Below are 71,691 nucleotides of genomic sequence, written 5' to 3'. Positions count from 1 at the left end.
ACTAAAATCGGTGTCTAATTGATATATAAATAGCATAAAAGGAAAACTTCGACAAAATTAGACGATGGTTTAGAAAAACGGAGATGTCTAAAGAATGTTATATGTCAAGAAATACATAAAACCCGACGTAAAAAACCTTATCCACGTCTACATTTGAAGGAATACCGCCTTGTATAAAGTAGAAACCTTCATGGTTAATATATACTATGCTCCCCAAATAAAAAATCTGTCATCTAAAATATATAAAAAACCAACCAAAAAGAAAACTTCGACAAACTTAGACGACGTTTACAGAAAAGAAGAGACGTCTAAAGTGTATTACATGTCAAAAATGACACAGTAATTAACGTAAAATGTATTAACCACGACACGTGTGTGGAATGACTGTCACTTATAATAGTTTCCACGTCGTAATGGAAGAAAAAACCGCCGTTTTAAAGATGTTCCACATCCGTCTCTTGCAAGAACCGACGTGTAAATGGTAAAAAAACACCTTGGACAATGTTCGACGACAGTTTTTTTAATTAAAATACTGACGTCTGAATGTTTTAACATGGCACACCTTTATTGAAAACCGACGTAAAAATTCCTAACCCAATGACTAGGAGGACGAAATCTTGCCAGCACAGCCACTGCAGCAGCAGCAGCTGGCTTTCACCTTCTCCAAATAGGCCTCAACAACACTGGCCTCGTCTGGTGGATGACCCTAGGCAAAGTAGGCCTTTTCCAAGGAGGGCAAAACCTCATCCTTGAGCCGCTTGACCATGACCCTGTAGGCATATTTGGCCTTGGCCCGTTTTCCTTTACCATGACCTCCATCCAGGGGCGGATCTTAAGCCAGGGCAGGGTAGGCTACCGTCTACCCAAAAATATTTCACTAAAAAAAAAAACCTATATATAAGCTATGTAATTGATATCCATTCCATGTGTTGGTATACACTCTTGCCTACCCAATCCATATAAAACCCACAGCACAAGCCCACTCAAACTTTAAAAACTGGAAAAAAATTATAACCAGCTAGCCCATGTTATGAATGGCCCGGTCAAACTTTAATAAAAGAAAGAATATAACTTAAGCAGCCAAATAGTGGCTGTGCAGTGCAATTCAGACAGAGTCGGGAGAGCTTCTTCTCAACGCAAGTCTTGGTGTCTTTGTGCAATCGTAGACACTGGACACCTCTTCTCTTCTCTTCTCATATACAAGGAAACAAGTATTCTTCTTAATCTCTTCTCTTTAATTATCTTCTTCTATTGGGTTATTCCTAAAATAAATGTATGCATCTTAGTTTTAATTTTAATTTGAAATTGAGTTTTCTAGGGTTTAATTAGGAATGAAATATAATTTGGGGATTTTGTTGAAATTAATTAGGTCTTTGATTTTAAGAATTTTGTTGAGATGTTTAATTTGATGTTGGCATTGTTGAGATGTTTGATTTGTTGTTGGTATGTTAATGTTCAATTGTATTGCAAAATTCTATGTTTTCAGTTGTGAATCCCTCTGCTATCAATTCAATTGGATCACTGACTGGTAGCAATTTTAAGAAGTGGAAGAGAGACTTAGAGATAGTTCTAGGTCTTCTAGATCACGACTTAGCGCTAAGAGAAGAGAAACATGAGGTCACTGCCAATAGCAATGCTGAACAGAAGTAGAAACTCGAGAGGTGAGAGAAGTTAAATAGGATATGCCTACTTGTCATGAGGAAATCCATGACAGAAACTATTTGTGGTGGCATCACTGAATCTGAGAATGCTAAGGATTTTTTGGAGGCCATAGGACTGAAGTTTAAAGAAACTGAGAAGGCAGAAACTGGAACCTTGATGACCAAACTTGCAACCATGAAGTATGATGGTGTTGAGGACATGAGGGTTTACCTTTTAAGCATGATAGAAGTTGTAAGCAAGCTGAAAGCTCTGGAGATCCCTATAGCTGACCCTTTTCTAGTTCACCTTGCATTAAATTTTCTTCCTTCTCAGTTTGCTCAACTAAAGGTGATCTACAATGCTTAAAAGGACAAATGGAGCCTCAATGAACTGATTTCAGTTTGTGTTCAAAAAGAGGCAAGAATGAAGAAGGAGAAAGAAGTGAACACAGTCCATCTCACAACCAAAACGCAGCCGTGTAGAAGACAAAGAGATTGAACTTTCCATTGGGATGGCCAAGTAGGTTGCAGACGAGCTTAAGGGATATTAGGGGATTGTGGGACCAGGCCCAATGTGTATGTGAGTTACTATGGTTGAGGAGATTGTTTGGAGATCTTGGTTTTGGGCCACAGAAACCCATGGATTTATATTATGACAATAAGGCTGCAATTGCAATTGCCCAAAACCAGTGCAACATGATCCTACAAACATGTGGATGTTGATTGAAATTTCATTAAAGAGAAGTTGGATGCGAAGATTGTTTCCTTCCCATTCATAAGTTCTAAATATCAGTTACCCGATGATCTTAGGCCATCTCTAGCCATAAGGCTTAATGTAGTCCAGGGCTATAAATTTCGCCCCCCAAAATATTAATTTTTTAAAGAATAGTGCAAGGCTAAATTTTTCCATCTCTAGCCATGCAGAGCTATATTTTAGGGTCCTTCATATTTTATTATTTTGAGAAAGTGAAGTGGGGAGTGCTTTAATGTTTCATGGTTAAAAAGCACATGGTGGGACCCACTATGAATTTGGCCTAGGCCAAAGTTGGGCTACATTTGGCCCGGTTGGAGGCTAAAGGGCCAAATGTAGCTCTCAAATTTGGCCAAAATTTTATTTAGCCCACGGTGGGGATGGGTTTTGCATTATTTTAGGGCTATATTTGGGATATAGCCCATGGCTGGAGATGGCCTTACAAAAGCTATTTCGACCAGTATCTTCCTCAACTCGACAAGTTGAGCATACGTGACATCTTTGCTCCAACTTGAGAGTGATTGTTAGCGAGATCCTAGTGTAATTAGGAGATTTACTTCCTAGTATATTAGGATTCTATTTGTTTCCTTTTGTATAGATATTATGTCATTAGGACTTTATCTTATTTCCTAGTATAACTCTACTAGGGTTTGTAATCCTTTATTATAAATATCTCCTTTCGGAGACTGGAATACTACTTGAAAAATATTCTACCCATATTGTTTGACTATTTTGATATAGGGAGTTTGGTTATCCTCTACTTGGCCTCTATTTTGCTACCTCTTGCTTGATACTCATCTATTGCTCTGTTTTTACTCATCCTTTTCTCTCTTTATTTAAATTTTAAATTTGTGCTTTTACACATGTATATTATATTAATATGCCTCATTCTTTTTTGCTTATGAAGATTCATTCTCGGAGATGAAAACCCGGAATTTGAAGGTATGCTTGATTCTATTATGCTTCTGTTTTGGTCATGAAGATTATTCACTCTCTGAGATCAAACCAAGGGATTTAAAGGTATGCTTGATTATACTATACTTCTATCGTTTGATTTAATATACCTCTAAAATCTGTTTTGGTTCCTTTTTTTGGGATGCTGTGGTAGAATTGCTTCATGTCTGTACCAACCAAATGTAGATTACTTTATTACCAATTGTAGGTATGCCACCATCTTTCTGTAACTTATTAGTAAGATCGATTTGCTCAGCATCTTTTTACTTTAGCTGCCGACTTCTATTGCAGCTCTACAAAAAACAAAGCTGCATGCGCGCCTTTTTTTAATCACGAGCGCTATGCGTGACTTCAAAATCTTTTTAGTTTTTTGTAATTGTATTTTTTTTAGATAGCCATCTTCAAAAAATTTCTTTATTGCCCGCATTTTCTAGATGTTCGTCTCAACAGTTTACGCTTGATAAAAGAAAAAAAAACTGTTAAGTTGCGTGTGATTAAGAAAATGCCTCTAGCACGCCCATGCAGAATGGCTAGTAAAAGTAAAAAAAAACATTGACATTAGTATAACACCAGAAATTAAAAATTGAGAACCTCAATGCGCCTACAATATTTGCAGGAAGTAGGAATTCCTCCTTCCAGGTAAGGAGGGAAGCAGTGTCCAACTTTTAAATACTATTTAAAAGTCACAATTGAATACCTCCAGATTTCTTAACTCTATAAAAAAAAAATTAAAAGTTAGAATTGGATACACCCAATATTAATAAAATAACTCGAAAATAAAAAATCTAAATGTGGCCAAAAAATTTAACCATCAAATGAATTCCGAGCCTTTGCATTTAGCATCGGTGCATTTACACACATTCAAAAAAAATGTAAACCATTAAATTAATTTAATGATTTTAATATATCCACGTCAACAAACTTGTAATAAAAACTAATTAGTTGCACCTTATTATTTCCCCAGTAAGTCGCAACCACACCCTACCCCACACACCGCCAGCCATGGCTGCAACCTCTGTCTCCCTCCCTTCTTTTCTCCTTCTCTCCTTCTCTCTCTCCCTTCCCCCCTCTCATCCTCCCTCCCTACCTATTTGGGATAAGTGGCTCTAAACAAAGCCTAGGGACTGAAAATATCAAATTCTTATCTTGAATACTATTGTATTGGATTCCTTAGGAAATCTAAAAATAAATAAGGGCATTTTTGTCCATTTTTGCTTCTTTTAAAATTTTTATCTTTGCTTTTGCTTTTTCCAAAATGTCCCAAAATAGAATCTATTATTTGATTTTTTTTTCTTTTAATTTTAATTTTCTTTAATATGAAAAAGTTTGTGGTACACATGGATGTTGAGGCAATTCATAAATTTCATATAACAAGGGCACAAGTGCTCTACATGACAATCTTTTGCGATATTCCAAAATGCCTAAACTTTACAGACTACAACTACAAGCCATGTGTTTTAATCCTTCACTGCCAATCATTGGTAACAATAATTGTTTTGTCAGGTACATATGTATATTCATGTAAGAATGCGACATAACGTCGTTCTATTAAATTTAGTTTCGTTTAGAAAACTGTAAAATTATAAACTTGAATTCTGTTGGTACCGTTAGTTTTTACTACAATTGACATCAGGTACAATTTGTCTTACTATCTTGGAAAATTTTGGTGTAGAGGATGGAAAAAGGCTTGAAGATGAGCTGCCCCTTGAAGCAAATGGTGACTAAGTCAGGGAGGAGGAGCTTAATTAATGGTATTTTATGGTTGTTGATAAGCACATTTTATATCTTAATTTATATTCCTAAAATATATTTATTAGTCCTTTTTATCTGATAAATTTAGTGACATTTGTCAGTAGAGGACCCTTTTAAAAAATACTAATATATATAAATCCCTAATACTACAATATGCACTTTTTCAGTCCCTAAAGAAGTCAAAAGGGATTGATAGCACTCAGTCTCTTTTCAGCTTTTTTTGGTTGTAACTCTATAGGACATTAAAGTAATTTAATAATCAAAATTAAATTCAACAGGGTCAGCTATCATTTTTTGGGTTTTGTTGTTGTTTGTTTATAGAAATTAAATTGTGTATGGTTTATCTATATTATTTGTGCTAAAAATGAGTATATTTTTCTTGGGAGTTTCACTAAAACACCCAAGAAAGAGGCTGAAATTATAAAAAACCCCAACACCTAAAACACTTTATAAACACACCCAAAACCCATCATTACACACACTCAAAACCCATTTATAAACACACCCAAAAAATATACAATTGTTGATTTTGAGATTGATTTTGGGTATGTTTCTATGTTTAAATAGTGTTTAGGTTTTTTTATAAATACATGTCTAGGATTGGGTTTATTTATAAATTTGTAATTTTTCTTTGGGGCTGGTTTTCGCTCTTTAACTCGTTATATTTTTCTTAATAGATTAGGAAACCAATTCCAAACACAAAAGGAGATTAAATCTTTCCAAATCATACAAGAAGATGGATCACAATCCTATAAATACAGAAAAACTCTTTGATAAGCATCATTATGTGCTTATTTCCACCTAAGGTGGTGGAAAACGGAAAAACAACACTCGTAAAACTAAGCCTATATGCGGAAAACGGAAAAACAACACTGGGCTGGAGCCTAGTTGAGCTTACACGTAGTTCCGCCCTTGCCCAAAGCTTAGCAAGGTTTTTTTTGTTTTTTTTTTCTCTCTTTTTCGTTGTTAGTATTACAATAAATCCCACCTAAAATATGTTTTAGAGTTTGTATAGGTAGGGAATGGTTTCCATTCCATGGTTTATAAACACCAACACTTTTTAAACACTATATAGGATACGGGCTTAGTGAAAGCAAAGTTGGGCATCATCTTGATTTGGTCGGCCAATTTTTCAGATTTTTCTAACCAATAACATGTGAATTTATCATTGTGTATGCTTGTAGGTATGCGGTAGATTTAAACATGGAAATGCATCAATTGTTTCTGAATTGTCTATGCAAATCAATATAACAAGTAGACCCCTATTTTTCCCTACAACACGTTTGGCTCTTGAATTAGAGATTTGGGAACGGATAGTCCATGCTAATTTAATCCGGACTAATAAATCAGTAAAGAAACATCAACACAACAAAGTCATGAGATCTATGTATTTGCGACGTATTGAAACACATATAAGCTTTTGTCTAGTTCATCACCAGATTATTACATTTAAGAAAAGGAAACGAACCATTATATCATATAATTATGTATCCCCAGCCAAAATCATATTATAGGAGGGCATTTGAAAACACCATCCAAGCAACTAGCCATACAAGTATCATTACACTCTGTTGACGCCACATCCAGTCATTCCACATTTCTCACACTGAAGAAAACAGATTTTATGGCAGCATGCTTCTTTCACAGGAATCAAACTGTCATGATCATAAGATAATATGAAGGGAACGATCCACGGATTCGCAGAGATTTTATCATCACCTTGTCATTTTGATGCAGCAGCAGCAGCTAAAACAGCAACAATAATTACCACACTCCATAATCTGATCATCGCCACAATAATGAGCGTAATCTCAATATATTGCTTTAATTTAGTACACAAGATGGGGAATTAAGAAAAGTCAAAATAATTATAGTCTAGCTTAATTACTGTGTGGTGTATTTACTAATCAGAAATTGGAATTCTCATCAAAAATTGAATTTCATCTATGGAGGATTCCTGCATTTACTTCATATCAAAGAATTGAAAAGTAAGTGGGGCCCACACAAAATTAGGAATTGAATTCTTGATTTTGGAGGAATTTTCTTGGGTAGGAGATTGTATTCTAATTCCTAGAGAACTAACCAATTAAGAATTCATCTTTTTTACCCATTATATCCTCACACAATTTTGAAAATTCCAAATTTGTTATCTACTTTAACTTAGCAATGAGGACATTTTAGTAATTAATACCACTCCTACCCCAATTCGATACGATTTAATAAACAACTTCAATAGGAATCTAGAATCTAACTCCTCTCAATCCATTTGGTTTAGTAAACAACTTCAATAGGAATATGGAATCTAATTCTCCTCAATCCAACTCCTTCTCAATCCAACTTCTCCTCAATTCAATTCCTCATGATTCAATTATAGATTAGTAAACATGCTAGTAATGTAAGAGACTGAGCGTGTCTTCTGTATATAAGTATGAGGGCAAGGTTGTTTAAATATTTTAATATTAATATTTGAGTAGGGTTTGCCCTTTCACCGTTCTAGACTCTTTTAGAGTAAGCAATTGAAAAAACAAAGAGGCTATCAATGTTTCTTGACATGCATTGACGAAGGTGTCACGTGGACGGCCTACTCAGCAATGTCTCGTCACTCGAGATGTGTCACGTAGACGGCCTACTCAGCAAGGACGTGGATTTATCACCCTTGTATTTAAGAATACAATTGGGTTTAATCAAATATTCAATCTGAGCACTATTTGTGCTGAACTATCAACACAATATGATTATAAAATTACTAATGCTTTTGGAAGCTTTTGGAAGCTCTGCATCCTCACATGCTATCATTTTGTAATATTTTGGCGGTGTGTGTTTTTTTTCTCAGGATGTCGGTGAATTCAGTACTTTGGGGGGCCAAAAGAAAACAATAATTCAAAGGTCTATATGATGATTTTGGCCACCAAAGCCCCACGCTCACGGGTTCAAATGCCAACCCGTGAACATTATAGATAACACTTTTCAAATAGAAGAGAGCCAGTCCAAGGCAAATCATATCATACAAATAAGGCCACAAACTATGTTTATATATTGCTTGGTTTTTAATACTAAATTAGCCTCCCATAATATGATTAGTTTATCAAGAAATAACATTTACTTATAAAAGTAATCATCCCTAATTCTTCTTAGGCGGTGAGGTATTCTTGGTTTTACATCTTCCTGAGCAAGAATCCACGCAGCCGCTCACTTTCTCTACCTCTACACTCAGAAAAAGAACCCAAATTAAAACAAATAAACATGAAGAACAAATAAATTAAATTCATAGACAAGGGAAGTGGAATTTTCATTTTAACCTGCAATCAGTTGTATATAATTATGTGTCTGTCTCTTTCGTTAATAAACATACGATTACATATACAACCGGTGATAAGGAAGAATGATTTCGTACCTGGGTTTTGTTTAGTGCTGAAATTGGAACACAAGGTAGAAGCACATCCAAGCTTGCAGAAGTTATAGTGATTGTGGTTTTGGATATTACTCTGACCTAAAGGAGGGGTTGGTATGATGCAATCCTTCAAGCATTCAAGGGTGCATGAGCCAACCGTGTTGTTAGGAATGATGACACAGAGGATGAAGCAGCTCCCATAGCAGCTTTCGAAAGAAGCAGTGGACTGACCCACAAGCATCATCCCCAGCACCAAATAAGCGACCGCTAGTGACCTCAATTCCTTCTTATCCATCGATCTAATTCTCTCTGCCGACCGAACCAAGAAATGACAAATGAAACTTATAGCTAAATGGCAGAGCACATGTCTTTACCCCTATTTATAATGGCTTGGTTTATATGTGGACAGTCTGGATAGAACCGGTAGAGACAGCAGCCAGGTAACTATGTTGGCATAATTGTTTGACACGAGCCATCCCGAATTTTTTAGAATCTGTGACGAATTCTGTGGTTTTTTCAACATTAAATTGATGCCGGGCCCATTTACTAACAATATCCTCCTTTCCGAATAAAAGAAAAGAGGCTCGAGACTTTTTACCAAAATTTCGACAATCTCCCCTAAAAAACGAACTTTTTCCAAAAAAATTAACCTGTCAAAACACAATAAATATTCCCAACCAGTAGCATGCACAATGCATACAGTTTACAGAATAGGCCTCCGACCTTACATTCAACCTTAACATGGGCGATAACAGAGCAATTCTAAAGAAATTCATTTTACAAACCCAACAAGGGAAGGTAGAAGGCCAGTAAGGGAGTGATTTTTTTAGTGACACTAATTATGAACAAATCACTCATATTATTAACACCTATATTTTTTTTTTTTATTCATACTATACAATAAATATAAATCCGTGAGTGTTCTAATTAATACCACACATTAGGACTTCAATAAGTTACGGATTGGAGTCCTCTATAGTCGCTCAAGACATAAATTAAAATCAGGCCTTTCTCCTTTATACTACAAAATAAATCTTGTAATATTTAAATTTAATTAAGAATTTTGACCTATAAATAAATAAATGCTGCAAAGAAACCCAATTCAAAGATTTGGAACAATAATAAAAAGAAAACAAATAATATTCTGATTTTTTTAATGAAGAATAAAATTCTGAATTTTTATTTATTTTTGGCTTCTCAAGATTAATCTTGTAGTTGCTTCCTAGCCTTGCCCCAAGACTACTACAATTTTTGTTTTCAATGGAATTAAGGAGCTAAGCTCCACTCTATATAATTTCAGGTTTTTCATGGACTAAGTAAAACAATAATTAAAAAATATATATATGTATAATTTTTGTATATTTGACTTTTGACTTCAAATTGAAAAATATAATTTAACAAGGTAAAAATTGCTTGTGATAAAGAAAGCAGCACACCATGAATTATTAAACTTGTTTCAATATCAAAAGAATATCAGACATTTGTAAATTATTATAGTTTGATTTTCCAAATGCAATATCAATGGATTTTGACCTAAAAAATAAATAAATGCTGCAAAAAAAAAAAAACCCCCAATTCAAAGATTTAAAGCAATAATAAAAAGACAACAAATAAAATTCTGATATTTTTCAAAGAGAGGCGTTGGACTCGCGTGTTCTATTTAGCGAATGTGCTATTTAGTGAACTACTTTTTAGGCTCACTATATTACACGAGCAAGTGAGATGTTTTCTTCACTATTGGACTACATAGTCTCATTTAAGTTAATCTCGTCTATTACTAAATATGGATTTTGAGTGCTATCTAACCCAGTCCAGTTCAGTAAGGCATACTAAACATGGTCATGTAGAGCATATATGAATTTTGTGGCCCCCAAATTTGGGGCCCATGACTATTCCCCTGGGGGCGGGCCTAACTCACATGACTTCCTTTTAATCCATCTTACCTTCAGGCCCTGTGCAAACTTTCCATTCCTTCCATGTGACCACTTACAAATAATACAGGAGCGTTTTAGATAATTTCTTCTTCTTCTTTTTTCTTTCTATTTAAATTAAAGACTTAAACTATGAAGCGTGCCAACCCGTGAACATATAGATAAGAGCTAGTTTTGGAAGCCGAGCCAGTCCAAATAATATATCATTCATAATTCATTATTTTAGTTTCAAATTTAGCCTTACATAATATGATTAGCTAAACCCTAATTCTTATTTGGTGGCAAGAAGGTATTCGTGGCGCATCTGTCTGAGCAAGAATCTACACAGCCGCCCACTTTCTCAACATCTGCACGCGAAAGATAACTCATGTTATTTGGCCCAAAAAAAAAAAAAAAAACTCATGTTAAAAGAAGCAAAACAAAGTAGGTCAAATTACAATTTTGACCCATGCATTTATTAAGGTATTTATTTTTTATGGTTTGATGACGTATGTTAGGTGCCTGTTTTTTTTTTTTTTTGCCACGTCATCAAACTGTCCAAAGAATAGGTAGACATATGAATTTGGCCTTACTGCTGACTAATTAATGTAAAACATTAGAGGTGTGGTTGTAATTGTTTGAACCAAAGTGGAAACTCTTCCAACTTCTATGAAAGAAAGGGGGCATTAGAATTCTCATTCTTTAATACGATAGGTTTTTTTTTTTTTTTTTTCACTAAGCTCATATATTAGATTAGATTTTGATTTTCGTTAATAGGTATACGATTATAATTATACACGTAGATACATGCAACATGCAAACGAATTCATGTACATGAATGTATAATCTACTTAATTAACGAAAGACCAAAATCAAAATCTAATCTAACTTCAGGGGTTGATAACGAAATCATTTTACTCGATTATGACCTAAATGGAGGATGATTTGGGCTTGAAAATGATTTGTACCTGGGTTTTCTTGATCCAATAAACTGGCACACAAGGAAGAAGCACATCCAAGCTTGCAGAAGTAGTAATTGTTTTTGGGGACGCTATGTAAAGAAGGACTATCGAACGCACATTCAGCTACGCATATAACGCCACATGCGGCAAGCCCAAAAAGGCCTTTGCTTTTCTTACATTTATCCACGCAATTGCCGTAGCATCCTGGATTTTCAATAGCACTGCTCTGCGCCACCAGAAACCCTAAAACCAAGTAACCCATCACTAAACACATAACTCTATTATCCATTTTCTAACAAAGTTTTCTTAAGCCTCTCTCTCTCTCTCTCTCTAGCTTTGCACAATAAAATCTATCAGAAAAATTATTCAAAACCTAGATAGCATGAGGATGCACTTCTTTACCCCTATTTATACAATTTGAGTTATATATATATATATATATATTTGCAAGGTCTTGCTAATATAGAGTACAATTCCACATGCGTTGTTAGAGTTCGACTCTCGTCTTGCCTCTCTCTAGACTTTAAGCCTTCTTTCCCGAAAAGGAAGAAGTAGAGGGGTTCAGTTAAACACAAACATAAGAGGATGGTGTTAGTGTACATGTATGGGATCATAAATGCATAAGTGAATGGTGTACATGTGGTTTGTTATGTTGGCTTATAAGTCAATGCGTGCGCTTGATTTGATAAGGCAATAATACGTGTGATTTTAGTGAGAAAAAAGAAAATATCAAATAAATTAGGACTAAGAAAAGATACTTCTCAGGATTGTCATACCATGTAAATATGATAACACGGTGAGTGTAGCAAATTTTGTTTATTTTACTAATAAGAGAATAGTTATTTAAAATTGATTTTTTTCATTGAAAAGAAAAAATCACTTTATCAAAAATAATTAGTGTAAGTCGCCAATGATTTAATGAACAATATATTTGTACATATTCGAAAATTTTGCCTCCATTGTTACACATACCGGTGTATGGAAAATATGGTTTGTGTTTGTATAAAATTTTAATGTCTCATCGGGTTATCATCGTAAGAATAGAAAGAAAAGAGAGAAAAAAAGATTGAGAAAAGTTTTGTCTTTATTTTTTCTATTAGTTTGAATGAGTAGCACAAGTGTTGTTACAAATGTACTTATTTATATATATACTTGATGATAAAACAAAATGTACTTATATATTTAACTTCTGCCCTAAGATAGCAGACTGAGTCTTAACAAGACTGCAATTAACAGCAATCTACCACCAAGTTTTTTTAATAATTAATTTGGGAGGAAGCTTGCTTTTCCATCGATTAACATGTGCTCTAGTCGCAAGTTTTTTTTTTTTTTTTAAAATGCGGAAACTGAAATTACAAAATGAAACCCCTAGCACAAGAAAATTCAATACCTTATTGGATTTAAGACAAACTATCCCATACATTTTTTTTTTGATTAAGTATCCCATACATTTTCATCTGTGCATTGCATATTACGATCATGACTCATGCCTAATTTTATCACTTTCACGGGAATTAATGTTATTAATGCAAATAATTTTCCCAACTACAACGTGTTCGAATGGAGAATTTTTTGGTTTGACCGTCAAACCGCTATGTGATATTATTAATCCATTTATATTATTGTACATGTATTTATTGATTAATACTAGACCTTTGATCTGTGAAATATCAATCATTTCTACCTATAGTTTTTTCTACAATTCACTCCATCAAGATGTTAGTTTAGTCGCTCAACCACAAATTGCACGAGTTACACATAAGATTGTTCTTTTTTATTTCCAACTTAGCCTTACATCATATGGGCAGACTTCATACATTTGTGAAAGTATATATATAATTAAGAAACCAAATCCTTCTTAGTTATGTGGTAAGGTACTACTTATGCTGCATTTCTCTGAGCAAGAATCCACACAGTCGCCCACTTCCCCCATCTCTGCGTGCAAAAGAGAACTCAAGTTAAAAGAAGTTAAATCCATAAAAGTAATAAAAATACTAAAAAAGAGTAGCTAGCTACCTGGGTTTTCTGTATTGATCAAACTGGCACACATGGAAGAAGCACATCCAAGCTTACAAAAGTAGTGATCGTCTTTGGGTACACTGAGTAAAGAAGGGCTGCTGGCCAAGCATTGTGCTATGCAAGTGCCGGCGCACGTGATGGTGCCAAACACGCTACCTTTGACACACTTAGGGAGGCAGCTGGCGTAGCAGTCAGGATTGTCGACAGCAGTGGACCGCCCTATCAACGTGACCAACAACACCAAGGAAGCCATGGCTGCTCCCATATTCACTCCCTTCTTCTCCATTTTTTTTAGTTTAACCCTAGATCTCTATGCTCAACTCAAGTAATAATAAGAAGAAGAAGATGTCACAAATAATATAATTCAAACCTAAATAGCAGCTCTCTAGGCTCTGGCTAGCTATAGAACTCCTATTTATAGAGATTTGGTTTTTTTATTTTTTTAAAAATCTAGTTTTAGTTGAATAATGCGTAAGCCTTCGTATACGTATGTAAGCCCACATGCATTGTTATGCATCTAGTGGCAATAGTACACAAGTGATCTGTACATGTAACATGTGGATTGTCGAAGATTAACCGTGACTCAGACATAAGTGAATGATGTGCATGGGATGGTAAGTCAATGGGTGTGCCCCTCCCCAAATTAGATAGGCAATACTGAGCAAGCTTTAATTTAGTATACATAAATACGGGACAGAAAAAGTACGTGTGTTTTAGTCAAATAGTGATCATGATAAACTACAAAGATGTACGAGGAGAAGAGAAAGACTTTGAGAGCCCATTTAATTTGCATGTTAAAAGCTTGAGAATGAAGGATTTGAGTATCCAACTCAAAATTAATTGACAATAAGTACAGAGCCTAAAAGTTTGAAACTAACTCGTGAAGGAGAAACCTCAAACCCTTGGGCGCCCCCTGGGTATGCAATTTTCCTGTCTTTGGAATGCACTAGTTGCACTATTTAATGACTGCATCATCCTAATTACAACTTCAAAATACCTATTTTTATCTTAAAAATCTTGCCATTTCTTTATGATGGGTGGTGGGTCTAGCCATCCAAAGAAAAACATTTGGGCCCGTTTGGTTCAGAATGGATTTGAGGGAAATCACTTCCCATGTCATTTATCAAGAAATGAGAATGAAAGATTCTTTTCCTCACGTTTGGTAATGATGGGAAAGTAACCGGGAGATTTCACTTTGTTTCATTTCTCATGTTTGTTTTGAGTAGGAATGGAAAATAAAGTTTGTATAATTTTCCAATTATACCCATATTAAATCAAATAAAAAAAGAATGCATTTAATGATACGTTGTAATTATAAATTGTTCATAGGGACAAAATAGTCATGAAAATTGTGCATTGAATGTTGGCTCATTTTCCCAAATTTTCCCATGAAGAGGGAAAACAAAACTCAAGTTAAGAGGAAGGCTTCACTTTCCCCCTTACTTTCCCATGTGCAAGACAACCATTTCATGCCTGACTTACCAAACATGGGAAAGCAATTAATTCTCATTCCCAGACCTCCTTTCCCATGAACCAAACGGGGCCTTGGACAAATTCAAAATTCTGTTTCTCAACGATTTGTCATACCTAGATGATGACGTGGTATGCCATAGAGCTACACAGTTTTTTTGGCACGATGAGGTGGTATGACAAGGGCCTAAACATTTTTTCCCCCACAATATTGGGCTTAATTGGTTCAAGGATTGTATTATGAATCCGTTGTTCTTTCACCCACACAAAATTCAAGACAATAAAATTGCAAACACACTATAACAATCCATATGAGAGTAATATTTATCTTCCATATATTTTTATTTTAAAATTAGCTTACTATATCTTGGCAGAAACTGCACTCATTTGTGAAAGTATATATAACATCATAATTAATTAACCAAATCCCCCCTAATCCTTGTTCTAATTAGGTGGTAAGGTATTCATCATGGTGCATTTCTCTGAGCAAGACTCGGCACAGCCACCCACTTTCGCAATCTCTGCACGCAAAAGAGAACTCAGATGAATTGAAAGAAAGTTAAATAAATCTGTGCAAAAGAGACTAGTGGAGGGCTTGAAACCCTAGAAGTACCATATACCTGGGTTTTCTCTAGTGATGAAACTGGCACACAAGGAAGAAGCACAACCAAGCTTGCAGAAGTAGTGATTGTCTTTTGGGACACTGCGTAATGAAGGACTTGCCGACATGCAGTTTGCGGCGCAAAAACCGCTGCATATAACGGTCGCCAATGGGCCACCGTAGAGACAAGTGAGGCATTGGGCATAACACAGTGGATTCTCAATAGCTCTAGTACTGTTGGACTGCCCCAACACCAAGAAAGCGATGATCGCTAAAGACATCACTCCCTTCTTATCCATTTTTTGTCTCTGGCTCACAACACAAGATATATCACAACCAATCAAACCTAAAATTTCTGTCCCTATTTATAAAGACTCGGTATGTTGAAGTATTTCAGGACTATTAAGGTAGTTTTATTGATTTCTTTTGGGACCCTTTCATTTTGAGGGACACTCTTGTAGGGTCATTCGTATTGTATTTCGATCATTCGAACCGTCTTTTTTTTAAGTATCCTTTCAAAGTTCATCCCTACAAAAAATCACTGGAATTCCATTTGACCACTCAATCATGAGCAAAACTACATACAAGACTACACTGGGCTACAACCCAGGTAGCTTTTTGAAGAAATTTTTTAGCTCATGTAAGGTTTTTGAAGAAAAATAAAATTAAACCTATATAGCCCATTAACTTGCAGTTTCCTACTTGTGGTTGAGGACCTCGTTTTGTGGTCTTCTTGGCAGTTTCCCCATTATTTATATGAAGATATCTTTTTAGACAAAAAAAAAAAAAGGTAAATAAACTCAATAATAGGGAAATATTATTTTTCTTAAGTCTATTTTTGTGGTTATTTGGCGGTTTTCTCCTTTGTTTTTGTGTTAGTCTTTTGTTGCATTTAATTTGTATTAGTTATATGCTAAATTTATTGGAAATTAGTTCATAGGGCTATGAACTAGCGTGGGTTACATAATTTAATGTGTACTTTTATTTTTAGAAAATATATAGAAATTGTAAGTTAAAAATTATCATTAGATTTTAAGCTAAAAAGTTTAGCTAGCCCACCTGTCGAAAAATTCCTGGTTATGCTCTTACACTCAATATTAAATGGTTGTTATTTTATATTGTTTTCTTGAAGCATTGTGTTTGTATATTTTGTTGGTCACAACTAGATGTCTTAACAACTTTCAATTTGTCTTATTTTTTGCAGAGATGATCTATGAATGAATACTCGAAAAATAGATGGAATCATCTAAATAAACGTCTGAAGAGTTATGACCTTTAAGATGTTTGAATCTTCAAGGATTGGGATAACTCAGTTTGGAGCCCTGGTTTCAGTCTCTCTTCCTGCAGGTTTGTATTCAGTTTTCGCCTTCTTCTTCTTTAGGTCATGCAAAGAGTATCGTGGGTTGCCCAAGATTGATCGACATACGAAAAAAAATCCAATGCTTTGTCTTAGATGTGCTCCTGATTTGATAGGCAAAAGTACTCAGTAAAGGTTTTGGTGCACATGTTGGTTGCGGAAGATTTATTCCTACTCCCACACCACAAGTGCATGGTCTTTTTTCTCTTTTCTTTTCTTTTCTTTTGGGTATGGCTGTGTTAGTCAAGAAGGCTAATTGTATCATAAGTAATTGGAGGGACTGTCTGTACCTCAAGAATTAATAGGCCACTCTAAAACAGTCATATGAATTATGGGGTTCAATTCTGTTGAAAGTATCATCCTCGTATTCATGTGAGTTGAATTTTAAGTCTTTCTTCAATTAAGTGAAGACAACTACCACTTAGTGAGAGACATACGAGAAATATCCCAAAATGGCCTCAACTAAGTCATAAAAGATAAGCTAAAAGCCTAAAACTAAAAAGTAGAAACAAATTTAAATATTTTCTCACTTTTAGCTTTTATGTATTTATGTATTTTCCTTCACTTTTTATCTTTTTCAAGTAAAAAAGAAAAAAATATTCAAAACATACAGCTACTTCATTTTAAAGCCACAAATACATAAAACAATAGTCTATTAAAATAAAAATAAAAACAAGAGTCTACGTCCAACAAAAATCATTTATAGATACCAATATATAAATAAATAAAAATTTAAAAACCTATTGTCATGTTGTGAGAATGCGTCAATTACATATATGTTAAATTTGAATTGTATGGTGGTAAGATCCATCGTAGATCTTCGTTGTAATTTTCTTTGTGTTCATAAATTTTTTATAAAAAAAAACACATGTTACTGCCTTGTTTGGCCTCTGCACAACAACAGCACAATCACACCGGAGGGCAGAAAGGGCTATGCCTATGGTAGAGGCAGTGAGCCAAACAATCCACAAGACACCATTCTGTCATCGAAATTCTTCCACGTTTTTGACATTGCAAGAAACACCTCGTCACAGCAATCACTACTGTGATCATCAAGATATGGAATTAGACGGTGATGATGAGATGGTTGAGACATTTGGGGCCTCCCAGTAACGAAAACCAAAATAAGAAAAAATATTGACACCACAAGAATTCTCATGGATTTAAAAGAAGAAGAAAAAAAACACTAACTAAAATTGACCAATTGTGATTGCACTGGCACCGCCTTATTCCCCAAAGCAAGCAAAAGACCAGTGCAGAAGAATTGCCGAGCAAATCTCCTTTGGCATAAAGCACACTACAAGAATAATGCAAGGCTTTGCTCACTGAGGCTCAGCCGGAAGCATTTATAATTATAAGTGGCCACATGCCAGAGCAGACTTTGCCCGGTAATTGATCTAAGCACAACCAAAGTTGAAGGTTGCAGAGAGATGCACCGGAGAGACCCTTATTTATGCTAACCCAGAGGAAGCATATCCTAAGGATCCTAAGGCACAATGCTTTCGTTTGTTTGCCTGAAAAGTACAACTTTATCCATAAATCCCGTCCCACTTTTTCATGGTACAAAACTTTAGCTGTACAGACTTCTTCATGAGCTGATTTTAAAAAAAAATGTGACTCTAATTAATCAACTTCTCAGTGCTAATCAGTACCATAAATGAGAAATTAATTCACTAATTCGGTGTTGACTCGGGTTCTTGCTTAATTACATCAACTAATGAGTCACTGTGGTTTAACAAACATGCAGTTTTACTAGCTTGCTAGAACTTGAAACAATATAAGCCAGTCATTGTTGAAAATCTTGAAAAGAAAATACGGAAAGCATTCTAAATATATAAGAAGGAAGATTCAGAGCATGTTCTCAATCTATCTTTTTCTTCTACTTGGTAATGTCACCTTCATTGCTTTCAGGACCAGCCAAATGGACCTAACAAAAGTTGATTTTGTTCGAGAAAAAACTCGAGGCTGCAATCATGAATTCAACTCATGTGATGGATACACACACACACACACGTATATATACACACACACGTATATATAGTTCTATTATTTATTTGCAGCAACATACTGATTCTTTTCATTTTATTTTCCATAAAATTATATTATGATCACCAAGATCACACTCTTGGGAATTCAGACGATTACCCCAAAACCTTTATTTTGACAGTTGCATCTAAATTTCAGGACAAATCTATTAGCTAGGAAATTCAGACTCCTCAACGCGTGCGAGTTTTTAGGGTTTTATGTGGTTTTGGCAAAAACGTGTCATGATTTTAGAAAGCTGTAGCATATCCCCCAGAACTCAAGTATATCCTTTAAGACTGTTAAAATTAATGCGCAATTGTGTCTTGAACAATATAGAATAATCTAGAAAAATTGAGAGAAGTTGACAAGTTAAAGTCGGCTTTACACTAGAAACATCCTACTAATTATATAATGTATTGTAACTAGATAACTCTAGATTTATAGGACAACTAGTGGCTGAAAACACTTTAGAAAGTTGGTTACTGTGCAACAACCGACTTGACTAGTTATTTGCCAACTTAGAGAGTTGGTTTAGCAACTCTATATATAAATATGCAAGCAGCCCACTTATGTAATCAAGCAAGAAAAGCTGAAAACTACAAGCTGCCCTGTATCCAAACTAAGTCTCTAAAGCTTTGTAACTTTCGTCCTCCATTCAAATAAAATTACCTCGTTACTCTTTCAAAAAGTTTTCTATTCCGCATCAAGCTATTGTCCTAAACCCTAAACTGCCAACCATTCTCTAAACCTCTTCTCCCTTAAACTAACAAAGACAAAACCTTGTGGGGAATAAAATTAAAGGCTGTCTTTAATTTGACTCCCTTTTAACCAATTCCTTGTGTAACATTTACACCAAAACACTAAATATGAATTGGACATCCAATATATATATATGCATGTCAGAACTAATATATATTCTTAATTGTTTTATTTTTCAACTCTCATAATATTCTATTCGAATCGAAACCCAATCTCTGTTAGCTGAGCTTCTTTTCTGAGGGAAGAAATTAAGTAGACGGAGGATCTGCAAAAGTAGAAAATTATGTCATATTATATGCGGAAGTTTGAGACTGTCATTGACAATTGTTTGTTCTTTTTGCATCCCATTGTTTCAACATATGCTTTTTTTTGTCGCTGAATAGTACCCAATTGCCACAAGTCCAATGGACTGAGCCGTGGTTTCAGTCTCTCTTCCCGCAGATTTGTATTCAGTTTTCGCCTTCTCCTTCTTTAGGTCATGCAAAGGGTATTGTGGGTTGCCCAAGATTGATCGACATACGCACAAATCCAATGCTTAGTCCTAGATGTGCTCCTGATTTGATAGGCAAAAGTAATGGGTAAAGGTTTTAGTGCATATGTTGGTTGCGGAAGATTTATTCCAACTCCCACACCACAAGTGCATGGTATTTTTTATTTATTTCTTTTCTTTTCTTTTGGGCATGGCAGTGTTAGTCACGAAGGCTAATTGTATCATAAGTAATTGAAGGGACTGTATGTATAACGTACCTCAAGAATTAATAGGCCACTCTGAACAGTCGAATGAATTATGGGGCTCAATTCTGTTGTCACAATATACTAGAATATTGTGCGTTTCCGAAACTAGAATATTAGAACTATCGATCAAGTATAATGAGCACCTTTTTCTCATTTTATTTCAATCAAGGGTATAGCCGTGCGGCTATATGGCTGGACACGTGGGTCGCCTTTTTTTGGTCGGATATTTTTCAAACAGTATAGCCGTGCGGCTATACTCTCTTTATTTTAACAAAATAGTCTAGCCACACGGCGTTACTATGATAATTTTTCTTTTAAAAAAAAATAGTATATACTTGTTTTGACACGTGCGCAATCGCAAGGCGGGTCCTCTTTTTTTTCCTGTAAACTGTATAGCCGCGCGGCTATACCTGGCAGAGGTAAAATTTTAAACGTGGGGGAGAGAGAATAAGGTTAAACATCTGGAATTTTCCTCTACAGGCAATGCCGATGCTCTATATGTATTAAAGAGATTGTGAGAAGGATGGTGTTCAATGTCACTTCATGTGAAGTATCCAAAATCAAAAGTTTTGAGCCCTTATGAGAAGAAGCTGAAAAAATAAGGTAAATATAGACATTTATTCCAACCAATATGACATTAGAAATTTTTTTTTTCTGATACAAAAGTGATAGTATTTTATTGACAAGTAGGAATGATAAAAATATAAAAACCGAACTAAGTCCTACAAGATTAGGCGAGCATCTCTACACTAATATGAAATATGACATAGAGCATGACACAACCGAACCCATCTATGAAATATGATTATCGTTTATTTTTAAAAAGAAAAATATAATGTTAAAAAAAATTAAAAGAGAAAATATATATGTGTGTAATTTGGATCCAGATATGAAAATGGCAGAAGCTGTGGTGAGTACCTACCAAACGTAAGTGAATCCACATGTGACAATAAGCATCTCGTGTGTCAGAATCTAACTTCACACTAATCTGTTTAGTTTCGGAATTGCCCCTCACGTCTGAGTCTCTGACGTCTCACTTCTCTCTTGAAAACTCCCGAATTTCCCAAAATACCCCTGAGCAACTAATTCATTATCTCAGATATTTCCGTAATTATTTTGCTTATCGAAATCTTTAACTCCTCCCCAAGTCTTTCCTCTTTCAATTTCTGACGGCATCATCCAAAATCCCCAAAATCTCTCTCTAGGGTTTTCACGAGTAATATCCCTATCCCAAATAAAAGCCCTAGTTTATGTTCAATTTGAGCTCCTAGGGTTTCTGCTTTGCCAGAATGTACATATTTGGCGTTTGATTCCCGCGAATTTTTGGGTTTTACGGGTTTCGATTGAGGGCTTTTGTCTTTATTTGGTCGAATTCGTGTTTAGCTTTGGAGGAAGTTTGGGTTTTATCTGAGTGAAGTTTTTTGTGTGGTTGGTGTTTTGTTTTTGTAGGAAGTTTGATTTTTTTTTTAAAGGGCTTTTTGAGATTTTATTGGATTGCAGAAGCTTGGGGATTTAGGGTTTTTGTTGTGTTGGAGTTGAATTGATGGCTTCGGTGGGTGAGGAAGATGTGGACTATGAGAGTGATCCAGAGGAAGCAAAGCGATCTCTGGCGATGCGGAGGAGGGCAGCGGCGAGCGATGATGAGGAAGGTGAAGGAGAGGTGAGAGAGAAGCCGGGGGAGGATCCGAGGGCTGGGGTTCACTCCGATGAATCGGACGACCAGGGTGGGGCTGCTGAGTACGATGATGACGAAGAAGAATTAGGCCTAGAAGAGGAAGAAGAGATTGATGAAGAAGAAGAGGGTGAAGATGAAGTTTTGGAACAGGAGGACTTGGAAGGCGATCAGGAGAGAGGCCGTGAAGGTGAGACGGGTGGCAGGATTGAGGTTTTGGCGGTGAAGGAATCGGACGGTGATGGGCGGAGGTCTGTGGAAGAGTCCGTCGATGAGAATGCAGAAACTCAAGCGGCAGAAGAGGAGGAGAAGAAGGAGAACGAGCCATTTGCAGTGCCCACAGCTGGGGCTTTTTATATGCATGATGACCGCTTTAGGGACAATGCTGTTGGTCGGCACAGGTATGGTTTATGTTTTTTGGTCGTATTTTCCGTCCATATGAATGTAGGTGTAGTTTGGCGGATGGGAGTTGTAGGAATATATGGAAGTAAACTTGTGCAGCTGTGCTAGTGGTTTCCCTCAGGATTCATTTTATGCCACTTACCCATTTGGCTACTTTTTCTTATGCTCATATGAATTGTTTTATGTTAATTAATGTTAGTTTATTCGAGCTGTAGTATTGGACAGGCCAAAGTGATAGTTACGCACATATATGTTGTGTGTTTTTAACTCTGATGATTTTTGGTTTTTTTTCTTAATATAAAAATTGAACTATGGGACGGGTTAGCGAATATTTGCTCAGATTTAGTTGTCCTTAAACTTCGTCTGTGCTTGCATTCGATGGATGTGGGCAACAGAGTGTCATCCCTACTCTTGTTGGGCTGTAAATTTTGTAACTAGAAAATGTTTTTGTCCCATTTCAATAAGATATGATGCCCAAAATCAGTGGCTGGTCTGTTGCAAGTTAGCGTTAATCACTTTGAATCTGCTCTTGGTCTATCCATTCTTTTACTGTGCATGATATGCCTAGTTATATTGTCTCACGTGGCAACATTATATTAACTCCACAATTGCTCACAACTTATAGTGGTTAGTCCTGCTGTTGGACGGGCCGAGATGAGTGCCACTAGAAGCGTAGGTCTTGTTTGGGGCCACCTCCCTTTGTTTGGCCCAGCCATTGCAATTGGATTGTCTACACTTGCTCCTCCGGATTAGTCAGGTTGTAGACTGGGATAACCAAAAGAGAAAAATACCACAATTTCTCACCACCACTGCTGTGTCATACACTAGTTTATCATTTTTACTTCATACTGTACATACTATTATTATTAAAATTGAAGAAGTTTTTGTGCATCAGTTTCTAATCTGTGTAAGATTAAAATGAAATGAAAATCTGGATGGACAGAATTGCTTTTTCCTTGTAGTATCCCATCGAGCTACCTATGCCAACTATAGGATTTTAGTTTTAACCTTTTAATTAAAATTTTCCAGTTTTGAGTTGCCTGCCATTCTTTTTTGTTTTGTTTTTTTGGGTCTAGTTATGGTGTGTATCAATGCAATAATTTGATATTTTTTTCTCTTAATAGACGAACACATGGTGGAAGGAAGTTGTGGGAGTCCAAAGATGAAAGGAAATGGGGGCATGATAAATTTGAGGAGATAACTTTGCATGAAAGGCACAACGAAGAGGTAATGGTTGTATAGATGGTCATTCTGCATAATATTCTGTATGAAATATCTTTATCCATCTTTGACCTGACTTTCTGATGTACACCTCAGGGAAAGAAACCTTCTAAGGGTCCTCATGTAGGTCGTGGAAGAAACCGAGGTGTTGATCGTGGGTTTACCAGAGGCAACAGGTCTAAAGAATTTGACAATAATAATCAGAGACAGGTACCCAAGGGTGTGAGAGGGAGAGGACCCAGAAGGTATGAACCTGCTTTCAGGAATAACAGACAGACACCCCCAACACAAAACAAACAGTGAGTACAAGTTGTTTTCATGGCACTAATCATGTCTGCATCCAATTCATGATTTGTTTGTAATCATCTGTCACATTGTTCTTATTTTCAGATCTGGAAAGCCTGTTGAGAAAAACATGCAAACAAATTCAGAACGAACATTTACTTCCACATCAAATGCAGAATCTGACCCTGCTCCTGCTAGGAAAAATGTCTTTGCATCAAGCTTGAATTACTTTTCTCCTCCTTTTTACCCATCAGGCTCTTCCAGTAACAATAAAGACATCACTCTGACCCAAAAACGGGATGTACAGGCGGGGAGTGGTAGGAGGAATGTTCGGTCATCTGTAGTGCAGGACAGTTTCCATGTTCCACAAACCAATCCGCTGCTGCGAGGGAAGAATATAGCTGAATCTGTTGGTGTGAACAAGCTTTATATTGATGACTCCGTCAATCCAGCTGGGAAGACGTTGACCAACTTACAAATGCCATCTTCTGGGTCATCATTTGCCAATACTACTCAAGCTCCTCAGTCCAGGGTTCATGGAAGGAGTGTTATCCCAGGACAGATGAGCTATCAGCCTGCCGTGTCAAATCAAATGACAAGAGCTTCTCAGTCAACAACGCATCACCATGCAGTTCATCGCAATCCTGTTCAAAGTCGATCTCAATTGGCTGTACAAGCTTCTGCTCAGCAGTTGGGACAGCGTCCTGGAAGTGGATCTGGAACTTCCTCTCCACCCAAAACAACTATGTCACCAAACTCCTTCGAATCTGGAGAAGTTGAATCACCTTCAGATTCAAGTAAATCTAAAGGTGCCCTGATTGCAAAGGGAAAAGGCAGTGTTCAAGGTAGTGGAAGGAGCACTCTTACTTATGGTGGAGCTCAGGTTATGGGATCTGCTCATGGAGATCAGAACTTTCCTGCAACTCCAGCCTTTTTGCCTGGTATTTTTATTGCATTGCCTTTTCTGTTCTCAATTTCTATGAAATCATATATTTATGGACCCTTTATTGTTGAAATTTAAGTGTAAATTTTAGGGGAAAAAACATATTGCTAAGCTAATTTAATCTTTTCCCCGTGGTGTATTACACCACAATTATAGGCTTTGACAACCACTGCTTCTCTGAACTGTTTATTGATGGGGACTGTCATTAGCTAGAATATGCAGACTACATGATATTGCATATTAGCTTGGTTCTTTTTCTAATATTTAAGCATTGAGTAGAATATAATTTGAGATTGCATCTGGTTGGATGATTGTGCAGTTATGCAATTTGGGGGACAGCATCCTGGGGGTATGGGAGTTCCTGCTGTTGGCATGGCATTCCCTGGATACGTTGCTCAGCCACAACTTGGTTTAGGAAATCCTGAAATGACATGGTATGGTAATTATTTTAATATGCCGGTATAGGTTCTTTATTTGGCATCGTCTTCTTTTAGATCTTGTTGTTTATGGGAAGTCTATGTCTAGCTCACATAGTGGTTGGAAACTTTGCATGAGGAATTATTGTCTACTGTAAAGGGAATTAGATTAAATATCTTTCCTGTTGTATTTCATTCCTGCAAGGATTTGCATTGTTTAAAGGAACTACTCATATCCGTCCTGCTAAAATATCTGCAAGCTCTTTATTACCCAAATGTTAGGAGGATGGAGTTCCATGCCATGTCTTTTCTCTTCTAATGGGATGATTCTTCTTTTTTTCTCTTTCTATTACTGTGGTGGTAATTACTTTAATCTTTTTAGGTTGCCTGTGTTGGCGGGTGCTGCAGGAGCTATGGGGGCAACATATTGTCCACCCTATATCTCTGTTGATGGTTCTTATCATTCTCGCCCATCGGGACAAACATCTTCTGTGGGTTCCTTAAGGTTGGTAGTATGGTCATCTCTTTGACTATTTATGATTCTGAGATAATGTTCTATCCTGTATCATAACCTGCTTATTGTCACGTTAAGCTTAGCTTGTTAAATTTTTCACTTTCAATATGATGTGTTGTCTTTTTTCTTGCTTTGTTTAAGAATTGTCTTTTTTGTATTTATATATTTATTCATTCATTTAAACTTCCTTTGTTCAAGTTGAAATAATTGTTTAAGGGGTTCTTTTTACTTCCACATGGTTGGGAGATCTTATTTTTTTATTTTTTCTTAAAGAAAATATCCTTATATACCTTTCTAAATTTTTGTGTGTTGTTTTTCAGCAAAGAGAATAATGCAAATAAAACCAATAACGAATGGAAGCCTTCACAAAAGCCTGGTATGACATTACCTTATCTTTAGTTTTGCTTCTCACCTTTGTTATTACTCTTGGCCCCTTGGGTTTGCTGTTAAATACTCTATTTATTTTTACGGTGTGGTAGACTAACATAAGGTTTTTCCTGTACAGAAATTGTGGGCGATGAGTATGGGCAGCGACAAAATAAGCCTCGTAGGCAAGTCACTATGATGTTATCAAGCACAAATTTTTTTCCTTTCCAGAATTGCTCCCTCCTGATCCAGGGTTGGGTTAGAGTGGTGGTGTTCATGCTATGTATTTCTGCCTTTTGTTGTGATTTGAATTTATTTTCTTTTGATACTTGCAGGTATTCACAGATGAACGTGGCCAGTGAAGTACTTCAAAATAATACGGAGCTTGTTTGAATAAGTTGATAAAGGTTCTATCTTTGCCCGAATTTAACTTTTCTGCTATTTCGGGTGTGACAAAGTTATAAGTTGTGATCATATGGTGCTGCAGGCCTTCGTCTAAGCCCTTTGTGATCTTCAGCCTATGTTATGGAGCACTTTGGGCCGATGTGTTCAAAGATATCTTAGGTACTCAGTCTTGGTATTTGGTTTTCTATGGTTTTTACTGTTTGGCACATCAAACTGATAATTTTATATGGAGAAGACTTTGCCATGCTTTATTTTTTTGACCGGTGTTCGCATCTGAAATGAGCAAACTGTATATTATGCCCAAATTTCTTCCATAAGTAATGACATTTTATTTATTAAAAAAAAGAGTGAGATTTCATAACGGATTGCCTCCCTCCTTTCATCTGGGCAATTTTTGAGGTGATCATTTGCATCTGCAGAAGAAGAATTAGATTTCATGTATGTGTAGTGTTGAAGAATCACACAATCCAACCACCATTGTGTTTTTCTTTTTACCTGTACTTGGACAATCTGAAAACTAAAATTCCTATTTTTCTTTTAGTCATTTTTTACTGCAAATATTAATTCAGTTGTATGCTTATCTGTCTCTCTACGCTGTTTCCCTTTCCCCCTCACTTTGTTCTTGCAGTTATGAATGACAAACACCTGCTCATGCTGCACTCACTTTAAGATCAATATTGTGGCTTGACGGGTGGCAGTTCCTTGTTTAAATGTTCGGTAGGAATTTGTTTTAGAGAAAGAAACTTTAACATCTTTTTGTCCTTGGGAATTTGCATTGACGATTGTTGCAACTTTGCTGTTTTCAGGTTTTCTTGTGGTTTGCTTCTTCATTGAAAAGCTTGTGAGAAACGTAGACGGGCTTCCTCATAAACTACTAGATAAAGAAAATTGAAAAAAAAAAAAAGTACAAGACTTATTGTGCAGCGGCAAGTGTTTCTCGGTGGGGTTTCTAGAAGTGTTCTTTTATTTCTATACATGGTATTTTTTATATTTACATTGTTAAGTTGACCTTGGTAGTTTTTCCCGGCTTTGAGGGGTACTTTCCTCTTGTATTGGGCTTTCCTTTGTTTAGTTGAGGAACTGCAACCTTCATGAATATTGAAAGCTAGAGTTTTCTCTTGATCATTGAACTACCAATGCTGTATTCAGTGTTGCTATGATGGGTGAATTGATCATATGTTTAATTAATCAGTTTTCTTTCTTTTCTTTTTTTCTTCTTATTGTATTTTGTATTGTACTAGAAGTTTGAAATTTGAAGTGCTCTTTTGCATGTTAAAGGATGTTCAATGCAGCACAGCATAATTTGCATGCTGGGGAGTGATAATAATTTCAAATTGATAGTTTTTTGTATCTAACGTTGAATTTTCTAAGTTTGATTGAATAACTTGCATCCGAGATTCTAGGTTCGATATACCCAAACATATACCTATAGGTTCGATATGCCCAAACATATACCCAAACAAATTTGCAGGGATTGTTTGGGATCAAACAAAACATGCATAGGCCAAAAATACGAACGCTTGCCACTACTTGCAGAATACTTGCAAGATTTTATTTAGGCTTATTATCACAAAACGTCCATGACGGTTGCGAAACTATTAAATTGCATCTTTAAAGTTTTTTGTATCACCTCAGTCCCAAACGTTAATATGGGTGCTTTCTTAAATAGTCATTCTGTTAAAAAAAACTATTAAATCCCCAATTTTATGAGGGATATAATCGTCAAGTCCCATTGTATCATCAACCTTCACCTCTTCTGCATCTGAGACTTGCTCATATACGCTATCTAAGAACTCCGTATCATCTTCTTCACTCTCTTCATCTACTTCATGGCCTCCCTCAGCCCATTGCAGTGACCCCACCAAACTGCCCCAGGAAATAAACAAATGATTACCGCCTGTGACTCATGCAACAAGTCTCTAATCTTCACGAGGAGTAAACATTTTTAACTATTGTCATGACAGTAGATCAGAAGACAGTGTCCCTGGGTAATTCCTTTATTATCCCATTCAGGGTAACAAGTTCTAAAATATCCTAAACAATGCAACAAGGAAATAATTAAGCATCATGCAGACCAACCTGTAAATACAACAGAATGTGTCTAAAGCAACAAGAAGCATGTCAGCTTAAGTTGTTTCTGGCAAACATGTTAAACAGATTTTATATGCATTATGAGCCATTCCCTATCAATTTCCTTCTCAATGGTCCTTTGAATAAAAGCATGCATTAACACAAATCAATAGTTTATATTGCTTTCCAGCCATGGCCCATGAGAAAAAGCATTTACATCATCAGAATGCTCACCTGAACTAGAAACTCAGATCCTCTGGTTTTTTTAATCACCAGAAAGCACAGGGATGGATATTGCACTTTTGTTTTTGTTACTCAGAAACTCAGCATCTCCCTGTTGCATGACTCTCTTGTCTTTACCCAGCAATGATGAACCAACTTGAGCATTTTGTGCACTTGAACTGTCAGATATATGTGAACTCTCACTTCTCAGATTAATATTGGGAAAACAACCATATGAATCATAATCTTTTGCAATAGATGAATGCTTATTAGAAATTCAATATGATGTACCGAGTCATGGTCTGTGCTTAATTTACACCTTTTTGCAGAGCAAGGTGTTATCAGTTCTTCGCCTCGTTTCTCATTTTTGCCAAGAAAATCAAATACTTTACTATCTTGATTATTTGAACACTTCAATGACACAGACTGATCCTTATAGGAAGTAAGAGATGAGCGATTGGCAGGAAGAACTTCCCCTAACAGGCTTGAAAGTTTGTCCCTGCCAGCTTTAAGGAGGGAAGAAGATGACTTTACAGGGAAAGAGCTGGAATGCTAGTGGAAATGAAGAGAGTGAAGAAGATGATACGGAGTTCTTAGATAGTGACTATGAGCAAGACACAGATGTAGAAGAGGTGGAGGTTGATGATACAATAGGAGTTGACGATTATACCCCATAAAATTGGGGATTTAACAGTTCTTTTAACAGATGGACTACTTATGAGTACTCATATTAACATTAGAGATCATGAGTGATACAAAAAAACTCTAAATGTGCAATCTGATAGTTTTGCAAACATCATGAACTTTTTGTGATAATAAGCTTTTTATTTATTAAAAATAACGACAATAGTATACAACACTAAGATAAAATAAAAAATTAAGTCTTTTGGGGTCAGCATTGGGTCCAAAAAGAAATTAAATAATCAGAAATGACATTATAAATCGCAGGGCCAGGATTGGCTGTGAGACCCACCGACGCCACCATGGGACCTCCAGCCTACAATTTTCTTCAAAGCAGGTCAACTTCAATAATCTCGAAACATCTGTCTAAGCAAGCTGGTCCACGTGGCCCGAAGCAATCGATCTTGCAGTCGTTGGACACGAACGCATGTTCGTAAAATAGTCGTTTCCGCAGGGAATCACACCAGACTTGCTTCTGAATTAGTTTACACGGGTTGACTCGCACGTACCGTCAAAATCTGTTGAAATTTAGAGTTCAGACATAATAACGCTCTCTCTCTCTCTCTCTAAAACCCTTTAACCATTCCATTTTCACTCACTCGCTGACTCTCTCTCTCTCTCTGCAACTTCTATATTTTTCTGTCAAGAACTTGGAGATCTTGAACTCTCAGCTTCAGAGGGCAGAGCATGCGATAAATCCATGTAAGTTATCTCTCGGCCCTGAAGTTCATAGTTGATAACTGAATCAGTGAATCTTGTAAGAACAGAAAACAGCAAAGATTGAAATCTTTTTAATTTCCTTTTATTTGAGATATTTTCTTTGTGAGGTTTGACGATGAATGAGCTTTGAAAAAATTGCATTATATCTTGGTTAAGTGTTGATCTGCGAGTCTTTGGGTGGTTTGGTTCAGTTCTTGGAGTCGCTTCCGAGAAAATGGAGGGAAAGAAAATGAATACAAAAAAGTCAGTTGATCTTTCTCAATAAGTTTTAAGCCCGAGTGGTTTCTTTCTTTGTTTGGCTGTGTTTCATTGCGAATACAATGCTGGAAAGGTAGAATACAAAAAATTTAAAAATGAAACTTTGGGTCTTTAATTTTTTTTTCCTGTGTTATTTTTTAGTAGGGAAAACTAAGTTTTTCAATGGTACAATCTTCATAGATAGCTATGTATGGATGCTAAAATAACGATGGATGAATCTGTGAGGTTTTTATATTTTGGTGTAACATAGAATGCTGAATGCAGTTATTCTGTTTGATTGCTCAGAACGCCAAATAGAGCTCAGACAAATTAAAAGTTGAATCTTTGAGCTATTTAAGATCATAAAGAAAGATTCCAACAACTGATTTGACTCCGGAATCTATTTTAGGAAAAGAGATAGAAAAAAAAAAGTATTCTCAATGATTGAACAAGGGTTTTCTGCTTCTATTTATTGATAATGAATTTTATTTATTCTTAATTGTTGCAGCAACTCAAAGCACTGTAAGAGGTTAACCAGTTGCAGTGTTCTTAGGGGCCTTGCTACCAAATTGAGTGATAGATGTTCTTCAAATAATGTGGTTTGAGCTTTTTGGTGACATAGAATAGTCAAACAAACCAATGGAGGAAAGTAGTAGGGGAGATTATAAGTCATCGAGGGGAAGTGGAAGTTTTAAGTCTACATTGTCAGGAAGATCAAGTCCGCGAAATTCTCCTTCATTTCGGAGATTGAATTCAAGCCGAACTCCACGGAGAGAAGCTAGAAGCAGTGGAGGTGTGCAGTGGTTTCGGAGCAATCGGTTATTGTTTTGGTTGTTATTGATTACCCTTTGGGCTTATCTTGGATTTTATTTTCAGTCCAGTTGGGCTCATAGCAACAAGGAGAACTTCTTGGGGTTTGGAAATAAAGCAAGCAATGGAAACTCAGACACTGAACAGAATGCGAGGAGAGATTTGCTTGCCAGTGATAGTTCTATGGCAGTTAAGAATGAGACCAACCAAAATCAGGTAAAAGCTGGTAAAAGGATAGATGTGGTTTTGACAAAAAAGGAGAATGGAGTTTCATCTCATCGAAGCGCAAGTTCAAAGAAGAGGAGTAAAAAATCAGCTCGTAGTCTACGTGGTAAAGTGCATGGTAAGCAGAAGAAAACAGTGGAGATTGAGGGCCATGAGACAGAGGAGCAGGAACTGGACATTCCTAAGACAAATACTTCTTATGGGATGCTTGTTGGTCCATTTGGCTTTCTAGAAGATAGAACTTTGGAATGGAGTCCTAAAACGCGGTCTGGAACCTGTGACAGGAAGGGGGACTTCGCACGTCTTGTTTGGTCTAGGAGATTTCTATTAATATTCCATGAACTTTCAATGACTGGGGCTCCACTTTCTATGATGGAGCTGGCAACAGAGCTTTTGAGCTGTGGAGCCACGGTTTCTGCTGTAGTTCTTAGCAAGAAGGGTGGCTTGATGCCAGAGCTAGCAAGGAGAAGAATCAAGGTGCTTGAGGACAAAGTAGAACAAAGCTTCAAAACTGCCATGAAGGCAGATCTAGTCATCGCCGGGTCAGCAGTGTGTGCATCATGGATTGGTGAGAACCATTTTCCAAAAATCTGTTAATGTAATTTGTAAAATTTAAATTCAGTGCATTTGCTGATCTCAAAGAGTTTAAAGTGCATAATATTAACTAATCAACTGTACCTCCATTTTTCTCTGGGATGCATCAGATATAAATTTCCAGTCAGTATTCCATTTGTAATTTCTAATTTGTATCTACATGGTTTCCTTCTTTTAACACTTTATTTTCTATTGGTTTTTTCTTGTCATTAAAATTTCTGTTAAACTAAGTGACAATCATCTTAGCTATTTTATTAATTGACAGAAAGTGTCATTCTTAAGTGTGAAGCTGATTTTCTTTGACTTCGTTTGCATGCATCATGGTATACTACAATACTAATAGACAATAAACGTTTTATTTCAGATCAATACATGGATCATTTTCCAGCTGGTGCAAGTCAAATTGCTTGGTGGATCATGGAAAACCGGAGAGAATACTTTGATCGGGCGAAGGTTGTGCTTAACAGAGTGAAAATGCTGGCTTTTCTATCAGAATCACAGTCTAAACAATGGCTAGATTGGTGCGAAGAAGAAAAGATTAAGCTGAGGTCTCAGCCTGCAGTTGTACCACTCTCTATTAATGATGAGCTGGCCTTTGTAGCTGGCATAGGTTGTTCACTTAATACTCCATCTTCTAGTACTGAAAAGATGCTCGAGAAAAGGCAGTTATTGCGAGATTCAGTCAGAAAGGAAATGGGGTTAACAGACAATGATATGCTTGTGATGTCTCTGAGCAGTATAAACCCTGGAAAGGGGCAGCTCTTGCTTCTTGAATCAGCACGCTTGGTGATTGAAGAACCTCTGAAATATAATTCTAAGATAAAAAACCCAGTACGTAAACGCCAAGCCCGCTCTACCTTGGCTAGAAAACATCACTTGAGAGCTTTGTTTCAAGAGTTGAATGATGATGGTGTATCATCAAATGAATTACCACTGTCCAACGAATCTGATGTCCAGTTGAATGAACCCCAGAAAAAAAAATTGCGGTTACGTAGTCTCTATACCTCTTTTGATGATACAGGTGATTTGACCTTCAATGTCACTCATAAGAGGAAAGTGTTGTCGGATAATGGAGGAACACTGGAACAGTCCGTTAAATTTCTTATTGGTTCTGTTGGATCTAAGAGCAATAAGGTGCTTTATGTCAAAGAACTTTTAGGATTCCTATCTCAGCATTCAAACATGTCAAAGTCAGTGTTGTGGACTCCGGCAACCACACGTGTAGCTGCATTATACTCTGCAGCTGATGTTTATGTCATGAACTCTCAGGTGATCCATCTTCTTAGTCTTAAGTGTTCTTATTTATGACGAGTGCATAGAGAAAAGCTATGGTTTTTTGCTTCTTAAATTAATTATATATAATGCTCAAATAGGGGAAAGAAAAAAATTCAACTGTGATTTTACGCTTTTAAATGATGGAGTCCCATGTCATAACAGAAGCACACTATGTATGGTACTATTGCTTGTTTGAATAAAAATCTTTTGTCAGTCTAATTTTTTAAGATGTAACACAAATGAGGACAGACACATGGAACTTCCTTTTCCACATGAGAAGATGGTATCTTTGGCGGTATTAACTGAGAACAAATCAGGTGATCATGAATCATGTCATACAATTGTTGATAGAATAAGGTTGATTTTGCCATCTCTCTGAAGATTGATTTTGTTTTTTTTAATATAAGGTCATTGCAAAAAGAAAAATATTGAACTTCGAGCAGCTTGTGTGCACAAGTTTGATATGCCTTGTAGTATTAGCAAGGACTGCTCTCAAGTATTCAGACTTTTCTTCTGTATCGCAAATTCATGATTCTATTGTAGATATCAATCCAATGATCTTGTCAAGAAAAAAAATACACAAATAATAATAATAATAATAATAATAATAATAATACCCGGCTCTTGTAATCCAACTGCAAAATTATTGGTTCAACCCCCTAGTAGATTTCATCTGGGATAATGCATGTATGCATACCACCAAATGCTATTGTTCTGTTTAAAGCATGGATTCCATTCTTGGTAATCTAATTTTTTGTGTTTGTAACCCCACTTCTCATTTCAGTTGAATTTATAATCTTGATTTATGCTTGGTACTCATTTAACTCATTATCCTATATTATTTGGAAATAACACTATATGTAAAATGGTGTACAGGGACTGGGAGAAACTTTTGGGAGAGTGACAATTGAAGCCATGGCATTCGGTCTTCCGGTATGACATCTGACTTGATTTTATTCCTCATCTTAAGGCCCACTAGGATGATAGTTATACTGATGACATTTAGTCTCGCTAACTGAACCTACATATGCAAAGACATGCTACATGACTATTGTGTGGCATAATCTTTCTTTTCTGTCCACCTTCTGCAGTAGCATGAGTCATTACAATTAACAACAATATAGATCAAACTCCAAAAAAACTATAATAAAAAAAGGGGAACATAAGGCTTAATTAAATTAGTTGATAACCAGTGGGACCTTAGGTATATTCTAGGGAGTTCCTGCAGCCAAGAAATAGGGCCCATCAAACAGTATAAATTGTTATGGCCCATCAGACAGACACCGCATAACAAGTCTCCTATTGAGATCAGTAAACCTGTATTTATAGGGAGATGGGAGCTCATCTTCATAAACATGGTTATCAGGATCAAGTGAAAGTATCCTTCATTAGAAATAGAATTTGAATTGGCTGCAATGATGAAAAACCAGTGATTGTTTGTGCAGATTAGCATTGTATGCGTTTCCCTTTTTTTTCCTCTTAAAACAACATGAACCGTGTAGAAGTACAGAATTAATACCTGTTTGAAACAAAATGGCATTACTATCTGTCGTCTGTACAATATCGTTCCTATTTTCTACGCGTTCAACTCTCGAATGCAACTTCCTTTCCATGCTGCTTTAGATTTTTTGTGCACGGGACCTTGAATAGAATCAAATGAATGATGTCATTTTATGGAGCAGGTGCTTGGAACAGAAGCTGGAGGCACAACAGAGATTGTTGAACACAATGTAACAGGTCTGCTTCATCCTGTTGGGCATCCCGGAACTCGTGTCCTCGCTGAAAATATCCGGTTTTTGCTTAAAAGCCCAAATGGAAGGAAGCAAATGGGATTGAAAGGAAGAGAGAAAGTAGAGAGGATGTACTTAAAGCGCCACATGTACAAGAGATTTGTAGACGTTCTTCTCAAGTGCATGAGACCCAAATAACGTCTCTCATTTGAGACATTCTCATTCGTTTATTTCTTCTCAAATTTAGAGGGTGCTGTGAGTATGGGAATTTATGTTGCTCCGGCCAAATGATATTATAGATGCCAAGTTTGAGATTTTCTTGATGAAGCGTAGGAAACGTTTTTTTATTGATTCAAAGGTTATTAGTTTAAACATGAAGCTGAATGCTTTGTTCGTGTGATAATGTCAAATGGTTAAGCGCATTTATCCATTTACCAATGTATTGTTTTCGATTCCCTCCTCTCATTATCGATTTATAAATTATTTTTAAAAAGTTGTTTTACTAAACACTCAGTCCAGAATTTATATCTCCAAATAACAGCCTGACTCAGCATGACCTCTGTACTCCTCAGGCACATCTGCTCTCGTCTAACTATAGCTAATATAGCCGTGCAGCTATACTCGGTTGTAGTACTGTTTCTTGAAAATAGTATAACTCCGCAGGTATATTCGATTTTTTTCTAATTTTTTAAAATAGTATAGCCCCCAGGCTATACGGTTTATATATATTTTTTGTGGATCCTTTTATTTTTTACCCGATTTTTCGTTTATCGATAAGAGTAGTTTAGAGCATTATCTATTACTATTTTGCTAGTGCCCGAGTCTCTATTATCCCTTTTTCATTTTTCACTTTTTCAGAGTTATTACCTGTAAAAAGAATTTGACACCATTACTATTTTGCTAGTGCCCAAGTCTCTATTATCTCTTTTTCATTTTTCACTTTTTCAGAGTTATTACCTGTAAAAAGAATTTAACACTTTCGCATTCAATAATCTATTATAAACGTACGTACTTATTTTTCAATAATACATCTGTGTTCTGTAAACGTCTTAAAGGCTTGGTAAAATTTAAGCTTTTTAAAAACCCGCATGGCTATATTTATTTTGACACGTGGCTGCATATTCGCCTGGCCAAAAAAAAACCTAGACTAGCTGCACGGCTATACTCAGTTTTTTTTTTTTTAAAAACATAGTACAGCCCCTCGGCTATACTGGGTTCTATTAATGTTTCCTTAAAATAGTATAGCTGCGCGGCGATACTCGATTTTTTTCCTAATTTATTTTTATAGTATAGCCTCTTTATATATATACTTTGAAGATCCTTTTTTCCCTTTTAATTTTTTCAATAAGAGTAGTTTAGAGCATTATCCATTACTATTTGGCCAGTACCGGAGTCTCTATTATCCCTTTTTTTATGTTTTTTATTTACCACTTTCACATTCAATAATCTATTATACATGTACGTACTTATTTTTCAATAATAAATTCATGTTCTGTACAAGTCTTAAATGCTCTGTAAAATTCAAGGTTTTTAAAAAACAAACGTGCAATACTCGTATTGTATATGTACGTACATATTTGTTATGTTTAAGACACGTACTTTTTACAAAATTTTCAATAAGACAAACAAAATTCACATATTATACAAATAATTCTCACATATTATTGAATAAAAATAATATATATTAAAAAAATTAAATAAAATATTTTAAAATATTATATAGTGACCGAACTTTTAAGTTGTAATTTGCCAAAATTTTGCCGAATAAAACACTTACATATTTTTTCACATTTAGTATTATATAAATAGTATAGTTGCATGACTATACTCTGTTTTATTAATGTTTATTTAAGAAAGTAGTATAGCCGCATGGCTATACCTATTTGACATGTCGTCACCTAATTGAGAAGCGGGACCCCTTTTTTATAAATAAATAAATCGTACAGTCGTGCGGCTATACTCAATTTTTTCTTTATTTTTTTTTAAAATAGCATAGCATGCGACTATACTCGATTTTATTAATATTTCTTTAAAAACTAGAATAGCCGCGTGGCTATACTTAATTTGACAAGTGGCCACCTATTCGCTAGGCAGGTTCTCCTTTTTTATTACTTTTTATTTTAATTTAAATCTTATAGTCGCGCGCCTATACTCATTTTTTTGTTTTTTTATATTAAAAAGAATATATAGCTATACTCAGTGAAAGGGGTGGGCACACTGCCTTATCTAAATGGTCTAACCCATATATGCTAACAAGATTAGTTGCTCATGTTCTTAAACTTGTCAAGAAAAAAAAATCAGAAGTTTGACATCAAGGAAGGAGTTTTGAAATAATAATAAAGAAATATCAGATAATTATGACATTAGATAAATGTAATGATGATGAAACAGAGATTATGAAATATGAGAGCCAATTCTATTAATTTATTGGCAAGCAGTACGAGAATATGAAATCCTAAGCATTTAAGATGATCTCAAATCAAATTATCCTACCTCATGAAATAGTTTTTTCCCCAAATTTTATTAAATTGCTTTAAAATGATTTAATTCTTAACTTGTTGTTGTGATTTTTTTTGGAGTTAATTTTTACTCACACCTTTGTGATTTATTTTTCTGAACAAATTAAAATAAATTTAAAAAAATCAAAATTTTACAAACACAATTTTATTTCACTTAAAATGCATACGTGTACAACTACATTAAATAAAAATTATGCAGCAACAAAAATTGAAGCAGCAGCACACAAAAAACAAAAAACAAAAAACAAATAAAACACAGATGGAATTTATCACTCTCTTCCCCGCTAACTATTATTCGGACATGATCTCTCTCTCTCTCTCTCTCCCCCCTATATTAACTCTCGCACAATAAGCCGTTGGATCTCAACGTTCCTATTAACTGGGCCGTTGGATCTCAAAGTTTAAAGTTCACAGGCACTACTTTTTTAATTGCCACAACCGACTCTCCAAATTTCTCTCAAATTAAGAAGAGTTTCCACATTCCGTGAGTGAGATGCTCGCGAAGGAAACTTATAAATAGCACTGAGTGAGAGCTCTTTGTTCGCAACAACACAGAGAGAAATTCAGACAAAAACTTCACTTGAAAGTTGAATTCTCTTCTAGTCTCTCTTTTCTTTTGTTCGTTAATTAGCAGCATCATGCAATGGAAGAGTCTCTTGTGCCGTTAGGTTTTTCGTTAGCCCCACCGATGAAGAGATTGTGGGTTCCTTTCTCTACAAGTTTTTGGTAGAGAGCAAGCCGTTCATGTCGCTATACAACAATATCTTCCATGCCCGCAATCTCTTCGGCAACAAGACAGAGCCTGCGGAGATTTGGAAAAAATACGGAGAGCCGCAACTCGTTGATACAGACTTGTACTTCATCTCCAAGCTCAAGAAGTTAACCCCGAAGCGAATGGATCGAAGGGTTGGCAACGGGGGTACTTGGAGCGAAACTGAATCCTCCAAATTGGTTGAAAAGGTCTCTGGAAATCCCAACCCAAACCCCTTTGGCCGAAAGAGAAAGTTTCGCTACGAGAATAAAGGTTCCGAGGACCACACAGGGTGGCTACTAGGTGAATATAGTCTTTTCGATGGTCCCAAGAATCAACGTAGCTACGATTTTGATTTCGTCATTTGTCGGATGAGGAAGAACGATAGGGTTGGGATTAAGGCAACAAATTTCAAGCGTGGGGGTCACAAGATAAAGAAGAAAAGAAGATGAGCACAAACAAGAAGATAAAAAAAGATCATCAAATGGGATGGGATCAACAGATTCATTCTCTTCTAATCCAATTGGCGGTGATCTTGTGGGCTGTTATAATGTTGATCCGATTGATCTGACAATCTTTGAGGAAAATACGATGGCCGAAATGGAACAACTACTTGGTGAAGCTTGGAGCCCAAGTAATTTTCAGGATGCAGTCTCTTATGATGTTGATCCGATTGGTGAAACCCAAATTAGCCAATTGTCTAACTGGTCCCAAGCGATATTAGATCAGCTCCTGGTTGGTGTATAAGGAATTAATTCTACAAGTGATGGCTGTAGCTCTCTAATTTTCAACGCGTGCAGAGAACTGAGTATTGATGATATATTTGTACCACGATTTTGATCGGCTTTAGTTTCTTTCATTGCGTACCTTTTTGAGTTATCAATGAACTGATTCTATTTGTCTACTAAATTTCCTCTTAATTTGTTAATTTGACCAAATATTGGAGCTGCTCTCTTGAATTATACTTGATAACTTTTTATATGTTCAGATTTTCCTTGTAGTTTAGATAAAAGAAGAAGAAAAAAAAAAGGGTTCTTGCTAGCTAATTGTAACTTAAAATTGCTCTAATTAACTTGGGAACACCAGTATGCCAACAAAGAATTAGTAACACAGCACATCTTCCAGTCTCTTAATTCATAGAGCAAATGATATGTGATATTACGATAACAGAATAAAATGTAGCAAGTGAGTAAAAAAGATGTTTTATTTCATTCAAACTGTAAGACTTGAACCAGAAGGCTTTAGATATTGTGATTACAATGTACCATCAGGCAAAGATGACAATAAATTCCTCTAAATTATTCGACCAAACCATAAAATCATCAAACATATATGTACACTTGTTTGATTGTTTGTAGTAGACATGTACAACATTCTATTCTAAAGTAGGATGAAATTGGGAGAACCAGTCAAGTCAATAATCTGAGGATAAACAGGAGCAACTCTGCTCTTCTTGCCAATTAAATGGCTTCTGCATAGGGGAGCTGGGGTTGTCAAATCTATTACCTCAGCTCCACAAGGCCGGTGATAGCTTCTGCTGGGAGACTGATCATCGTCTGCAACTATAGCTGTCGATTATTCCCTTGCAAGTCGGCCCAAATCAGCACTCATGTCATCAGAAGATCCACACAAACCTATATCTTTAGTTACTTCAGTGTCAAATGAGGTAGTGACATTTGAAGATGGCGTTCTCACTGGCGATGCCATAAAACCAAATTGCTCTGTACAATCCTCTCCTACTACTTGACTGCATCCATATGCTTCATTAATTATCTTGCCAGTATCATTCTGCTGATCATCTGCTGAACTTTGAACTATAAGATCTAATAATGTTTCTTCCTGTAATGTACCATCATTCAAAGCTTCATCACATTCTTTTCCATTATACCACTCATCTTCTCCTACTTCTTTACTGCATCCATATACTTCATTCATTCTGTTGCCACTATCACTCTGCTGATCATCTGCTGAATTATGAGTCCTGAAGTCCAATAATGTTTCTTCGGCTAGTGTATGGAATTCATATCTTCATCACATTCCCTTTCATGACACCACTCATCTTCATTTTCCAAAAGGTCATCACAGATAGTTTAGTACAGGAAGGAAGCTCATCTATGGAGGAGACTTTGACCTTCATCTGTTCTGGAAGGCGTGGACAACCAGCAGAATGTTTGGTGTACTGGGTTGAAAAGAAGTTTACAGTGATGTTCAAGCTGATGATACATAGAAACAATATCACTTTCCATCAATAACAGCAAAAGCATATGTATATTCATCCATTCACAACTCACAAGGAAGATAATAAGATGATACCTCTGCCAAAGAGGGAGAGTGAGCATGGTGTATGCAAGTTTGATCTTACTGACAAGCCCTCCCAGTGATTTAAAGCTGGCAGCAGCCTGCCTAACCGCCTCCAATACAGGTGGGTGCTGCCAGGCCCATTCAAACTGCAAAGTTCCAAAGGGAACATTAGAAAGAAGGTCCCAAATTTCCAATTAATATCAATCCTAAAATAATAATAAAAAACCTTCAATCCCAATTAGTCAAATCTTAATCAGGCCCAAATTGATCCAAGAATTGGTGCCTACTCAGGACGGGTCTCAATCAAGCTGGAAATATCCTCAAATGACAAATAATTATCGGAATATAATTCTCAAGAAATTTGTCCCAATCAATCAAATTAAAAACACAAACAGATCATACAGAGCAATCCATAGACAAGTTAATTGTAAAGAGAACAAAAGAAAGAAATGAAGAGACCTGGAGAGCAGAAACGTTAGTTGGGAAACCACAGATGCACAACACCATCTCACATGGACGAAGCGCTTCGTTCTCCAAGCATCTTGCGCTATTTCACCATTGTGCTGTCTTATACGACCGTGGGTTCACTGTGAATCTGTATCAGAATCACCCAAATAAGCACAAACAAAGGCACAGAGTTCAAGTGGGCTCTCTTATTGCTCCAAGCTCTACAAGAAAGTCTCAAACTTTAAAGAAGTTCAGATCGAAAATGTTCAAATCAAGATTGATCTTATTATTCTCAACAGATTGGGAATTTGAAAAAATAAAATAAAAAGAATTAGGGGAAGATGGAAGGTACCCAATATAGGTGTGGGATTTGTAGCAGGGGCTGCGAGAGCTCAACAGATAGCATGCGAAGAATCGTCCTTCTTCTGCTTCTTCCTCCTCCGCGATTAGGATTTCTAGGATTTCTGCTTCTTCCATCTCTCTTTTCAGGCGTATCTTATTAAAATGCAAGTCAATCCAATTCGACCGTTGGAATATATTAACCCTTATTTCATTGTTTGAACTCTACGCCTCAGATTCCTTTTTCTACGGTCAGGATCTTGCGGTTGTACTTGGGGAGTGACCAAGTTTTTGCCACGTGGCCGGTTGTTTCTTGATCAACCAAAAAAAATGTTCACTTCACTGCAGTTCTGGGTTCAGTTCTGTTTATACTCAGTGTGGCTTGGATCGATAATTCCACCGGGTTTTGGAAGTCGATCTCGGAGCAAAGAGGTAGTGTTTGTTTCTCAATCTCATTGTGCTAATATAATTGAGGCCAAACTGTATCTGTTAAAACTAAGCCGCCGGGCTATAGTATAGACGAACGGCAATACATATTAATGTTTCTTTTGCAAACAGTATAGCCGGGCGGCTATATTTAATTTCACACGTGGTCGCCTAATCGAGGCGGGTCGACTTTTTTTATTTATAAATCAGCTATACTCTGATTTTTCCTTTTTAAAAAAAATAGTTTAGCAGTATAGCCGCTCAGCTGTACCTTTTTTTACACATGGCAGCCTATTCAGTAGGCGGTTTCTCCTTTTTTTTAACAAAAAATAGTATAGCCATCCGGCTATACTCGGATTTTTTAAAATTTTGTTTTTAAACTAATATAGCCTGGCTATACTCGGTTTTATTAATATTTCTTAAAAATAGTATATCCAAGCGGCGATTCTATTAATTTTCTTAAAAAAATTATTGCCACGCGGCTATACTCGATTTTTTCTAATGTTTTTTAATAGTATAGCCGAGCGATATATATATATATATATTATCTCTTTTTTTTTTCAATTTTTTCCCCAATTTTCATTTATCGATAAGAGTAGTTTAGAGCATTATGCATTACTATTTTGCCAATACTTGAGTCTCTATTATCCCCTATTCATTTTTTGCTTTTTCAGAGTTATTACCTGTATAAAGAATTTACCACTTTCACGTTCAATAATCTATTATACACATACGTACGTATTTTTCAATAACACATTCATGTTCTGTACATCTTAAAGCCTCAGTAAAATTCAAGCTTTTTAAAAAGCAAACGTATAATACTTGTATTGTACATATACGTATGTATTTTTCATATTTAAAACACTTATTTTTTACAAAATTCCCAATAAGATACACAAAATTCACATATTATACAAATAATTCTCACATATTATTGAAGAAAAATAATATATCTTAAAATTTTAAATATATTATATTAAAATATTATATAGTGACCAAACTTTTAAGTTGTAATTTGCCAAAAATTTTCCAAATAAAACACATACGTATTTTTTCCTGTTTAGTATTTTATAAATAGTATCGCCGCCCAGCTATACTCGATTTTTTTCTAAATTTTTTAAAATAGTATAGCCGAGGGGTTATACTCTTTATAGATAAGTGTAGATAAGTGTAGTTTATACTCTTGAGGTAGTGTTTTTAAAAAAAAATTCCCCAGTTTTTGTTTATCAATAAGTGTAGTTTAGAGCATTATCCATTATTATTTTGCTAATACTCAAGTTTCTATTGTCCTCTTTTCATTTTTTACTTTTCCAAAGTTTACCCGTATAAAGAATTTACCACTTCTACGTTTAATAATCTATTATACACATATGTACGTATTTTTCAATAATACATCAGTGTTCTGTACACGTCTTCAAGACTTGGTAAAATTCAAGCTTTTAAAAAAGCAAACATACAATACTCGTATTGTATATATACGTATGTATTTTTCATGTTTAATACACATTTTTTTTTTTGCAAACTTTTCAATACAATACAGAAAATTCACGTATTATACAAATAATTCTCACATATTATTAAATAAAAATAATATATCTTAAAAATTGAAGTATATTATATTAAAATATTATATAGTGACCGAACTTTTGAGTTGTAATTTGTCAAAAAATTTCTGAATAAAACATGTATGTATTTTTTTCCGTTTAATATGTTATAAATAGAATAGCCGCGCGGCTATCCTCCTTGACGTGATCCCAATTGGTAGTGTCTACATCGAGGGGTCTCGGCACTTGTTTGGAATTGGCCTTGCATTTTAGTGCAATATCCAAAAAATGACCTCTTGACACCTGGCATGTCCTTGACGCCAAATGGCTGGAACAAAATTGTAAATATACACAACATTGGACACTTCCCTAGTGTTTGGATCTCACCCGCCCATCACAACCAAATCTGACCCGACCCCATTCAATTGGCAAAACCTGGGCAGCCCATTACGAATCCCGGAGATCATCAGTGGCAGCTCAGCCCAACTTGCTGTTTTGGGTTCAAAGAGTGAGAGCCTGTAATCCGGCAGAGTATATTTTGGGTTTCTAGCATCCAGGTTCATGTTAACCCGTGCTTGTGCCATTACAACGATGCGTTGGCTATAACCGGCGGCTTTGCTCAGCGGGAGAAACTCCGGTGGCTTAACCTCCGCCTTCCAATCCTTTCATACAGATGCAACTTGTGACAAGTAGTTGTACGGTACACGAAATAAGCACTCTTGGGCAACTTGTGACACGCTATTTCGAGGTATAAATAATTTTTATTTAATTGATAAATTATTATCAATTAGTCATATGTATAGATATAAAATCCTTATTTTGTTTTAATTGTACAGTTATGGAACGGTACTTTAAGAGAAAGAATTTATTATGAATAACATTAGTATTGTTTAAATTATAAGGATGTTTAATTGTCTTTTTTTTTTTTTTTTTGAGCTCTTAGCTTTGAAAATTGCACATCTGTTGGAAAATTCCTGAGTCAGCCGCTATACCCTGGAGTAGCCGGAGCTCCATGACAAAACAAATACCAAAGCAGTGGTTTTGAGTGAGGATGTTGAAGAATGAAGAGAACAAAAGACTGAAAGAGGAAAGAGATGTGTCTAAGATGACTTTGCAGAGTCAGATGTCCTCGTTTATATTCGCAATTGGTAGTGTATCCTCCTTGGACTATAATTAAGTTTGAAATTATATGTGTCCTATGCATCCTATGCAGGCGTTCACTTTGTCACAAAAGCTCAACTTGGAAAAGTTTCAAAATTGGACGGCGGTGGTTTAAAATATATTAAGCAGTATTTGCTTAGTTTTTTTTTGGGACCTCTCCGATTGAGAAGGGTGATAACACTCACACACTACAGGATGTTAGGATTCGAGCTCAGGATCTTTCGTGAGGAGAGCATTTGTATCAAAATTTTGCTCAGTTAAATTTTTATTAGTGTTTAATTTTCTATTTGTATCTTAAGAAGAATACAAATGAATTATGTGATTATATTTGTATGCTTAGCATCTGTAAAATTTATGTATCCATAGGTACATTACTATTATTATTAAAGTAAGAATAAATAACGTTAATACAATTTTTTAGCTACATAACTTAATCTTAATATGCCTACAACCAATAATGTACATATGTACATGTTCATACTTTAGTAATAATATGCCAACATGAAGGAAGAAAATCAATTCAATCTAATAATTATGCTTAATGAAAATTAGATATCATTAAAAAATGAGAATCTAATTTTCTAATAATAATTATAACATGAAGGAAGTTGAGGTTTCACCCCACAACCAATTGGCAATGGGGGAGTAGCCTAAGCATCTCTAGGAGAGTCTCCAAATTTTAGCTAAATTTTAACTAAGATAGCTAGAAAGCCATTATAGCAAACTACTTAAAAGTAGTTTCCTCCAACAATGTTCTCTACTTTGGCTAATCTCTAATGTTTTATTATTTCTCTCTCAATTAAGAGAGAAATTAAAAGTTTCATTAAAAAATTAAAAATTAAAAGGTGAGAGGGGTTGCATGCCTAGGGAGAGAGAAGAGGAAGAAATGGGGAACCCTCAATTTCTCTATCCTCCTCTCCAAATGTAGAGAGCCACCAAACTTAAATAGGGTGTTCTCCAAAATAGAAAGCTAGATAGCAAGTTTGCTAGAGCTGTGTTTTTCCCTCATTCTAGCTAAAATGGCTAAGGATTAGAGTATAACACCTTATAAGCCCTTGTTAACTTTCTCAAATTTCCAATGTGTGACATTTTCACCTTCACATTGTAACAACATGATCCTAAATTAATAGTTAATTATTAATTTATTCTAGTAAAAGACCATTATACCCCTAGAATATTTTATTAGGTTAAAAGTTGACTTTTTATTCGGGAAGGAATTTGGGTCTAGTCCTTTCAATTGGTATCAAAGCATTAGGTTTAACTTCCTGTAGACTCAGCACCACGTGTGCATCCTTATTTTTGTAAATTGCTGGATGTTTCTTGATGTTGTATTGCCTTGTCGGCGTGGCTGAGTAAAAGGGTATCATGAAGGGTTGAAAAATTTGTTGAGGTTTTCTTATGAAAAATGTATATATATATATATATATATACGTGTGGAAAAATTTTGGGAAATGTTCAACTTGCAGGGGAGACTCACTAATTTTCGACAGAAGTTGAACTTGAATTTCATTTGGGTTTGGTATATCTGGGCTTTTTGGTCATTTGTGCCCGGCACCCTCCAGGTGTCGGACACACACAGGGTTCGACTCGGATTCTAAAGTGGAATTTGGGTATGGTCCTTTCAATTGGTATACACTTCGGTGGTGGATTAAAGTGGAGTTGAAGGTTTTCAAGGAATTAATGTTTGTCTAAAAGTATGATTGGCTTATGGATATAGATATGAATGCGTGTGGTTCAAGTTGAGCCAGTAGGAGGTCACATTGATTGTGGGCCCCTGGAATAGGGAACTTGTAGTTTGAGGTGATTAAGGTGAGCAAATCACAAATGAAAGCGTTTAGCTTTCAAAGGAAGTTTAAGCATTTTTATTAGCCATCAAAGAATGAGGTAGATGTTCACAGTATGAGCAAACACTCTTTCCTAATTACTTTACACTTTGATTGCATGATCTAAAATTTTCCTCATGCCAATTAGTTGCTTGGCCCCTTTATTTCTAAACGCAACAGGTTCCAAATTTAGTTTCTTCAGGAATTGATCAAGGGACTAGAGTCCTTATTAGCGAACAAATGTCGGGAGAGGTACTAGAGTCTTGGCATTTAAGTACGTATTTTGGTGATATTCATATAGGGGATGATGTTGGCAAGGCATAGAATGACATAATACTGGTAAAAGCATGATGTGGAGATTTGCTTCGAAGATATTGAGATGCGATTGGTGAGTGAAGTTCTGGAGGAGCATACTTGGGAACCCAAGTAGCATATGCAGGCCTAGTACCCTCACCTTTTCGAGTGACGAGTATGTAAATTTTGAGGATAAAATTTTTATAAGGGGAGTAGTTTGTAACAACCTGATCCTAAATTAATAGTTAATTATTAATTTATTCTAGTAAAAGACCATTATACCCATAGAATATTTTATTAGGTTAAAAGTTGACTTTTTATTCGGGAAGGAATTTGGGTCTGGTCCTTTCACACGTTCTCACACGACCAGGGCCACCTGAAATTTTAGTGGCCAGGTGCCATATATTAAATGAGGCATTTTTTTTTTATCTGATTTTTTTGTCATAATTTTTTTAACACAATCAATAATAAATAAACCAAAAGTACCACGAAGATTTAAAAATAAATAAATTTAAATAGCAAACAAAGAGGAATAAAACCTGATTTATGCTTATAGGAAGGAACTTCACTCTCCACCTTGGAGAGATCCTGGTGAAATAGATAGGGTTTGTTCAATGTAATAGATTGGAAGGGAACAAGAACTGAGAAATCAATGGTTTGTTCCATGTAAAAGAAGACTGGGAAGGTAAATATTGATGTGGTTTGCGTAAAAAAAAAATGGTTTGACAAAAAGGTTCGAGTAATTTCTGAAGAAGATATATTTTTTATTTGACGGAAGAAGAGAAATTTCAGAAGAGAAAAAAAAAAGAAAAAAAAGAAGAAGAGCTTTTTAGTGAGAGATTGAAGCACAAAAGAGAAGAAGAAATACTGAGAGATGTTCAAGAAAAGAAGAAGAAGAGAAAAAAAGAGAGGAAGAAAAAGAAAAAAAAAAAGGAGACATTGAACAGCAGAAAATGAAGAGGTACCCTCCGACCCAAAAAAAGAGTAACAACAAAGAGTTGCTTTAGATTTTTATTAGGGGCCCCTCTGTTATTAAAAAAGTTACAAAAGCGTGCCTAAGATAAGTAAAAAATTTGGAGCCTCCTTTGAACTGAGGCCCTGGTTGTCGCACCTCGCGCCTCTGTTCAGAGTCGGCATTGTAAATGACTCTGCATATGTGGCGAATTTTCAAATTTAACACATAGACAACACATATATGGAATGACATAGAGTACGTGTGGTTGTTGGGCTTGCACACATAAAGCTTTGATACCATTAAGGAAGTTGAGGTTACACCCCAAAACCAGCATAGCATGCAGAATATTCTTGGTGCTTAATTAAATAAACATGCGTTGTTAAGACGCTAACTTTGGTTATCATTAGTTTAATTCAATTATTTCATTTCGCGCTTTCTTTTCTCATACTAATCTATGAATTGTTTTTGTTAAACTAGGATTATATGGACATAGATTATATGATGACTAAACCCACATGTTTTAAAGTGGTCACTTTTTCCAGCCGCAATCAGGAAACTTCCCGGCTAACTTTGCCACTTGGGAAACACGATTGCTCATGCTTCCTTATCTCTTCGGCCCGAACTTTTTTCTCTTCTCCAGCAAGTTTTTTCCATTTGATAACTCAAGGTCAATTTAGAATTAATATTATGCAGCAATCACTCCCTACACTAATAAATCATTTGCAAATAAACTTAACATTAAACCTACGTGAGTCATGCGACTTTTAGATAATTCTTTTAAGTGAACCACTGGTACAATGTGATCTCATAATCAAAATCATCTATATTTTATCTCCTAACAAGTTTTCAAGTCAACTAGGTTTAACCTGCATGTCTTCTACCCTGCACATACAAATTTAAATTCAGGGTTGACTTCAGATAAAATGGGCATCGACATTCCCTTCCAAATTTCATTTCAATAACGTTATTGAAAAAAAGGTTAAATTCCACGAGCCATAGCACATGGTTTGACTAATTGTTGATTTGACATAACTATTTTTTATGCAAAATAATTCATCTACTTGAATCTTGATGACTGCAGAAAAAGAGTGATGTGCAGCAACAATGGCTAAGATATGTTTCTTTATTTATACACACGGCTGAAGGCCTTTGTATTAATGCTCTCTATATATCTAACACAAAAATATGACCCAAACTAGACATGTTTGCAGCTTAATCTACAAGTAATGATAGTTGGATGCTGAGACTTAAATCTCCAAATGACAACTTGATTGAACATGACCAGAGTACTTGTGAGGGGTTTCTAGTTTTGTCCATGTGTAATTGTCCAAATGTAGCATGTAAGCCATGTGGGGCTCCCCAAACCCTGCACATCCAATCACTAATACTTTGCCCTGCCATACTGTCACACAAGCTGGATTACGCACCTGACCTGGCAGCTTCGCCACGAATGTCCATGTTCCGCGTCTATGTTTCACCACATCACCGCCACGGCACATATACATTGTCTCGTCATCACCGTCCACGCACGTCCTTGGACACGTGGCGACTAGCAAGAAGTCGTCTTGTACTTGGTCCCACTGCCACGTGGAGAAATTGAATGTTTCGGTGCTTCTTTCGAAACGGCCTTGCATTTCTGTACAGTAGCCACCGATGACATGGAGCTTGCCATGCTGGAAAATTGCCTTACATTCGTCGCGTTCTCTTGCCATGTCAGGCAATGAAATCCACTCATCTTTCGCCACGTCATATGCAATTGCCGATCTCAACGCATTCTTCTCATCATCATGTCCACCCGCAACGAACACCATCCGATCAGAATCCGACGAGCATCCAAAGAAAATCCGAGCACCACCTGGCATATCAGCTCCACGCCTCCACGTGGCAGACACAAAGTTGTAGACAAACACGGAATTCGAGATGGTCCATGTCATCGGATCCCAACCCCCGATCACCACTAAATCCGACCCGACCGCTGCCAGTTGGCAAAACATGGGTAGGCCAGTAGCAAAACAGGCAGGCGGCGGCAACTCGGACCAATTACCCAAATCCGGTTCACAAAGAGTGAGCCGGTAAACCGGGCTATCCAGGCACTTGAAGATACCAACACCATGATTTGAGACAACATGTGATTGAACCATCACAATGAGTTTTTGGCTATGGCCGCCAGCCTTCCTAAGCCGATGAAACTCCGGCAGCTCAATCTCAGCCTTCCAACCCTTGCAAACCGATGCCATAGCTGGGAACTGATCATATTGGATACGAATTAGACAATCATAGGCTATATCGTCAGGCAGACCAGAAATCAGAGCCATGGTACAAAAATTGGTATCAAACAAAAACAGAGTCTTGGGTTTTTGAATTCTGAGAGAGATTTTATGAATTCTGAGAGATGGGTTTTTGAATTCTGAGAGATGGGTTTTTGAATTTGAGCTCCTGGGACTGCTCAGAAGGGGCTTTTATAAATTTGAAGGCAGTGTTCGATTACCTAGCTGCCAGTGTTTTATGTTTCCCTCTATGGGCACTATTTTATTGTTATAACAAAAATAATAAATAAAAAAGCATTTGCCTTGAATGGTTTTTTCAGGTGATGAAGGTCTAGAAGGTTTGGGTGCTTTCAAGCAGAGAGAGAAAAAAAATGAGAAGGTTTTGGTGATGCTGAAATTTGATTGGTTGATTGAGACAGGGGGGGACGCCTTGTTTTTGTCAATGTTCACGTTCCCAGCAACGGACTCTGTTTGCCAGCAGTTTTCTCATTTGATTTTATCATCAATGAATTGTCATTATTCTCCACCTTTTCTTTGATTATTTATTTATACAAATAGAAGAAGATTGTGGGGTTTGTTTCCAAAATTGGGTTGTCACAGTCGGTGTGCCTTCAACGTAATCTGCACATTTTTCTTGATTGACAAATATTTAAAGCCTGTGATGCCATTGCCATGTGTGAAAAGAAGAAATGCCAACAACTTTGCTCGAAAGAGAGTTTTTACATGCATTTTAATGTCAGTTCATGTTTATTGTACAAAAGAAGAAATGCATGCCAACAAGAGAAATCATAATCTGTCAATGCTCAAAAATGGATAATCTTTTTTGGGCCCGACTTAGAGATGTTGCGCCACTTTCAATTTCATTATCAAAATTGAAAAAAGTTAAGTTAAATTTGCATGTCACTAAAAAAATGTATGGAAAATTGATACATGAATACTCTTTTTGTTTAGTACAAGTTATTGAGGGAGAGGAGTTTACACAAATATTCATTTAGTGCTTGAGACTTTCGAACCTCTTCCCACACGAGTGGAGTTGGAAGAGCTCAACCAACTAAGCTATACTGACAAATGTGTTAGTACTCTTATAATTTAATCCGGACCAATCTCATTAGCGATGGTCATTATTATCAAAGTACACAGATTACTTTTGCTAAATTGATTATGATATGGCAAAAGTATGCTTGTATACATGCATTCGTATTACAACTGCCGGACTTTGTTTTCTTTTTCTTTTTATATTATAATACTCCCAAGTTGCACCGAAGTGTCAATGAAGTCAAATGAAAGCATTTCCAAAGTGCACCTAAAGAAAAAGAAAAAGCTAATTAAGAACTCACTTATTAGTTAAGCCATCCCACATCTGTGCAACAAAATCATCTGAATGTTTGTATGTAATCAATTGCGCCAATGAATTTGATCAAAACTTGCGCAGTAATCAATGATAGTAAACAAGATAAATTGATTTTATAAATACACATCGTTCTTATATTCATGTGAACCAAATATAAATTCTTATTCAATTAAATAGAGATAAATAATGCTACGTTTCGTATATTCCAAGGCATAAGAATAATTCAGAAAGAATTATGAAAGCTTTGAAAAGTGTGATGAGTGCTAATTTCCATTCGAGGAAGGTTTTCATAAAGAGGAATACTAGTAATCTTCTCTATAACCTTCTCGTCTAGACTTTCTCCCTTTTTTACTTGACATGTGTCATTCTCCTTACACTTAAAATAATGTCATTGATATATTATACAAGCTAACTTTTGCTTTGCAAGTTCACCCTTATTAAATGTATTCAATTTGTCCCAAAAAAATTCACAACTTTCTTAACATCTTATTAATTTTTTTTTTATAAAGAAAATATGTGCTTTTAAGAGGAAATGTCGCCTTTTTTTAATTTTAAAAAAAAACTCACACACACACACACAAAGGGTTTAGATAGAAAAAAAAAAAAGTCCTTTGTGTTTTAAAAAAAAAATTGGACATTTCCTCTTTTTTTTAAAAAGCAGACATTTTCTTTAAAAAAATAATTGACGTTTAAAAAAAAATTAATAAGATGGTAAGAATGTTGTGAATTTTTTTATAGATAAATTGAATACATTTAATAAGGGTAAACTTGGAAAGCAAAAGTTAACTTGTATAATATATTAATGATATTGTTTTAAGTGTAAGGAGAATGACACATGTCAAGCAAAAAAAGAAAAGGTTCAAAGAAGAATGTTAGAGAGAAGGTTGCTAGCATTCTCTTTTCATGAATTAGTTACAAAACCATGTGCATAAGAATTATGATAACTTTGAAGAAAGTGAGGAGCTTCTTCCTTCCCCAATGATGCCCGCTATTTTGTACAAACCCATGTGCATGCTTCGCTTTATGAAGTTTTGTAAAGCAATCTAAATACAATTAGGTTGTCAAACCAACCAACTATAAATTGATTAAATAGAGTTATGTAGATATGAACTGTCTTTCGTCAATATGACGGAGAAAAACTTTCGTGTTACGAATGTAATGCATTTTTCTCTCGATCTCACTCTTCATAAGAAGAGTATATTTCTGACTGCAATGAAGATCTATAACACAAATGTGTGACGTTTAATATTGGTGGTTTTGTTAATTGCATAGTAAATTATAGTATGATGTTCAATCTGAAACCATATGGTATAAGTGGTCTGAGTCAGATCTTGTGATGGAAACCCCAGCCTTCATATGGTGTTGCCACAAAAATGGGGTAATTATGAGACCATTGGATTAGACTATCTCAGTCAGTGTCATTCTGATTTATGGCCTTCAATTATTTTATTTCATTTGTTTTTTCCTCAGAGAAGAGGCCGCCAATTTTAGTTATGTATATTACGTGTTTTAATCATCTTTTGGGTAATCAATCAAAATCAAATCTAATAACTTTTTTTATACAAGATCTAATCTAATTACCTGTTTTAATCACCGACTTCCGCTAATTCTTTAGTTTATCCTTTAGTGAAAAACACGCAGAAAGATAATAATGAATTATTAGTACTTTGTGGGACCATCTTAATTTTTTTTTCACTTGTATATGCACACAAGTTTACACTAATTTACTTTTGTTTAACTATATTTTGCATCAGTTGGTAGAGGACTGTACCATGTTTTACGAGATTGAAGTTACTACTCCTAATATTGAGGTAGGATTTTGCTAAAGTCAGTCGATTTATAATTACTGACCAAATTTGAATATCACAAAATAATCATAAAATCATAAACGATTGATCGTAGCATATTTTATCAAGATTTGAGAAGAAGTAGAGGGGGTGACGGAGCCACTTCTAGGCCATGAGTGGCATGCTCCCCAATTTTCTAAAACAAATTATAATTGAGTTAGTAATATTTGGGTATAATATGCAACTCTTGAATACTTATATATTTTATATACTTATATTTTCTATTTCGGCATTCCACCCCAACATTATAATTCTAGTTCAACCTTTAGGTTTCTCATACACACTACCAAAATATTATGAATGTTTAAACTTGAGATCACTACTCTACAATGTCTTTTTAATTAGACTAGATTTCATTGACGACATAAACTATATTTAACTCTAAGAAAATGGTGCAATCATGTAAATGGCTTGGACAGGACTTGCATGAGTTGTGTAGGGCACTGTCTCTTTATCTTCTAATTGGTTGTGGGAAAGCAATTATGCGGACCCGAGCATGCTTGTGTTTCATGATTGATGGGTCCATTTATTTATCAAGGGAACACAATTAATGGACGTACGACCTTATATCACTATATACCTTTTTTTAAAGTGGATTCTTAATATAAGCTGAAATAGATGAATGTCATTTTTTTAAAGACATTTAGTGAGGGAAAATAAGGGTATGTTATTTTTGGGTTGTAATCAAACGGATTGGGGGTTTTTGATTCCAATATCGATATTTTTATGCAAATATCTAAAATGATAGATAATTTCGATCGTTGAACTACGCACTGTAGTATAATAATTGTACGATTGACCTAAGAAAAATTTCCTCCGTTAATTTTTTAAATAAGGACATCATATACTCCAAAACTATCCTAATATAACATATAAAAATTGTATCCAATACATCTCTTTCAAGAAACAACATGCAGTGGCGGGCAAAGCAGCCTACAAATTTAAAGATTCAGGTCAGTTTTGGCCTCAATATTATAAAAATAATGCTTTTCTAAGCACTATAAAACCAGCAAGCACATGGTATATATATATAGTCTGCGAGTGTGTCAAGGTTAAATCTGATAAAGACATCAAGTTGAAGTAACGATTTATATATATTTTCGGCTTATCATAGAGCCACCGTTTTCTGTTATAATAATAAACAACCAAAATAAATAAATAAATAAAAGAGCAAGCGTTTTCAGATTGTTCAACACTAGTGGATTTAGCTTTAAGAGATGGTTTGCTTATTCCATCTCCGAAGGGTGCCTTAATCTAAATGTGGGTTCACTCAGTCCAGAACTGGTGCTTCACTCCTTTTTGGAGACTTCGACAACTTACTCATGATGTTTCTCATCTGAGCTGCTTTTGTGCAGAGGTTCGATTTCAACATGTGTTTTGAGAGGCAAATCTAACTTGCCTTCAAAGTCACTCTGATTCCATGACACAATCCTTTTAATTTTTGGATCAATTCTTTGAATAAGCAAGTTGTCATCAGCAAAAAAGAATATCACTCTCATGGTGAGGGCTTTAGTCTTACCCTCTCCCTTTATGAGAATTGAATTTAAGTTCTCATTCTCTAATAAAATGAAGACTAAATGCAAGGGTGATAATTAACTAATAATGACCTAAAAGATGTACGATTTGAATCATGAGATGACATGTGATACGGACCCGAACAAGTAGGCATCACTACACTAATTTTCTAACCGATAGCGCCAAGCGCTACAGTAATACCATACAATACTCAAAACGGAAAACTAAATTTCAAATGTCAAAGGGAGAAAGATGATTGTGTCAAAATACACCAGAGAAGCAGTTTGTTAATACACTTTTCAAAAGTTGTGTGCTGAATGAATTTATTAGTGACTTTATTTTAAGGTAGCACAAGTAACGGTATCATCCAGTGGTCTGTCAATGTGGAAGTCTGGAGTTTGATTAATATGAACAATGTTGACGTAAGCACTTAGCTTATCATAGATTGACACGTGACAAAACCAGCAACTCTGACATATTGACTGCTATATATATATATATATATATATATATATTTCTGTGGTCAGATTGACTGCTAATTGATCCACAGTGTTTGCTTGTCCTGAAAATTCAAGCGGCGTGAACCACTGGGAAGACACAAAATTATGACTTTTGACTTCTGAAATGGAAGCTATCTTCCGATGCCATGACTTTGTCTCTGGAAACAAATTCTATTGTCTTTGATAATTGCAACACCTTGGAGAAATGGCAACATTTATACAAAAGTAGGTCAAGAGGGAGTAAAGTAGTTTGAATTAGGATTTAGGGTTCGAAGAAGCACTTCGTTGTGCCTCTAGCCACCAGAAAAATAAATAAATAAATAACACTTAAGAAATTCCGAAGTTTCTTTGAACCAAACGTCACAATTCTTTTTTCAACTAAAGTGCAAGCCGTTCAAACTAGTTACTTTGAATCAAATGTCCCGGTTATTTTGTTCAACTAAATTTCAAGCCATTTAGATTGAACACGGGACCCGCAGAGACTTTGTTCGTTGAATATGCATATCCTTCTTAAATTGCAGAGGGTTGCTATCATTTGGTAGGAAGTAAGAGAAAAGAACCTTTACATGTTGCTAATAATGTGGTTCAATCAAGAAAGTTATTGTCGTTTAGAGACCCAAAAAGGAAAAAAGAAAGGCATTGCGGGAGCTTCCAATTCCATGGAGATACAGGAAACCTAGGTCAATCTGTACGCATGTGAAGAAAGAAATAGCAACACTCAATGGGAACCATCTTCAAGACTAATAAACTTATGGAAAAGGACTGGAAACCCCATTCAAACCCTTGTCAATGATAAGATACAAAATAGAGTTAAGGTCTTTCGATAACCTTTGAATTAGAAGGCTGCTCTCTTATAGCATTTTCTATGGAATTTTTGTTTTGACAAGAACACAGAAAGAGAGAATATCAAGAAGAAGAAAAAAAAGGATCTCTCCAAAGACTTCAATGAGAATCACCTTTCATATATTGATCATCATGGAATCCTCATAGAGACTAAATTTCTACAATAGTCAGCAAGGTTAATTTACCACAATAGTCTTTACTAATTACTCACAAGATAGGCCTTCCACTTTGGTGAATACTTCTTAAAACGAAAAACCGTTCCTAGGGATGGAACGAACAAGGAAAGCCATTGCATATCTCAAATCTCAAATTCTTCAGTGATATAGCCAACTCAATGCAAAGCTGCTAGCTCAACAAGCTCTTTGTATTCATCAGACACAAAGGACTTCACCTTCAGAGGGGCTTTTCCGTCACCCTTTCCTGGAGAGGCGTACTTCATCCCAATTACTGTTGGCAGACCTGCAAGATCCAATGCAATTAACTTGTTTCACTCGTGCTTACAAAGGCAGTCAGATACATGGGAGAGGGCTAGTAACATAGAAATGAAAACAAAGAGCATTCTGGCTGTGATCCGTACAAGGAACCTAGGAAATACTTAAACTTTGTGGATAGATAAGTGGGCGATACAATCATGACATAAAAGGAATTTCTCATCCAAATAAATGCACACAAAGTACTCACTCTCGTGTATACGTCCAAATAACATCCGTTCCCCTTTCCAAAACTCCAAAGGTCTAGTCTTGATCCTCGTGCTTCGCCTTACCCCAGATTGCCACAATGTACCAGCCCCTAGGAAAACAATATAGGTACAAAATTCCAATAGAAAATTAAATATTAATACTAGTAGTAACCAAGCAGCAGCAGTAGTAATATCAGTATATTGTCAGAATTGCATGAGTACCTGCTAGACTTTGCCTTTTAGAAACTTCTTTACTCTTCCGTTTTCTTTGCTGAGGCGAGTTTGCTTTGATCTGTTGATTCAATGATGCTCCAGAAGGCTCTTGCATTATCTGTTTCACAAGAAACATAAATGTAAAATTGTATGCCACCCATAAGCCATGTTTGCTTCACATAAGTATGAATGAATGGACTGCTTAAACAAACTTCAGAACATCACTGCTCTTCAAAAATGGCCAAACTTCAGGATATAGTGACAAGCACAGCTTGTAATTTTGATAAAACAATCGATGATGATGATGATGATGATACTGACAGTGATGATTAAAATTGATGGAAATTCTGTGAACACTGCACAAATGCTAGAATGTGACAAAGATATCAAATAAATCATGACAACCACCAAATAACATGAAATAATGACAAAGGAAAACAGCCTAGAAATAAGTAACCTCATTATGTGTCTCTGAACCACTGTCCAGGTTTCTGGACCGACCATCCGCTGGATCCTCATCAACTGCTGCTGAATGTAATTGATATATTAGAGAAATAAGCAGTAAACCGGCAGCAGAGAAGTAGTAAAACGAGTAGTGTCAGATTGCCTGAGTAAACACCTGCTCGACTTTGCCTTTTAGAAACTTCTTTACTCTTCTGCTTTCCGCGTGGACGTGAGTTTGCTTTGATCTGTTTCTTCAATGATGCTCCAGAATGCTCTTGTATTCTCTGTTTTACAAGAAACATAAATATAAAATTAGTTATGATAAAAGACTATTTGAGAAAGAAAAAATAACGAAGAAGAGAAATCCTAGCTTAAAAAGCAAGCAAGCAACAAGCTTCTGGACATTATAGTTCAAGTAAGTCAGATTTCAAGGGCAAATACTTCTATCATATTCTGTTTACACTCAGCCACATGCAAACCGAGTGTCTACTGAATTCTTGATAATTCTGATTCATCCACACCCATTATTAAAGAAAGCCAGAATGGGCTTATATTGTCCAACATGAATTCAAAAGTAACCTTTAACATCAGACTACCTACCAGGTGGAAAACTATGAACTTAAAGTAGATGGGTACACTGTATACCACTGTTGGGCCATATTTGGCCCACATAAGTACAGATGAATGGATACCTTACAGAAACTTAAGAACATCACTGCTTCTCAAAAATTGCTAAACTTGAGAATAGAGCTTTGTTATTTATATAGAAACAATTGATGACAATAATGACAGTGATGATATAATACGATGAAAGTTCTGTGTGACCACTACAGAAATGCTAGAATGTGTCAAAAGGTATTAAAAAATTGTGAGAACCACCAAATAACATGGCAGAATGGCAAAGGAAAATAGCCTGGTAATTAGTAACCTCGTTGTGTGTCTCTGGACCAGTGTCCAGGTTTCTGGAGAGACCATATGTTGGATGCTCCTCAACTTCTGTTGAATGTAATTGATCTATTGGAGAAATAAGAAATGACAAGCAAAGGTAGTTAGAATAGAAGTTATCAAAAACAATTTAATGTTAGCAAAGAACAATCAAATTTCTGATGTTAAACACATGTATTGAGACACTAGAAGCAGATTTCAACAAGCAGGACTTAGTTTAATTGGTGGGCTCTGTGAAATTTCATCTCCAATATGAACTGGTAACTGGGTTCAATTAGTTTTACAAGCTTTTTTCAGTCCCTGATATCATAACTGGTGGGTCTGGATATTTATGGTAGATGCGGAACATTGCAGAGTCTAGTGGCAAATAAATGCAATTGAAGCTCTGATATGAGATTTTAGTTGATTGCACACTACACAAGTATTTCTCATGTAGTACAAGCAGCTCATACCTAATTCATTTTGAGTGCCGTTCGACGTTTCCAAAGTTGACACTGACACATTAAGTTCAGGCTCTGTACTATCCAGTGCTTCCTCCAGTGTGTCTTCCACCTGTATCTCGTCATAATACATCACAAAATCAGCAAACATTTACAGTTCTGAAAATAAAACATAAAGAAGCCAAAAGGTAAATTGACCTTGTCCCCATCATTGGCCCCATTTTTCCAAGTATCTGTGTCAGCATCAGGCCTACTTAATGTACCATCCATAACCCTGTTATCCATATTGTTGCTTCCAATGTTATCCTCCATTTCAAGATGAGATCTACTTGAGCCAACATCAATACTCTCACCATGTTTACTTGAGTCTTCACTCATAGATCTTTCAAATGCATGACTGAATTCTTCAATAGCCACTTCAGGTGAACCTGTCGGGACTTCAAAATTATCAGTTTGTTTAATTAACTTCAACTCATCAGAAACGGTCGCCTGCTCTCTTATGTCAACCAGCTCAGATTGTTTGTTGCCATTCTCAACTAAAGAAGGATTTGTCTCTAGAAACCTATCAATATCATCAGCTGAAAATGGATCGCTTGATGGATTTGACTGTAAAATCCTCTTCTTTAGAGCCGAAATTGAAGCAAAAGGGCTCTTTGGTGGTGTTGGAGAAGCTAAATGAATAGACCCTTCTGCCCCCTGTTTGCGCTTAGCAGGTGTTTTACTGCGTATCCCTTTAATCAAGTTATCTATGTCTGTCAAGACATTTGTAGGCTTTGGCAAGGTTCTTCTTGAAGACCTATAATCAACCTTGCGGATACTTGGGAATTCTGGGAGGCTTAATTTCTTCATTTTAATAGGCTTGATCTTCAAGTGCTCCTGTAAAAGACTGACCGCCCCATCCCCTTCTAGATCTTCACAATTTTTAGACAGCAGGTCATGTAAAATTTCACCCAGTTCTTTATCTGCCTTAGTTGTTGCACCTGTGAAGATTACAGTTATCATGCCATCAGGAAGAAATAATAGGAGGGGTGGGGAGTAAAAGAAATGCATGATAGGAAAAGGGAAAAGGGAGATAACAGGGAAAACTATTAATTCACACAGTAGATGCTAAAAGACCTTTTCTCTTTAACAGGAATTGCTTACCAGCTAAATCCACCTCCTCCAATGCAACATCTTTGTTTTCTGCTTGTGAGCTGTGATTCAATGGACTGTGAATGCTTGTTTCAAGCATATCTTGAGAGGTTTTACCATTCTCACTAGTTTCAGCATCGGTCGATGGATAGAGAGGCTTATATTTAGCTGACCTCCTGTGTTATCAACAAAAATGCTGTCTTACACCACAAATAGGAAAAAGGATGGCGCACGCTAATGCAGGCATCTTGAAGGAATAGATGAAAGTATTTATTTTAGGCCAGTAAACAAATTTTAATAATACCCCAAAATTCCTGGTTGACGGCTCCGTTTAATCGGGATGGATTTTGCTGATCTGCATCCAACACAGCACCTCCCATCTGCTTCTCTATTTCTTTTTTAGCATCTGTGCACCAATCGGAAAGCAGTAAAAGTTTACAGTTGCTCAAGGGTTTGTAGTATAGATTCAGAAATACAGAGGGAGTGCAACTTACTCTCATGCCTTTCATAGGCTGTCCATAATTCCTCAGTGTCTTTCAAGTTTTTGATATCCAAAGGTGGCAGCAGGCTCATAGCAGGTTGACTGCAAATTGAATATAACAAACATCAACCTGTATCTTTAACAGAGTAAGAGTACTTCTTAAGAAAATGGGGCAGCAACCATAAGCTTTACCTGGAATTAGGCTTCACAGAGAAACGAGCCCGTTTACGACCCAAGGCTCGTCTTTGCTGTCGGGGATTTTCTTCAGCCATTTCAGGAACAACTGCATCTTTCTGTTTCAATGCTCGTGGATTAACAGACTTCGGAATTTCCGAAGTACCACTTACAATGTTTTTCGCCTGATCTTTAAGTTTAGTTGGACTCTGTTGTAAGGCCTGAAAAAGCAGAATATATTATTAACTATGATTGCTTCCCAACCAGTGATTGAACTACAGTGTGTACCATGTCATTGACTCAACGGCAGAACATAGAATGACTTTATTTGAGACAAAACTTGAAAGCAAAGAACATATGTTGTACTTATAGAGTCAGTTCCGCACTTTATGCGAGATACTAAGCTATAAGTTCAGTAATGACAAACCCCTTGGTTCTCGGCCTGCTTGTTGAATTTTAACAAATCAAATCAAATCATTAAAAAAATGGTATTATGAGCTTTCCAAAATTAGTATCCCCAAAATCCGAAAGGAATAATCGAAGGATCACAATTTTTTATTACAGTTTTCAGCTTTCCCAAATTCCAAGTGCCAAACGAGGTGTCAAAAGTTTAGACTTATATGCATTTATCTGCTTTTCATTCGTTTTCTCAGCAACCAAACAGGATTATAGCCTTCATTTAAGAACCCAGATCAAAATAGTTACATTAAGCTCAGTCAACTAGATATTGAACCCTCCACCTCAAAAAATAAAAATAGAAGATTCATAACTACACAGTAACAAACCATCCTGCACTTCATAGATCAGACATTTAGAGAGAAAGAAAAAAACAATCTGACCGGAACAAAATTAAACTCAAATTCCAATTTTGAAAAGTATAAGAAGAAAGTGGGTGAGAAATGAGAACGGAGATAGAGCGAGAGTAGGTACCACGGACTTGAGTTGAGTATGGATGGATTGGAGGTCGTTGCCGATGTCATAGGGCTTGGAATTGTCCGGTAAGATTTTCCCGCTATTTGGGAAGACGGCGAGGCCTGTGTAACCCTGCAGCGGGTCTACTGGGTCGGAGCTCTGAACCTCGTTCATCTCACATGTCAAGTTTCAGGAGAGAACCCTAAGAGAGAGAAAGAGAAGACTCACACAACGATTCGAAAAGTTGAGCGGGAGGGAGCAGGGTTTTTTTTATTTTTTATTTTGGACCGTCCGAGCCCCGACCACTCGTGTTCGTGTAAAAAAGTTATTTGCGCTGGCACGCACTCAATTTTTCAGCAATTACACGAACACTGGAGAAAAATAACTTCATATGAAAAATTACGATCGGTAGTTCTCATAAGGTTTCTACAATTATTAACGTGAAGTTACCTATATATATATGGGGTGCCTGAATAGCAGTTGTTGGATAAATAATTATGGGTTAATTACATTTTCAGTCAATGGAGTTTGGTTCAAAATCAATTTGAATATCGATAATATCCAATTGACGGTAGTTAGCCAAGCGGGTTGTTGGAAATGTTTGGTCCTTTTTTAAAGTTTTTTTTATAAATCGTAAATTTTTTATAAAGCGCTGAGCAGCTATACTATTTCTTTTTAAAAAAAGTTAGAAAAAATCTCGTATAGCGATGTGTACTATTTTTTTAAAAAAAGAGTATCGCCTCGCCGCTATATTATTTGTTAAGAAAAAAATAAAGAGTTGAGTAATGCCGCAGGTTATACTTCTTGAAAAATTAGTAAAAACAGAGTATAGCCGCACGGCTATACTGTCGCTGCGTGAAAACCGAATATAGCCGATCGGCTATACTATTTCATTTAAAAAATTAAAAAACAGAGTATGGCCGTGCGGCTATACTATAGGATGGACAGATTATAGCCGTTCGGCTATACTATTTTTTTTAAAAAGGATAAACAGATTGTAGCCGTACGGCTATACTATTTCATTTAAAAAATTGAAAAAACAGAGTATGACCGTGCGGCGTTACTATTTCTTTAAAAAAAAAATTAGAAACAACCCATTATAGCCGTACGGCTATACGATTTCTTTCTTTTTTTTTTTGAAAAACTAATATAGCCGATTTAATAAACAATTGGAGAAGACTGGGCGTCATGTCTGTGCATAGGCTAATGCGAAGGAAGCTAATAAGGTAGCCAACCAGTTGCAGTCTATTGGTATATTTTCTGGTGGAGATGGAGCTGTGTCGTCAGGTAATACTGTAAATATGTGTATAGATGTATGTAGCAGTGTATGTTTGTATTTAATAATGAATTTATGTGTGTATGTGCATGTGTGTTACTATTTTCTGGTATATGTGTTTGGATTGGATGAGTTATTATTATTGTGGTTTGCCTTTTTGTTTGGTTGTTGTTGGTGATTCATTGTTGTGCTGCGCAGTGGTGGATTGGGCAAATGAAGCTCTTCTAGGTTTTATTTCCTAGTAGCTCCCCTGTTCTGAAAATAACATTTGTAATCATTATGTACTTGTCCAAATCCAGTTAACTGGTGTGACAGAAATTGAATATCGCATTGCCCTAAGATCGTCTTTTTGGAATGATATTGCCAAAGGTGTGCGGGCTATTTTGGGACAAGGATCAGGTTCGTTAATATGCTCAAGGTTCCTTCCTATCAATTGGCAGAAGAATGTAGTTTAGGAAATCAATGATGACTAGAGAGCAATTTGGCTTGAAAAATCGTGTCCTTCGTATGATGTTTGCAACATGCGTCACAGGGATCAAATTGAAGCTCTCCACCTCTCCATCTGTTCAATACGGGGAAAATTGCAGATGGTTTAGGATGAAATGAAAGGTGAAAAATGACAAATACGAAGGCAAAGTTCACAACTATTTTAGGTAAAAGCTAAGCTCCAAGGGTACTACCTTGATTCTTAGGCGTGAAACTCTCAGGAAGTTTTAAATCATAGCAAAACAAAACATCCCTGCCAATTGCATTTGTTATGCTTAAAGTAGACCACTAAATATCGGGCAAGGAAGGACCCCTTGCTCTTCTAGTTGCCTCATATTACAACCATAAAATCCAGCCAGTTCTTGGGTCAAGTAGTTTCACCAATTACATTGACATTAAAGTGCACCAGAGCCGTCTAATTTAGGAACATGTGATGTAAATCCATCTATTTCGGGGTCGGGGAATGCCCATGTTATTTCATCAAGGTCTGGAGGCTCTAGATACCAAAAGCAAACTATTCAAGCAAGCTCCCACTGAGCACTAACAGCCTAAATACTGATAGAATAGAAACTAAATTGCCTTGAAGCGAGATGAAAGCTCGTTACAAACCAGTCCACCAGCAACTAGATGATCAAGTATCCCTGGATATATATAATATAAGTAGGTTTCTATTGACTTCTCTTCGCTATCCATAGAAACTTCTTCCTATCCTTCTCAACGTAGCCATTCATGTGCACTCCATAAGCCTATTCCAACAAGAAGTACACATAAAAAATGTTAAAAATGAAAAGTTCCAAGAAAATCAAATGAACAACAATAAAAGAGTTAGTTGGCTTCCTTCCTACATGACCATTGAAAAACCGACCAGACTCAATGCTACCACTGAAGTTTCTAACCCTACAAAAAATCTTATATTCCTCTCTAGCCAACACTATAGCGCACACAGCGTCACCTCCAAAACCTCATTATCAAGCCCTTTCACAGAACCTCCATGTCGAGGCACTGCTAGATACATATATAGCACCAATTAATCCAATGAGCCAGTTGCCATTCATCATAAAGATTAATATATCCAAAATGACTTGCTAGAGATGCATCAAAAATTGATTATGAATTCACTGTTTAATCACCTAGACCAAGGGAAAAAAAAAAGGTGGCGCACATCGAAGAAACAAACCGTAGTTAGTTCATTCCTTATACCTGGACTATGTTTTTCCCCTAAGCTTTTGATTACATATCCCAGCTCTCGTCCTGTGCTCAGCGATGAATTAATGCAACAACTATTAGAGTTCGAATTTTCTGGTGGGAAAGTAAACACGTACTTGAAACTACGTAAATTCTCAGCAAAACTAGAGATTTGGGAAAATTATTCAGTGCTATATCTGAGCATGAAACGGGTATTTGAATTCAAGGAATTTGAGCTTACCCTTTGTGAATGGTCCTCAATTTCAAAGGGAAGGAAATCAGAGTGCGATTCCTGCAAGCAGTTTCAATAAAATGTGGAGTGGACTGTGGAGAGATAAACGAACAATTGGTCTGTTTCTGTTTGGCAGCTGAGAAAATGTATTGTATAACTTACCAAGGAAAGCGCGATTGCAGATTTTGATCTTTTCCGAGTAGCCCCTGAGATCTGAACCGGTTCGGATATCCTAACGACGTGGTCCCAAGTGAAGACATCACCGGAGGCTGAGACTGATGCAGTACGACAAGTGACAACTTTGTGAAAAGCTTGCTAGTTGGAACGAACTAGGAACGACGTCGTAAGTGCCTTGGGGAAAGCACAAAAAGCTTTGGCGGTAAAACGGAAGGCCGAGAGTCGATGAGTCCGTGAGAGCCGAGGAATGCCGCATCTTGTCGAAAAATCGGCCTAGGCGGTTTTTAAATTTTTATTTTTTTAAAAAAATGTCCGACTTTAAAGAAAACCGAGTTTTAAAGTCTCATCCGCTGCCAAACGCTTCGTTTTATTTTTGTAACGGTTCTTTTTATTTTAAAAAACCGAGTCTAGCCGCTCGGCTATACCATTCTGTTAAAAATTATAAAACCGAGTATAGCCGGTCGGCTATATTATTTCTTTTTTCAGAACCCAGAGAAACTCTTAAATCGTCATCTTCTTCAGCACCAAGAGAAACTCTTTATGTGTCCGATTGAAATCTGTAATCGTGGGTTTGTTTTTCCGAAGATAACACGAGGATGCATGTGAAAGAACTCCACAATGAGGATGATCCTTTGGCTAATGTTGGAGGTCAGAAGCTGCCTGTATGCCAGGATTGTGGAAAGGTGTTCAAAGTCTGCGGAAGCATGAGAATGCTCATGGTAGCTTTCATTTCAAGTAGATCTTCTTTTTATTCTGCTCTATTTTTTTTTTTTTAACAGATTATAGCGCGCTATACTATTTTTTAAAAAATGGGCAACCGAGTATAGCCGTGTTTAAACAAATAAAAACAGTTTATAGCCGCGCTGCTATACTATTTCTTTAAAAAATTGGGGCAACCGAGTATAGCCGTGTTTGAACAAATAAAAACAGTTTATAGCCGCACGGCTATACTATTTCTTTTAAAAAAATTAAAAAACTAATATAGCCGTTCGGCTATACTATTTTTTTTTTAAAAAAAAAGCCGACTAAAGCCGATCTGAGAGTATAGCCGAGCGGCTATACGATTTCTTTGAATTGCAACAAGCACGTGAGAGATAAGCATGAGAAGACTGGGCGTCATGTGTGTGTGCATATGTGAGTTCATATTTCCAGGCAATGCCACATTATGAGTTCATATGTTTGACATTATTGCTTTGAATTGCAGGGGGATTTTAAAGAGGCTGATGAGAAATTCCGGTCAAGGCCAAGGGGTGGCCATAAGAGGAAGTACCCCACTACAGAAATGCTCGTACGAAAAAGGGTGACTTCACCAGACCAATTGGGCCAGGAGTGTGAGTACCTCTCCTGGTTGCTCTCACAAGAAGCTGAAGACGAGAATTGAGCCATGCCCTTGAAGTAAGTGATTGGACATATCCACTATGTACGCTAACCTACTTAGAAGTTTTTGTGTCATGAATCTCAACACTAGATATGGAAATTGGGTGATGCTGTGAATCTGAACACTAAATATGCATAGCATTTCTGTATATTTTTTTTTGGTGGAGATAAGCATTCTTCTGTTTAGTTGAATGGTATTTATTAATACAATAGTCATTTTGCATTGGCTCAAAGTTGTGGAATGAGTGCTCTCTCTTCTTTTTGCTCTCAGTTTTGCCCACCACAAGTTTATGTAGAACAACTTTGTTCTGCTTGTTCAAACCTTGTGAATATATAGTTTTGGATTGTTTTGATAATTAAGAATGACTTTGAAAACTCATCCTTTTCAATAGAACTTTCAATTACTGTAAGTTGAAAAAAGAAATAGATTTAAATTTGGGTGGAATATTTGGTGCGTGGTATTTTGATTTGTGTTGTCAGCAAATGCACAGGCCACAGACTATTGTTCTGCTTGCATCTGAACATGCACAGGCCAAACCAAACTAGGTTTTATGAAAATTTGATATTGATTTTGGGGAAAGGGATTGGATAGAATGTATTGACATGATATGGATAGTACTTTCTTTAGGAAATTATATTGAGCATGAAATTCTTTATAGCTCTAAGATAATTGTGTGAATATATATTTCCAGTATGGAGTTTGTGATGCAATTAGAGTTCTCTGACAAACTAGTCATAATAATTTGCACGTTTTCTGGTGGTTAAACAAATAGGATTGTCCTTGCTTGCTATTTCTTTTATCACCTACTGACCTCTATTTCTGTTTACTGTCTTATGCTGTCAGATTGAGATAACGAAGTTACATGAATTCACTCAGGCTGCTTTTCGTGGATATAAGTCTCTGAACCGTATTCAAAGCCTCCTATTTCGTACTGTTTATTACACTAATGAGAATATGCTAGTAAGTTATTGATTCTGTTGATTATATGAATACCAAACCATTGCAGTGAAAGTGCTGATATGATACTTGCAGGTTTGTGCTGCAACAGGAGCTGGCAAAACAAACATAGCTGTGATTTCTATTCTACACGAGGTATGCAAATGATTGGCTATTCCTGGGTCTCCATTCTCATTTTTGGTAATCATACTTTTTCTCTTACTACTTTGGCTTGATCTCAAATTCACACATTTGTTTTTGTGTTGTGTAAGAGTTAATCTGGGTTAATTGCATAGTTAAAATGACATGGGAACGGCTGTAATGTCATATGAGCTGGTATTGTATATATTTTTGTGGGAGGGTTAGTGTGTTAAAGATATCAGCTTGCAAAATAAAGCAAGGAAACTAGGGTTTTGGCTGCCTTAGTTATTCGAGTGCTTTTATGTCATGGTGATGTACTCATAGTACTTTTCATGTTGAATTCAACCTATTTAGTTTTTGGAAATATTCAGTACTATATCATCCATTATGAGATTTAGATAGTGAGTCGGCATTTTCTTCTTATTCAGTATATTAACTTTCTTCTTATTCAGATGATAACCTTAACGGCTCCGTATGCTTTTAACTGTTACCCAAAAGAGGAAAATGAAAACCTTAACGGCTTCACTTTCTTCTTATTCAGATGATAGTCACTGATTGATTATTTTTTCATATAAAGTGATTAATTGCTTTTAGATTTTGACATTATGGGTCCACTATGTTTCCTATTATGGTTATAGAATTCTTTGGTTTCTGTTTGTTCAGTTGTTTTTGTTTGTTTGCTTTTTTTTTTTAATCTCATTTGAAGTCTCTAGTACTCAGAAGTCTGAATGATATTTGTTCAGTGATGCTATTCATATATGTAGTCTTTTGCACATCAGCTTGCCATTAGTATGAGCTCTGCAGTCAAAATTAACTCATTTTACTGTGACTGATCTTTTCACTTAAGTTGACAGGTTTTGATAAGAGCTTGTTCAGTTTGTGACAGTAAATATCATGTATTTTGTACAGAAGTTTTTTCTTAAACCTTTGTTAAAACTAGTAGGAATTGTTACAGAAGAAGTTGTCTGCTCAAGTTTTCATTTTGATCAATTTCATAGACACATTACAGAGTTTTCAAATGTCAATGTTTAGCTGTAGGGTTCCCTTTGGTTGTGGTTTTTGTGAGTTTTGTTTTGGACTGGTTGAGCATTACAGAGGTATCTCTCTCTCTCTCTCTCTCTCTCTCTCTCTCTAAGTTATATATAGCCAGTTTTATCGTTTCTTCATATTTGTGTGGCCATAGTTTGGATTTTCCTGGAATTGTCAAGCATATGGCTAGTGAACCATATTGAAGGTTATTGTAAGTTGTTCTACTGTTATGAAAAATCAAGCTTTGAATAGAGTTGTCCTGAGCTTGCCTAAATTGGGTTCTATGTAGATTATGTTCTATGAAGGCTTGTTAGATTTGACAGAGTCTAAGAAGGAAGCATGACAGTGCATAACTTACAGCCTGTATTGAATTGCAGAATGAGATATGAAGGTTTCTTTTTCCTTGGGCTCTCCTTTGTGTAATGTATGCATTAGAATTATTATTTAACTGATTGATACTTTTTTCTGCCAGGTTTTTGAATTACTCAGGCAAGGTTATCAGGCAGTGGTATTCGTTCATTCTCGAAAGGACACAACCAAAACAGCTCTGAAATTGGTATACCTTTATATTCCATACTTTTGTGGGTTTCTATTTGGTTGAAATTATTTTTTGGAAGTTTTATTAATAAATTAGTCATGCTGACTTCATAAATGAGGAAGCTTCAGTTGGTTGCTGATGCAATTGCATCAGCTGGACCCCTACGATTCCTTGCAAGTTTTGATTTCAGCCGTAGTAACTGCCTTGATCTTTGTATAATATGTTTCCTTTGGAGCATATTTCCATTTGTTTTCTCTTATATTGTTTTTAGTTTTGAAGTTAATGATTTGCTCTGGTTCAAAAAGATAAAATTCATCAATAGAATATACTTAAATGAAAAATAAATATATTAATGTACTAAAAAACTACGATCTATATTGATGCAGTAATCATTGGGAGTTTGATTTCACACATCTAACATAGAAACAGTGGCTTTCTCAGAAAGAAATAAGAATACTAATAATAAAAGGGATGCAATTGGGGATGCGATATTACATATAAAAGGCAGGTGGGCGAAGGGGTCAGGGGTCGCTGGTGGGTGAGGAGGTCACAGAGAGAGAGAGAGGAGGCGACGGCTCAAAGGAGAGAGAGGCAGTGGTTTTAACAAATTTAGGATGCTTTTCCAGTTCCACTTGAAAATGTGGTGAAAAGAAAAGCAAAGTGAAGATTTCATATATTTGGGTGTATGTTATTCGGCTTGTGAGTAAATTCTGTACCTATTAGAAAAACAATGGTCCTGTTATCGGAGCTTAGTTCCATCCATCAATGGGTTAAGCAGAAGTGAATTTCCCTTTTATGAATTTCGTGCTAGCCTTGAGGGTATTGTTTTGAGATGTGATGATGCATGAAAGAATGATGTCATACCAGTTTAGCAGTAAATTGAATAGCATACTTATTTTAGGTATTGCTCCTTCGAGAGTATATTCTTTCCCTCTATTATTATTATTGATGATGTTGGCGATGGCGGTAAGAGTGAAGAAGTTGTGCTTGTAACAGATTGAGATGGGGGTGGTATGCAAGAAAGAAATAAGGTCCACAGAGCAATATAAATAAGTTTTGGTGACTGAAGTTGTCTTAAGGAAACCAGCGGCAGCTTGTATAGCTTGATATTGCTACCGATTAGTTTGATAGCTTCATTACAGCTGATTGTGTCTATAACTTTCCTTACTTTTCGGGTGAAGGTCCTGTAATTTTCGCATCAACTGAAGATAATTTTTTTGCAGGATTCAACATTTATAACAACTATCCTTTGGATATCGTGAAGCATTGGATCCCACACTAAGAACTCCAAAATGTGAGAGGTTTCTGACTTTAATGGACCAGGATCAGGTGGGAGACTCCTGTGAAGCTCCATCAAGTGAACCTCAATCATGTACTGCTCGGTTTGAGGTTTGAATGCTTGATCCTGTGCACTTTGGGAAATTATATGGTTATTCAGTTAAGCTTATTTTTTACTTTTTGGATGAGGTTTCTGTAGTATATGCATCAATTGAAGTTATAATTTTTGCAGGAATCGACATTTTAAAGAAGTATATGTTGGACAATGTGGAGCATTGGATCCCACACAAAGAACTCCAAAATGCGCGAGGGTTTGACTTGAATGGACCAATACTAGGTGGGAGACCTCCTGTCCTGGGAAGCTCCATCAAGCAAGCCTCAATCACGAACTATTCAGTTAGAATGGAATGCTTCTTCGCTTATATTTTGAAACTATGATTATTGATTCTTGAATTCATTTAGCTTATTTTTTCAATGGATGATTGTTGTTCCAGCTTCAAAATAAAGGACGACTTAAATCGTCATCTTCTTCAGCACCTCTTTAAGTGTCGCGGTAGCTTTCATTTCTGAATTCGATCTTTTTCTGGTATTCTGCCTCGTATAGCCGCTCGGCTATACTATTTAAAAAAATAAATAAAACATCGAGTATAGCCGGATAAAAATAAAAAAACCACGTATCGCCGCGCGGCTATACTAAAAACAGACGAGTAACGCCGGACGGCTATACTATTTCTTATTTAAAAAAAGAGCCGAGTCCAGCCGCGCGGCTATACTATTTAAAAAAATGGTTTCTTTAAAGAAAGGTGGAAATCCGAGTATAGCCGGCCGGCTATACTATTTCTTGAAAAAATAAAATAAACAGCGCAGTAAAGCCGTGCGGCTATACATTTTAATATATAAAAAAAAGAGGCGGCAGATAAAAATTAAGATCAGAGTCTTACCCGATCAGGGAGGATTGGTGATGGGAAATAGAGACCATCAGATGGATCATGCTGCAAGTCTTCTTCTTTTGATTGAGTTTTTTTCCCCAGCAAGTTCTTCCTTCTCCTTGCAAAGTTCTAGGTGCTGTTTCATAATATGGAGTTCTCTTTCAAGTCACTGAATTTAGGCATTGAGACTTCTGATAATGCCAAGACAACCACGCGCAGGATCATTTTTCCTTGCATTCCCTTCCGTCCGTGAGAATGCTTTCAGCAGCTGCCTGTCTTTGATCAGGTGCAGCCATGGCCCTGATCTTTTGGATGTTGCTCACACCAAAGATCTTATGAGCATTCTGGAACTCACTGTACCTGCTGGCTGGAAAGTATGGGGCCATTTCACAGGTCTCATCACATTTTCTCCTCTGATGCCTATTTTCCATGATTGCTTGTTCTTACTGAAAATGAACCAAACAGGAGCAATTGAGGGTGAGGAAAAGCAAAGAAATTGGGATTTAATTGAGAGTTAAAGGGGGATATACAGTTGGCTCAAGCTTTTGGTTAATGAGTTGGATAGCGTCAGATTTTGTGAAATATATTTTGGCATCTAAAATTTATTTGGGTTTTGTACAAAACCCAAATATTTTATTTTTATTTTTATTTTTGTGGTTTAAGGCAGCATATGCATGGCTTGAGTCAGCC

General features: G+C 36.1%; 5 protein-coding genes, 1 long non-coding RNA gene and 1 pseudogene across 8 annotated transcripts; 4 read left to right on the top strand and 3 right to left on the bottom strand.

The window, feature by feature from the left end:
* Window positions 1-21,443: 21,443 nt before the first annotated feature.
* Window positions 21,444-27,756, top strand: LOC103327978 (CASC3/Barentsz eIF4AIII binding protein). Of its 2 annotated transcripts, XM_008230365.3 has the most exons (12): window positions 21,444-22,399; window positions 23,525-23,627; window positions 23,718-23,920; window positions 24,012-24,847; window positions 25,169-25,283; window positions 25,648-25,770; window positions 26,100-26,155; window positions 26,285-26,330; window positions 26,481-26,552; window positions 26,633-26,709; window positions 27,179-27,267; window positions 27,357-27,756. In XM_008230365.3, exons 1-9 carry the CDS (start codon window positions 21,870-21,872, stop codon window positions 26,536-26,538), a joined length of 2,070 nt encoding a protein of 689 aa, XP_008228587.2. In that variant the 5' UTR covers window positions 21,444-21,869; the 3' UTR covers window positions 26,539-26,552; window positions 26,633-26,709; window positions 27,179-27,267; window positions 27,357-27,756. The 2 variants fall into 2 exon arrangements, with proteins under 2 accessions (XP_008228587.2, XP_016649435.2); XM_016793949.2 differs by lacking the exon at window positions 27,179-27,267 and having other exon boundaries at window positions 21,448-22,399.
* A 2,280-nt stretch (window positions 27,757-30,036) lies between these two features.
* On the top strand, window positions 30,037-35,566 carry LOC103327979 (UDP-Glycosyltransferase superfamily protein). Its single transcript, XM_008230366.3, has 5 exons — window positions 30,037-30,225; window positions 30,989-32,083; window positions 32,474-33,378; window positions 34,261-34,317; window positions 35,067-35,566. The coding sequence occupies exons 2-5, from the start codon at window positions 31,120-31,122 to the stop codon at window positions 35,310-35,312; spliced, it is 2,172 nt and encodes a 723-aa protein (XP_008228588.2). The 5' UTR covers window positions 30,037-30,225; window positions 30,989-31,119; the 3' UTR covers window positions 35,313-35,566.
* Window positions 35,567-38,377: 2,811 nt separating this feature from the next.
* LOC148917890 (uncharacterized) lies at window positions 38,378-38,836 on the top strand. The gene has a single exon (XM_089050436.1). It carries the CDS (start codon window positions 38,378-38,380, stop codon window positions 38,834-38,836), a length of 459 nt encoding a protein of 152 aa, XP_088906562.1.
* A 734-nt stretch (window positions 38,837-39,570) lies between these two features.
* Window positions 39,571-41,911, bottom strand: LOC103327980 (uncharacterized; annotated as a pseudogene). Its single transcript, XR_001677688.2, has 4 exons — window positions 41,485-41,911; window positions 41,145-41,280; window positions 40,698-40,831; window positions 39,571-40,597 (listed from the first exon to the last, which is right to left on the bottom strand). The product of XR_001677688.2 is annotated as an uncharacterized LOC103327980 (transcript).
* A 6,857-nt stretch (window positions 41,912-48,768) lies between these two features.
* LOC103327981 (F-box/kelch-repeat protein At1g15670) lies at window positions 48,769-50,318 on the bottom strand. The gene has a single exon (XM_008230369.3). The coding sequence runs from the start codon at window positions 49,987-49,989 to the stop codon at window positions 48,922-48,924; it is 1,068 nt and encodes a 355-aa protein (XP_008228591.2). The 5' UTR covers window positions 49,990-50,318; the 3' UTR covers window positions 48,769-48,921.
* Window positions 50,319-56,095: 5,777 nt separating this feature from the next.
* On the bottom strand, window positions 56,096-61,681 carry CENP-C (centromere protein C). The gene is given in 14 exon segments (XM_016793620.2): window positions 56,096-56,456; window positions 56,679-56,786; window positions 56,899-57,007; window positions 57,347-57,417; window positions 57,509-57,617; window positions 58,262-58,347; window positions 58,731-58,830; window positions 58,917-59,698; window positions 59,862-60,025; window positions 60,154-60,181; window positions 60,184-60,255; window positions 60,344-60,432; window positions 60,523-60,725; window positions 61,435-61,681. Coding segments are annotated over 14 exon segments (2,205 nt in total). The 5' UTR covers window positions 61,591-61,681; the 3' UTR covers window positions 56,096-56,328.
* Window positions 61,682-68,437: 6,756 nt separating this feature from the next.
* On the top strand, window positions 68,438-70,538 carry LOC148917889 (uncharacterized). Its single transcript, XR_016125772.1, has 4 exons — window positions 68,438-68,647; window positions 68,729-68,812; window positions 70,018-70,183; window positions 70,305-70,538. It is a non-coding gene; the product is annotated as an uncharacterized LOC148917889 (long non-coding RNA).
* Window positions 70,539-71,691: the final 1,153 nt, after the last annotated feature.

The sequence above is a fragment of the Prunus mume genome, linkage group LG4, assembly GCF_029339155.1.
Source record: "Prunus mume cultivar Tortuosa linkage group LG4, ASM2933915v1, whole genome shotgun sequence".
Lineage (NCBI taxonomy): Eukaryota > Viridiplantae > Streptophyta > Magnoliopsida > Rosales > Rosaceae > Prunus > Prunus mume.
Note: the sequence above shows the minus strand (reverse complement) of the source record. Positions and strands in the feature narration are given on the sequence as shown.

Excerpts from the sequence above, each read along its gene's own strand:
- LOC103327978 (XM_008230365.3), top strand. The coding sequence starts at position 21,870 with ATGGCTTCGGTGGGTGAGGAAGATGTGGACTATGAGAGTGATCCAGAG. Across the intron at positions 23,921-24,011 it reads CCCCCAACACAAAACAAACA|ATCTGGAAAGCCTGTTGAGA; the intron begins GTGAGTACAAGT and ends TCTTATTTTCAG. Across the intron at positions 24,848-25,168 it reads AACTCCAGCCTTTTTGCCTG|TTATGCAATTTGGGGGACAG; the intron begins GTATTTTTATTG and ends ATGATTGTGCAG.
- LOC103327979 (XM_008230366.3), top strand. The coding sequence starts at position 31,120 with ATGGAGGAAAGTAGTAGGGGAGATTATAAGTCATCGAGGGGAAGTGGA. Across the intron at positions 32,084-32,473 it reads AGTGTGTGCATCATGGATTG|ATCAATACATGGATCATTTT; the intron begins GTGAGAACCATT and ends GTTTTATTTCAG. Across the intron at positions 33,379-34,260 it reads TTTATGTCATGAACTCTCAG|GGACTGGGAGAAACTTTTGG; the intron begins GTGATCCATCTT and ends AATGGTGTACAG.
- LOC103327981 (XM_008230369.3), bottom strand. The coding sequence starts at position 49,989 with ATGGCTCTGATTTCTGGTCTGCCTGACGATATAGCCTATGATTGTCTA.
- LOC148917890 (XM_089050436.1), top strand. The coding sequence starts at position 38,378 with ATGTCGCTATACAACAATATCTTCCATGCCCGCAATCTCTTCGGCAAC.